This window comes from Taudactylus pleione, unplaced genomic scaffold (assembly GCF_031769625.1).
Source record: "Taudactylus pleione unplaced genomic scaffold, aTauple2 ptg000190l, whole genome shotgun sequence".
In the NCBI taxonomy this organism is placed as follows: Eukaryota; Metazoa; Chordata; class Amphibia; order Anura; family Myobatrachidae; genus Taudactylus; species Taudactylus pleione.
Window position 1 is genome coordinate 5,176,103 of NW_028284592.1, and position 72,089 is coordinate 5,248,191.

The following is a 72,089-nucleotide window of genomic DNA, read 5'->3' on the forward strand; positions in this document are numbered from 1 at the left end:
TAATTAACATTTTTGTGATCACAGCTCTCTCATGCACCCCCGTGTGAACTCACTTATTTGAACGTGTCAGCTGCTTTTTTGGTAGTATTATAGCAGCTAATGTATGTTTTTTGATTGTCTCACCTTTAAAAGCCATAAGTTAGTTGGAAGGGGAGTTTTAAATCAGTTACCATGTATTCCGTTTAAACTCTGTGATAGCAGTTACCAGGTTTTCATATGACTAATAGTGTAGGACAGGGGTTCGCAACCATGGTCCTCAAGGCACAATAACAGTCCAGGTTTTAAGGATAGCCATAGTTGAGCACAGGCGACTTAATTAGTACCTAAGTTATTTTGATTTAACCATCTGTGCTTAACCATGGATATCACTAAAACCAGGACTATTAGTGTTCCTTGAGGACCGAGGTTGGGAATCACTGGTGTAGGACCTGCAGAGAAATGAGGTCCCGTGATTTGGGCTGCAGGCTTAAATGCATTGATCAGTCCATGAACCAAAACCCCATTATTTATGTATTATGGTGAGTGATTTTATGATGGTGAGCGCTGAGTTTTGTGTTATTTATTTAAGTAAGCAATGTGGTCACAAGCCACTTGGCACCCCAGGTCTGGGAATGGTGAGTGCAGGTTTGTACCCCAAATGTAGGAGTGGCGAATGCAGTGGATTTATGACTTTGATTATTTTTGTTTAATTTTTAATTAACATTTTTGTGATCACAGCTCTCTCATGCACCCAGTGGCGTCACAAGGAGGGTGCGGGGGGTGAGGACTGAGGGGTGATACCAAGGTGCAGACTGACACTCCCCCACAGTGACAGGAGCCGGGTGCTGCTCTGTAGTATTAAGTGAAGTACCCAGCTCCTGACACTGTGAGGGAGCCAACACTGCACCCCCCCCCACCCCACCCCCAGTAATATTAAAAAAAAAATGGGATGAGAGGGATCGGGCCACGAGGTCACGCCCCGTCCTGTAAGGCCACGCCCTTTCACATGAGGCCACGCCCCCTCGAGGCCACAACGTCCCTCCCCGCACCGGGTGACACTGCGGGGAGGGACGCCACTTCATGCACCACTGTGTAAACTTTATTTTAACTTGCCAGCTGCTTTTTTGGTACTATTATAGCAGCCATACATGTTGATTGTGGTGAGTTTTGTGTATATATATATATATATATATATATATATATATATTATACACACATCTCCTCATGAAGTATAAGTCTTTCAAATCCTTGAAGTATTGGGCAAGGTGGTAAGTAGTTTGAGGATAATAGTTGGCCTGGCTCATAGATGGTTGGTAATGCAGCCACTCTCGCAATAGCAGTTGGAGGAATATGCAAATGCCTATCTCAGCCTTCCTTTTGTGCTCCACTGTGTGAACGAGCAGTCAGATGCCTACTATCAAGCTCCATATCTGTGCATTTGCAATGGAGTTAGAAAACATTCCAACATCAACGCAACATCGGTTGCACCATCAACAGTTATGGTAGCCTAGGGTTTACTCTAGGTACTGTCTTCAAATCCAACTAATCATGGCCTCTGAAGCAGTGGATTTGCAAATACGCCTGTGACACTCCCATAACACGCCCATCAAAAGGCCCCTTTTTTAAATCAATTTAGGTCACCTCCCAGTCTCCACACTGATATGCCCAGGGATCGCAAACCCCTTCTCAAGTGTTAGCGATTCTGTACACAAGTGAGAATGATATAGGACACTTGGGTTTGCATATGCACAGTCAGGTATTCCTGGACTTTTCACACATGTGCAGTAGCAAAACATCACTCAACTGCAAAAATATCAACATTGTGTCCATCTCTGAATCAGGCCCAGTGTCTGACTGCATGACAGAAAGCTGGCTAATGTTTCCAAATTATATATCGTCACTATATCTAGGCAAGATAGTGTGTAATCACCATGTCAACTTGCACCTTTTTGCACCATCTGTTATTCCTTTATTCATTAAATGAATGAAAACAAAATTTTAACCCAAGCTGTAAGTGATTTGTTTGCATAATTTGTAATTTATTTGGAAAATTGCACCTAGTGTAGGAGGAGTTAGTGTAGGAGGAGTTAGTGTAGGAGGAGTTAGTGTAGGACGAGTTAGTGTAGGAGGAGATAGTGTAGGAGGAGATAGGGTAGGAGGAGATAGTGTAGGAGGAGTTAGTGTAGAAGGAGATAGTGTAGGAGGAGTTAGTGTAGGAGGAGTTAGTGTAGGAGGAGATAGTGTAGGAGGAGTTAGTGTAGGAGGCGATAGTGTTGGAGGAGTTAGTGTAGGAGTTGTTAGTGTAGAAGGAGATAGTGTAGGAGGAGTTAGTGTAGGAGGAGTTAGTGTAGGAGGAGTTAGTGTAGGAGGCGATAGTGTAGGAGGAGTTAGTGTAGGAGGAGTTAGTGTAGGAGGAGTTAGTGTAGAAGGAGATAGTGTAGGAGATAGTGTAGGAGGAGTTAGTGTAGGAGGCGATAGTGTAGGAGGAGTTAGTGTAGGAGTTGTTAGTGTAGAAGGAGATAGTGTAGGAGGAGTTAGTGTAGACGTTAGTGTAGGAGGAGTTAGTGTAGAAGTTAGTGTAGGAGGATTTATTGAAATCTAAAACAATGCAATTAATCTTTGCATTTAGATTAATTCTATTTTATGTGTTTTTACAAATCAATTTATTTGTAAAATCTGAAAATGCTCTGATTAACGTCTCTCTTTTAATTAGTTAACTGGATATTTTATTTTAACAAATTGTAACATTTTTATGAATTACTGTATTTAGATTAAGAACATATATTTAAAACGTATTTAACAATTTCTATAACAAACCTTCAGAATTTTATTCTGTACGCACATCTGTCCTCTTTATGATACAGCGCAAACTCCTACATCACTCTCTGCATAAGTGTCTTGTTTTTTTATGAATTTTATTGCTGGATTATATATCTTCACTGCTGGAAACACAAATTCTGGGAAGTGCCTCTTGGTTAGCAACAAAGAGATCCTAGCCAACCCTGTTTTGACTAAATGACTTTTCAGTCAGCAACTCCGCCAACTTTATTCTGTATTGTGGATGGTTTTTGCCACCTTTAATTTATCTTTTTTGTAAAAAAGCATTCCAAATAACTTCGTCCAATAACAGGGTAAAAATTGTGTAATTTGTAAGTAAAATTTCCTAACCCTTTTAAAACTTAAAGCACAGTTCAATTTGTCTTATATTGATCTACACGGTCCAACCCCACCCAATTTGAATTTACAGTCAACCACAACATGTGTTTTGGCTGTGGTTGCATGGGCTTTCTCAATTTATACAACCTCTGTGTTGTGGACTGTTGACAAAATGCAGATGTCCTTTTAGTCCTTCCTCTTGAACATGCACATCTGTCCTCCTTGAAATAATAGAATCTCGCCCCTTTGTAGCTTTTTATATTCAGAGCATTTGGGACATTTTACTTGTCATCCTCTGTACATGTTGGTTCGATGAGACAATAATATATAAGTCAGTTAAGACGCTGTTCTAGCACCAGAGTGAGGATTATATAGAGGAGGAGATTCTAATTTGGCACAATTTGCCAGGTCAGTGATCACCTGACCTAACAGCATTGTTTAAACCCTGCACAGAGCCACATTTCCACTCCTATACAGTGAGATGTTGGCTGCAGGAGGAGTATCGGAGCTGGATGCCCCCACAGCTGTGAGCAGAATGCCAGCCACACCGTGCGAACTCCAGTGGCTTGTGACAGTTGGTTGTGAAACAGTATTTCTTATTGAGCAAAGGTTTCATGAATGTTATTTACAATTTGCAAAGACCGCCAGGGGCGCCGAGAGGGGGGGGAGCGGGTACTAATTACCCGCCGCCCCCCCATCACTCACAGCAGCCCAGCACACAGCGTGTGCTGAACTGCAGTTGGAGACTGCTCATGGCTGCTGAGCAGCAGCAGCAGCAGTCTCCTATGCCTTTGGGGGCTTTGCGCCGGGCTGAGGGGGCTCAGGGCACCCCCTCCCGGCGCTGGAAATATATAATTTTTTTAAGGGGTGTGGCCACGCCTCCCACGATTAGGCCACGCCCCCTGTTACCCGGGCCCACAGCGGCTCTTGGCGGGCCTGAAGACAGCAGCAATTCTTGGTATTCTATTACCATGTATTTACTTGTCTATACAATACTGGATCATATATAGCCTGATTTGGATTCACAAAACATAATTATGAGTTTAATTATGAAATGAACAGGGAGGAGACAGGCCAGAGACAGGCTCATTGAGAACAGGGGTTGTTCAAGGGGCGGGCTGGCAGGGCTATTACTCAGGGTGCTGCAGCCTGCTTGCACTGCTGCCATCACAATGCCAGCACTTCCACCACCATTTCCCCATTTTTGCTGCTGTCATCTCTGACTGCTGGTGCCCAATAGCCACCCGGCAATAGGACCCAGTAGCTCTCAACAGAGGTGAGTCCTCTGACATGTGCCTCTGTGCATGCAAGGCTTGCTGCTGCATCTTTACTCCACACTCTGCTACTGAGGAAGAGGAGCAGCCAGTCCATCCAATAAAAAGGTGTTTGAGGGGCCAAGAAGGTGGATAGAGTAAATTGGTGGGGGAGAGAGGCTCGAGTGATGGTGGCAGGAGGCTGGAGTGACAGGGGGCAGGAAGCTGGAGTGATGAGGTTGGAAAATGGACAGACAGGAGTGACAGGGCAGGAGGCCAGAAAGACAGGAGGCTAGAGTCACAGGGGACAGCAGGCTGGAGTGATGAGGCAGGAGAATAAAGTGACATGTGACAGGAGGCTGGACAGACAGGAGGCTGGAGTGATGGGGCAGGAAGCGGGAATGATAGGGCAGGAGGATGGAGTGACATGGCAGGAGACAGGAAAGACAGGAGGCTGAAGTGACAGAGGGCAGGAGTCTGAAGTGACAGGAGGCAGGAAAGACAGGAGGCTGTAGTGACAGGAGGCTTAAGTGACAGGGGTCAAGAGGCTGGAGGGGACATGGGGCAGGAGATGACACATGGGCACAAGTCTGGTTGAACCTCTGTCTATCCATATTTATAATATTCCACAGTAGGTTGACACATGCACCAGTCTCAATGCCTGGGGTGCAAATCCAGTGTCACCCCTTGGGGTTCCACAATTATATTCCAAAATCTGGTTTGTTGTTCTGTATTTGATTAGGACTTTGTCTTGAGGAAGGCTAGGTAATGGCCGAAACGGTGACTGCACTATTATGTTTTGAAGAATAAAGTCTATTTATAAAAGTATATATATATATATATATATATATATATATATATATAGGGCCTGATTCAGACCCACTCGCGAGCGGCTGTCCGCTCGCAAGTGGGTCGATGTTATGGACTGAGCATGCGCACGACGGAGGGAGCTCCGTCGTGCGCATGCGCCAGACGCGACGAGCGAAGGAAAGTCCTTCGCTCGTTGTGTCCGATCAAAGGGGGCGTGCTGTCAATGTTGATTGACAGCACGCCCCCTTTGGTGGGCGTGCCGGGGGCGTGCCTCCCTGACGGGGGCGTTCCCACGGGAACGCCTCCCGTCAGAAGCCGGCCCACTGACATCACTAGTGATGTCAGTGGGAGTGATTTTGGCTCTGATAGAGCCAAAATCACTCCGGAGCTTGCGGTTGAAAACCTCAACCGCAGGCTCCGGCTCGCAAATTCGATGGTCGCGATGGTCTCGACCATCGCGACCATCACAATGCACGCTCGTATAGCCTGTGGGTGGTGACCCACAGCTATACGAGCGTCCAGGAGGACGCTCCATGAAAATGGAGCCCGGCCCTCATTCAGAGCGTGCGCTCTGCTCAGAGCGTACGGCTCTGAATGAGGGCCATAGTCCAATGGTAGGCAGCACTCCTCAATGGATAAAATAGACTTGTAACTTGCCGGTGCCCTCCTAAATGGCCGACCAAAGATTAGACATATGTACACAGCATACAGACGGCCGCACTCGGTGTGAAAGAAAGACGCTTGCAGCAGGGTCTATCTGAACCCTGCTGCAAGCGTCTTTCTTTTACACTGAGTGCCGCCGTCCATATGCTGTGTATATATATATATATATAAAATATTATACGGGTACAGTCGTGTTAAGGCTGAATCGAAAAAAAAAAACCAGAATTCTCCCATAGAGAATTCCTGAGGGAGGTCATGGTGTTTAAGGGACTGCACCTCAAAAGTTATTGAAGGTACCCAGCTGAAATTTAGAATTGTCGCTCGGTGCTGCATGCCAAAATGAGGATTTGGGAGTAATCTAAAGTTCCAACTGTCAGTTTTTTTCTGACACTCAATTAGGAACACTTTTCTGCTGTTCTCTATGGGGGATTTTTGGGAAGGAATAAGTCAGGGTACAGGGTGAATTTAGACTTGTTTTTTTTTTTTATTAGGTAGCTATTGTTCCAGGGTAGGTGTTTTTGGGGTTTTTGGGGTTCAGGTAAATAAGATAGTTAAAGTTTTTAAACTATTACCTCACAAATGCGCCATTATACAGCTGGGAGCTTTAACTTATTGCGCAGCCTCAGTAGGTGCCTCCAGCAGGGGAGTGTACTCATTGTGGCTTCACCTGGGTGCACCAATATGGCTGTCCTTTGCGGGCGTTAGCGGCAATGTTAGGGGGCGGTAATGGTGGCGGGGAGCTAGCCAGACGGGGGACCAGGTGGCGGTGCGACCATCAGCGGCAGCGGCTGTTCGGGCATCAGCGGGAGCGGGGGGAACCGGCGGCAGTGTGGGCGTTGGTGACGGGCCTGGAACTGAGAGGATCTAGTCCCTGCCAGCCACTCTGCAGAGTTTGGTAGTGGAGCCCATCTCATTTTTGAATTTCAAAGATAGTCGCCACGAGCCAATCACAGCTTGCAACATCATCGCCCCGCACCCTTGGCTAGCTTATACTCTATAAGCCAGCGCGAGGAGGCGGCAAGGCAGTCCAACAGCCAGGAGGGAGCAGTGAAGAGCTCCTGAAGAAAGAAGATGCCAGAAGTCCTAGTGGGTGGCAACATGCAAAAGAGCTTACAGGCTGCGCCCACTAGGTGAAGAGGACACCAGAAACCCTGGGGAGGTGGTAGCCTTGCAAAAGAGCTAATTGGTTGCCACCCCCCATTTGAGGACACCGGAAGCCATGGCAGGTTGATGCCCACCAGGCGTAGATGCCGGAAGCCCTGGCGGGTTGGCGCCCACCAGGCAAAGACGCCAAAGCCCTGGGGTGGTGGCGGCAATGCAAAAGAACTTAAAGGCCAGTGCCCCCCAGGTGAAAACCCAGTAAAATAAAATATTACAATATTAAAGTGTATTGTGTTTATTTTAATATTTTCTTTAAAGGTGGACTACAGGTGCCAGTTGGCCCTAATGCCCTGCATGCTGGTACTTGTGGTTCTCCAAGTACCAGCATGTAGGGGAGGCTTGCTGGGACCTGTGGTTCACCTGCAAATAAAAATATATAACACCACACTTAAACAATCAACCCGGCACCCACAGCCCAGGGGTGCCGGCGATAGCCCGAGCTATCAGACCAGGCCTGGGGTGCCCTGGAGAGAGGGACCCCTTTATTGGGGTGGTCCCCAGCTCCCCAGGGATCCCCAGCCTGGGCTGACTAGTGGTCAGGGGTAATGCTTTGGCCGGAGTGCCCAGTGAAAAGCTCCCCTGGATGTGGCATTACCCCCCCACCCCTTTGCTAGAAAGATGCAGCATTGGTCAAAGATCATTAGATGCTAGCAGTCCCGAGTAACTCTATGGTCACGCAGAATAGCCGCCTGAACTGAGGCGCCATAGCTATATTTTCTGTACACGGTATCGCAGATGTAGGCAGCGACACACCCCGAAAATGGTCACAACACAACTGCATTTATGGTGGCACACCACATAACCTCCCACAAATGGCCCTTAACTGTCTATCACTCTGTGAGTAAATAGTCGGTGCTTGCGACTATAGTAATGGACTTTGACACACGTACAGTGCGACTCAGATGCATGCGCGGCTACACGATAATTGCCCAATTGCAAAAACAACGGCATAGCGTATAATGGGCCCAATGTCGACATTTAAATTGTGGTGTGAGTGGTTTGGATTCATCAAAAATGCTATTTTTAAAAAATTGCAGCAATTCCATAAATACAGCAATAGTTTGGAGGGTTGTACTTTCACTGTACTGTATATCACTGGTAATTTGAGTTTTAACCCTCCAAGCAGGACCAGTGTTAGGGTGTTCGGTTCCCCCCTGCAAAATATAAATTTGCACCGTCCCATTTTTTATAAAGGGACAGCACGGGCTGAAGGACAGGACCAGGACAGAGGTGACAGAGACTACACAAAGTGGACAGGAACAGAATAGAGATGACAGGTCCAGGACAGCATTGACAGGACCAGGGCAGATATCACAGGGACAGGATAAAGGTGACAGACGCAGGACAGATGTGACAGAGACCTGGATAGAAGGGCCAGGGCAAGGAAAGAGGGGGCATGGGTGACAGGGCCAAGACAGAACAGCAGAGGGGGTGACAGGGCCAGGAAATAGGGGATAGGGCCTGGGCAGAGGTGACAGGGACAGGACAGAGGTGACAGGACCAGGACAGAAGAGACAAGGCAGGAAAGAGGGTATAGGACAGAGGTGACAGAACAAAGAGGGCAGGTTAGGACAGGGTTGAGAGAGCCACGACAGGGGAGACAGGACAGTGCCAGGACTGAACCCTCCCATTATTGGGCTCACTTGGCACCACCCTCCCTTCCCTTACTGGGCACACTTAAAAATCATCCCCATTTTACTGGGCACACATAGCAACCCCTCATTTAGTGGCCACACTTAGCACCCCCTCTCTTCCCTTACTAGGCAGTGTTAGACCCTAGGTACACTTAACCCCCCCAAATTGGGCAAACATAGCAACCCCTCTCTTAGTGGCTACATTTAGCACCCCCCCTTTCCATTACTGGGTACACTTAGCCCCCCCTTCTCCATACTGGGCAATAAGAACCCCCCACCCTCTTCCTGGACAAACTTAGAACCCCATCCACCATTGCCAGACAGATGTGAGGTTCTGAATTTGTTGTGGATAAGGTACAGGTACTCTCTCAGCCGCAGCTGAGAAACACGTTGCACTGTCAAAGGAAGGAAGGCTCTGGACCTGGACCTAGGCTGGAATGAGCACATGACCTACCAGGATTGGACAACCGGATTCACATGGCCGCAGGCAAGATGGCGGCGCCCATGCCAACGGAACGGAAACACCGCCAGACCTCACCAGGCCTAGTGACAATGTGCCCGCACAGAACCACATGCAGCCAATGCCCTCGCCAAACACCAGCACCGCTGCCAGAGACACCCCGCCATAACGACCTCACAGGTAATACCCGGTGACTACCATGCCGAGAAACCCTGGCCGTGACAACAGATTTACCTACATTATCCTTTCTTTCTGGGCGTACTGAGAGCCACCAGATGCTGGCCGCATCTTCTCTGGAGTCCCGCTGCCTGGCTGCCACCCGCTATCCCCACAGCACCTCTGCAGTCACTGGCACTTCGACTCCTGAATCCCACCTATATGCGCCTGATGTCAAGGCCCTCCAGCCAGGCTTCCCCGTTTCCAACGGAGGAGTGGTCACCAGTCAGGTGCAGCGCAGCTGAGGAGCGGGAAGGAGAGGAGAGGGGAAGAAGGGAGGAGGATGTTAAAACAGCAGGGGGTGGGACTTTGTGAAGAGCCTCTCAGGCAGGCTCAGCCGCACTTCTCTGCAGCAGGCTGCCGCTGCATGTAATGCAGCTTGGCATGCGCAGCGTCAGCTTGCAGCAACATCAATGGACTCGACATCAGCTGCAGGGAGAGCGCCTCTCCAGCCTGGCGCCTCCCTGCAGTGCAGTACCCACTGAGTGGGTTGCGCCGACCCTGCCTACAAGCCACCTTATAATAAATCCAGCAGTTTGACGGGCAAACTTGCAGATGTTATACACATACTTGCCTACTCTCCCGGGACTGCCGGGAGACTCCCGAAAATCGGGTGACACACCAGGCACCCCACAAGAGTAAGCAAGACCTCCGAAATAGCTGTCGGCCCCCACGCACGAGCGTGAAAGTCGGCGGTTCGTGCTGAATCATGTCATCGTAGCCCCGACCCCTGCTTTACAATGCCTGTAATATCCTCATTATAAAGTGGGGGGCGGGGTCACAACGACACGATCGCGCTGACACGCCACCGCTCCGCCCACTTAAGCCGCCCCCTAGAAGTGGATTGGGGTGGAAAACCAGCCTGGAAAATGTATGGTAGCAGCCCTAATGGGGCGGGGTCTGTTAAGGGGGTAGCGTCTATGGAGGGGGGCAGGATACTCCCTCCTCATAGAGCCTGAATCTGAGTCGTAAGCATTCGCAGCCTTCCTTGCATTTTTTTGATGCAGTTGCATCTGTGACTTTATGCGATTGCCGCTACAACAGCCTTCCCTGGTGTACATGTGTACATGTGTCCCAATGTGTAAGGACAGAGACACCTGTTGTCAGTGTCAACAGACGCTGCAATCGTGCTGTGTCCGTCTTTAGATGCCACCAACAATCGTACCATTAAGGCCTCTAATCGTCTCTGTATGGTATCACTTTTAGCAACACACCCGTGTCACTCAAATGACACTCCCATATTACCTGGCATCTGCTGTCTCAAACTCAGCCACCCCCATCTCACCAGCCATTTCCTAGCCCACTCTCCGCCCCCTCCCTCCAACACTCCGCACCAGCTCACAGAGTTACACTGCACTTCACCAGCACACACAGGGTCACACCACTGCTCCAGCACACACAGTGTTACACCATACAGTGGCAGCACACAAAACGGATTATACTGCACATTAACAGCACACACAGGGTTACATCCAGTGGCGTAAGTTCACATGCTTGGAAGTTGCTCCACCAAAGATCTGCCCCTAGACTAAGTCGCTGGTCACCCCAGACCCCTGCCTCCCATGCCCTCTTACCTGCAGCTCCATCTGGTGCATCCTTGTTGACATCCATCTCCTGGAAGATCTGCAGCCACGTTTATGCTGACCAGGGGGTCTATTCATCAACACTAAAATAACATTTTTAAGGACATTTTCCTTAATTAACGTTATTTTAGTATTCATGAAGTATCTTAACACAGGAGATATCACTTATATCTCCTGGTTAAGTCCCCCTGCATTAATTTCCACACTCCCCATACATTAGTATTGGGATATGGAAAGTATGGTATTCATCAAATTCTGAAAATTCTGTATTTTCGGAATTTGATGATGCTACCATACGCCACTGTGAGGTGGCGTATAGGAGGTAACACTTACCTGCTTCCAGCGTGTGCAGGTCCCCTGGCGTCTTCCTCCGGTGCTCTGGTCCGTCCTCTGGCTCTGGTGGCTGCTCTGACATGTGTTCTCCCAACAGAACACAATAAAGTTTAGAGGAAAAAAAAAGTTTTTGTTTTTTTCCAAACTACTGTGTTCTGCCGGGAGAACATGTGTCAGCATAGCAGATGGATCCAGAGGCTGCTGCGCGGGCAGGCAAGTGCGGGGACGGGGGGGAGGTGAGCGGAGGGAGGAGAGGGGAGGTGGGGTTGTAAGGGGCACACAAACTTATGCGCTGGTTTTACAGATGTAACAGCACATGCGCAGCACTGATTACAGCTGCGGTAAGTTAGAGTAGAGAGGGATAACTATCTACTAGGACCCCAGGTCTGCACAGGTCTGTGACTAGAGCTGCCACCAGGGAGGAGTGGGATGGAGAGTTGTGGGTGAGGGGGGCACCAGAGTCACACTGGCATGAGAAGCTGCTGAGGAGCAGCAACATCATTGAGCAGGGACAGGCTATAGATAGACGGAAGCTGCTTCTGATGGTCTGACACTAGTATATGGTTATGGTAGCTTCTTAGGTGCCAATTAGAGGTGCCATGTATATTGGGCGGCAGAGCCATAACTAGACTTTTTGGTGCCCTGTGCCAGAAAGAGCATTGGCGACCCCCTCATTTTTCAAAGGGACATAATGCACCCAAAATAGGGCCATGGCTTCATGGGGAAGGGCCAGGGAAGAGATAGGAGAGGCCAGAAGATGCTGGGGATGAAATAAGAGGAAGCTACAAGCAAGAATGATAATAAACAGAAATTTGACAGGCCCAAACAGTGCCCCCTGCCCTGTGGTGCCCTGTGCGATGGCACCGGCCGCATTATCCTAGCTACGGCCCTGTTGGGCGGACATGACGGTACACTCCGGGCAGAGGCGTCACTAGGGTTGGTGTCACCCGATGCTATAACTCATGTTGACACCCCCCCTCCTCCACCATGCTCTCTCCCCCCTTACCAGTGACGCAGTCCAGTACTCACACTGCAATGCTTTACCCAGAATGCCGGCGGGCATGAGCAGAGAGAGAGAGAGACCCACAAGATGGTGACATCATCTCACGGGACCTGTAGCTCCACATCTGCGAGATACAGTGGGCACTAACTATGATAGCCACATAACACAACAGTACCAGTTCAGACCGGACATTAGGCTGGCCCGGAGAGCCTACGCCTGCTTGCAGGCAAAGTGGCAGGCCCATTTCAATGGGCTGGAGCTCTCAGTGCGAACCTCCAAAATATGCCCCCCCCACACAAAAAAAGCTTAATATAGTAAAAGTGGTCTCATGATAAGGGGCGTGTTATCAAATTAAAAGACTACCTTATGAATAAATAATGTTAACATAACCATAGGATTAGGTACAGCAAGACTTGTTATAATTTCCAAGGTACACCATTAGTCATTCCCCCCACAGGGAAAAAAACACTTTGCTCTCCCAATAGAAAAAATAACAATGCTCCCCATAGAGATAAACAACATTGCTCCCCACAGAGATAAATAACAATGCTCCCCACAGAGATAAATAACATTCCTCCCCACAGAGATAAACAACATTGCTCCCCACAGAGATAAATAACATTGCTCCCCACAGAGATAAATAACATTGCTCCCCACAGAGATAAATAACAATGCTCCCAACAGAGATAAACAACATTGCTCCCCACAGAGATAAATAACAATGCTCCCAACAGAGATAAACAACATTGCTCCCCACAGAGATAAATAACATTGCTCCCCACAGAGATAAACAACATTGCTCCCCACAGAGATAAATAACATTGCTCCCCACAGAGATAAATAACATTGCTCCCCACAGAGATAAATAACATTGCTCCCCACAGAGATAAACAACATTGCTCCCCCACAGAGATTAATAACATTGCTCCCCCACAGAAAATAGCATGCGTCCCCAGCCAGCCAGCTCCCTTCTGTGCCCACAGACAGCAAGCCCCCCTTCTGTGCCCCCAGACAGTCAGCCCCCCTTCTGCGCCCACAGACAGCAAGCTCCCCCTTCTGCGCCCACAGACAGCAAGCTCCCCCTTCTGTGCCCACAGACAGCAAGCCCCCCCTTCTGTGCCCCCAGACAGCAAGCCCCCCCTTCTGTGCCCCCAGACAGTAAGCCCCCCCTTCTGTGCCCCCAGACAGCCTGCCCCCCTTCTGTGTCCCCAGACAGCCTGCCCCCTTTTGTGTTTCCAGGCAGCCTGCCCCCCCTTCTGTGTCCTCAGACAGCCTACCTACTTTTGTGATCCCAGACAGCCTGTCACTCCTTCTCTGTCCTCAGTCTGCCCCCCTTTTGTGTTTCCAGATAGCCAGCCAGTCCACCCTTCTGTGTCCCCAGCCATCCACCCCCACTTCTGTCCCCAGCCATCCACCCCCACTTCTGTCCCCAGCCAGCCACCCCCACTTCTCTCCCCAGCCAGCCACCCCCACTTCTCTCCCCAGCCAGTCAGCCCCACTTCTGTCCACAGCCACCTACCCCCTCTTCTGTCCACAGCCAGCCAGCTACCCCCTCTTCTGTCCACAGTCAGCCACCCCCACTTCTGTCCTCAGTCAGCCACCCCCACTTCTGTCCACAGCCAGCCACCCCCACTTCTGTCCACAACCAGCTACCCCCTCTTCTGTCCCCAGCCAGCCAGCCCCCCCCACTTATGTCCCCAGCCAGCCACCACTTCTGTCCCCAGCCAGCCACCCCCATTTTTGTCCCCAGCCAGCTACCCCCACTCCTGTCCACAGCCAGCCAGCCCCCCCCACCTCTGTCCCCAGCCAGCCAATTCTTCTGTCCCTAGTCAGTGACCCCCACTGTTGTCCCCAGCCAATCAGCCCCACTTCTGTCCCCAGCCAGCCACCCCCATTTTTGTCCCCAGCCAGCTACCCCCACTTCTGTCCACAGCCAGACAGCCCCCCCCACTTCTGTCCCCAGCCAGCTCTTGTCCCCAGCCAACAGCCCCCACTGTTGTCCACAGCCAATCAGCCCCACTTCTGTCCCCAGCAGCACTCTCGCTTCCCTTACCTTGATGGGTCCTCTTTTTCAGCAGCGGCGGGTGGGCTCCTCTCTTCCAGCAGCAGTGGCGGCGGGCGGGCAGCATGCTCCTCTCCTCCAACAGCAGCAGGCGGGCTCCTCTCCAGCAGTGGCGGGTGGGGATTCCCTCTTATAGCAGCGGCGGACAGGCTCCTCTCCTCCAGCAGCGGCGGGGCACTTTGACGCCATGACGTCACGCGCCGCACGCCTTCTTTAAAAGAAAAAAGAAAAACTATTAAGCACGGCGACTGGGATGGGCGGCCATGGAAGAGGGTGGGAAATTCCCGGGACCTTGCAGTGGCTACTGGTGTGCTCTACCCCCTCTCGGCGGTTCTGCGGTCAGCTCAGCTGTGTGACAGTGGGGGAGTGTGTGGTCTTTGGTGTCACCCCCTTGGACACCATATTTACAGCCCTAAGTGGGATGAATATATTGTGGGCCACGGAGGAGGTGCCCGTTCATTGCTGGAGCCTGGCGGCAGGCACCTTCATTGTCTCCCATAGTTCTACCCCTGGCTACACCACACTGCTACAACACACACAGGATTACACCGCACTGCACTAGCAGACACAGGGCCTGATTCAGACCCGCTCGCGAGCTCTGAGTGCTCGCAAGCGGGTCGATGTTGCCCAAGTGCGCATGCGCACGAGGGAGCCGGCTCCGTCGTGTGCATGCGCGAGACCCGAATAATGACGGCCAAGCCGTAGTTATGGGTCTCGCTCCAAAGGGGGCGTGCTGTCGATGGTGATTGACAGCACGCCCCCTTTGGTGGGCGTGCCGGGGGCGTGGCTGCCCAGACGGAGGCGTTCCCATGGGTCACCCACAGCTTTGCGAGCGGCCAGGAGGCCACTCCAAAAAGGAGAAGGGACGGCCCTGATTCAGAGCGAGCGCTCTGTCAGAGCGTCTGTCTCTGAATCAGGACCACAGTCTTCAGAAAGAGGATGTTAGAGGGCAGAGAGATAGAGTGAGAGAGGACAGAGATAGGGGAGAAAGATGCAGACAGAGAGAAGAGACATAGCCATGCTCTGCCATATCACTCAGTCAGCTAGTACCTGGGGCGTGCACAGGTCCCCTTGCAGGGAACCCACCCCATACATACTGTACAAAAATATGGCTATTGCAGAGATCTGTAGAGGTGCACTTACCCCAGCCAGGTCAGTGGTCATGGCCTGTGTCCCTCTCGGTCCTCTGTGTGAGTCCCCGGTCCCAATCCTGGACTCTTACTGCCCGGTTCCTCCTGCGTTTCTGGTTGGATGCGGAGCCGTGAGAGTGACTCCGCAAAGGCCCATGGAAGGAGCTGCTGTGGCTGGACATGCACAGCAGCTCCCCCTTGCCATTTTACCTCTGTTTCATTGAGCTTCTGCGCATGCGCAGAAGATGTCACCTAATGCTGCCTGATCGGAGCTGTGAAGAGAGTGAAGGCAACTGAGGGGACAACGGGACCAGCCCAGTGGGAACCGGCTGATGTCCCGGTGGCCCAATCTGCTCTTGCCGCCCCCACGGTCCCTGCTGCACCGACCTGGCAGCCCCCTCCCTGGGCTGCCAGAACGTCGATAAGTATGGTTATATATGATATGCACCCAACCCCCCATCCCCCAAAATAAAGCTGCTTCATTAATCTATCATAGTGTTTGTTGTGCGTGTTCTATGGAAATTAGACTGTAAACTCCGGTAGGCAGGGACTAGACATAAAAAAAATTCTATATGGCGCTATATAAATCTTTACCTTGCGAAACTGATTACATGAATTTTCTGTAGATTCTTAAACTGCAACACTAAGAATATAAATTAAACTAATCTTAATGCGCTTAGTGAAACAAGCAAGCCTTTATTATTTGCCAATGCAACGTGTATGGTATTTCAATATCTCTCAGAAAGATCTTTTTTAATCTACTTCAAATATATAAGTGTAAATTTACTAAAGGTCGATTTTAATCAATTAAAAATCGATCTAAATTAATCAATATGTGTTTCATGGGCTAAATTATATATTTACTAACAGACAATTTTTATATTGATTTTTAAGTGTTAGTACATGTGTGATTTAGGGGTCTGTTCAGCAATGATTTTTTACATTCAAAATGCGGAAATCATCATTTCAGCATTTTTTTTATGTAAATCCACTATTCAGCAATGGGTTAATGGATAGGATAATGCAATTATCTTCTCCATTAATTCCCATCTCATAGACTACAGCACTGTAGGGATCAGCCATTGATCTCTATAGTGCTTTCATGCTTTTTGCTATTCAGCAAAGTAAAAAGCATTAAATTACTCAAAAAATCCTTACTTTATATAACGCCATCTCAGAATGGCGTTATATGAAGAAATTACATTACGTTTCCCGAAAACTGCAGGGACAGAGGGAATTTTCCCATAAGTCCCTGCAGCATCGGTTAACACCGCCCAGTCTCCACCCCTGGTTTGCAGTGACCGCAGACAGGTACTGTAAGTCATTCTAGAGCCTGTCAAAGCTGCCTAAATTGACTGACATGTGTACACAGGGTTTAGTTTATATTAGCCTGTATACATGTATATTTATGTGCTATTATATTTAACATTTACTGTATATATAAATGTTAACTATAAAAGCACATAAATATACATGTATACAGGCTAATATAAAGCCTGTATACACATGTTAATCACTTTGGACAGGCTGGAGATACGCTTACCTATCGGTGGTCACCTCAAACCAGGGAAGGAGACTGTTCCCAAGTGCATGACTGAGCATGTGCAGTATCAATAACAGAAGATATTATTTTAGGAAACCGATAACAATGCCTTTGGTAGACGAAAGCTGAATAGGCTTAAGAATAGATAAGAATACTGTTTTTTTGCTGATTGCCAAGGATTGCCGATGTTGGTCGGGGGGTGCTGCCCAAGATCGTGGTGAGGGCTCCAAGGGTGCTAGTTAAGGCTAGTTCTCCGGTATGTTTGGCTGCGCTTATTAGATGGTTGGAGTTGTATCCTCGTAAGGAGCATGCTTTATCCTTGTTGGAGGGTTTTTTTTTGGGTTTTCATTTGCCGATAGTTAGGCCTTTGCTAGTTGGGATCCCCGGAACTTGCTCTCTGCTAGGGAATATCCTGAGGTGTTGTAGGCTAAAGTGGGGGCTGAGGTGCTGGGGCGGATGTCGTCCTCCATTGCAGGACCTCTGTATCTCTCCTGTAGGTGTTGTTCCCAAGAAGATGCCGGGTAAGTTTCATTTAATACAGCATCTGTCATATCCGCCATGGAGTTCCGTTAATGATGCCATACCATACGGTTTCTTCAGAGTGGTATACCAATCTTTCGATGAGGCTTTGGGGTTGGTTCGCAGTTTTGGTCATGGCGCCTTGATGGCTAAGCTGGATATTGAGTCGGCCTTTTGTTTGTTGCCGTTACATCCGGAGGCTATGCAGTTCATGGGTTTTCAGTTAGATTCAAATTATTTTGTAGATAAATGTTTGCCTATGGGTTGTGCGGTTTCCTATGCCTATTTTGAGAAATTCAGTTCCTTTTTGCACTGGTGTGTTCATGCCGGCACTGGACAGGCAGGTGTGGCACATTATTTGGATGACTTTCTCTTTATAGGTCTTTGAAGGAGCGACGTCTGTTCACACCTCCTTTTCTCTGCACAGGCTCTTTTCAGTGTTTTAGGGGTTCCTGTTGCGCATGATAAGATGGAGGGTCCCGTTTCCTGTTTATCTTATTTGGGAATTGAGATAGACACGGTTGCAGGTTGTTGTAGGTTGCCGCGTAACAAGCTTGTAAGTTGCTGGAGTAAATTGCGGGTTGCTTGGCGGTAGACACGGTGAGATTGCACATGGTTCAGTCACTTTTGGGTTCCTTTACCCATGGGTAGAGTTTTTTGCAGGAAGTTGGAGAGGGCCACAGCCAGGTCGAGCCGGCCGCATCATCATGTTCGTTTGTCGGCGGAGATTTGAGATGATCTTCGTATTTGGGCCAGGTTTGTGGTTCAGTTCAATGGTGAATGTATTTGTCCTTCACCTCCAGTGGCAAATGTGTCATTACAGCTTTTTACTGATGCGGCTGGATCGTCCGGTTTTGGGTTCCTTTGTCGATGGGGAATGGTGTTCCATGGCCCACAGTTTTGCGGGAGGCAGTCCTGACGGGTAATTTGTTGCTGTTGGAACTGTTCCTGATTGTTGTAGTGATAGAACTCTGGTCAGTGCGAGTAATCTTAATGTAATATTTTGGTGCGACAATCTGGGTGTAGTTCACGCCATCAACAACCAGCGATCGTCTTCAACGGCCGCATTGCGCTTACTTCTTCGTTTAGCTTTGCGCTGTTTCGAAGCGAATATTAGATTTCAAGCTCGTCATGTTCCGGGGGTTGTTAACGAGATTGCAGCCGCTTTCTCTCCTTTTCAATTTACGCGTTTTTGAACGCTTGCCCCGTCAGTTTCTATTGTTGGTTTGATGTGCCCCCGTTTATGTGGCAGATCATCAGGCCAGCTTAGAGAGTTTGGTGCTGCAATCACTTGCTCCATCGACCCTGCGAACTTACTCGGCTGCCTGGCGGGATTGGAGCGCTCACTGTGTGCTTCCAGATATGGAGGGTAAGTCTCCGAAGGAGTTGCTTTCCTCCTTTGTTTGCAATGACTATCAGCATGGGCGGTCCAGGGCCTCTATGGGGTCCATACTAGCAGGGTTCTCATTCTTTTGCAGAATGAAAGGCCTGCATGATCCAACCAAGTCTTTTATTCTGGTTAAAGCTCTTAAAGGTTGGGCGAAGGGGGCCCCTGCTTGTGCTGACTCCTGATGGCCTATTGACGTCCAGCTTTTGTTGGCATTGCTAGCTGTGATGGAGAAGGTGGCTTCTGACATGTCTGAGGCCTCTCTTTTTCGTTTGCCTCTTTCTGCTGCATATTTTGGGGCATTCAGGGTTTGCGATTTGGTGGCGGTCAATAAGGTATCTGCATCCTCCGGGTTTTTGCGTAAGGAAATTGGGCCTGATTCAGAGCCGCTTGCTAGATGCGATCGTTCGCACAATGTGAATGCAGATTGCGTAAGCAGTGCTATCACACAGCAATGCATCATCACGCCCAGTATTTCTTAGAACGCGAGCACATAGTGTATGCAGACACCCACCAGCCTGTTTAAAGATGGCCACATGTGCACGTCATGTCCAGGAAGTGTATGCAACCATCGGTACATCGGATGCTATTGCAGCGCTTGAAGTTGACCATACCCTGCCTCAAGCACTGCGAGCACTTCAGTGTAAAAACAAGCCAGGTGACGTGTACTATGATGCTGTCTTATAATTATGCACACCTCTAAACCACCATTGAGATGCTCAGGCACGCCTGCGTTTGCACCTCCACTCCCCCGTTTTTAATGGCCAGCCCCTGTTACCAACTACAAATGGCTTGCCCTGTCACTCACTCTGCTGGGCTGTCTATGTGCAGCAAGCGAATGCATTGTGAACTTTTGCAAAGGTATGCGCATGCACGCTGCGATGCATATGCATGCGCACAATGCATACACACTGCATACCATCGGCAGCAGCGAGAGTATGCATCTTAGCGAGCGGGTCTGAATCAGGCCCATTGTTTTTAGAGATTTAGCAGTGCTCTGCAAACTCCGGTTCTCTAAAACGGACCAAACAGGTAGGGGTAGCTGGGTTCAGCATCAAGATGTGGCTGTTTGTCCGGTACATTTGGCATCTAATTAATGGTTGATGCATTCAGATATTACACCACTTACTAAATTTCAGTTCGCTGCTGTGTTTAAACGGGGTTTGGTGGAGTTGGGTATTGATCCTTCAGCTTATGGCACACATTCGTTTCGGATTGGAGAGGCTACTTGTGCAGCTCTAGCAGGGGCATATCCCGCGTCCATTCAGAGGGTAGGACGTTGGAAGTGAGCTGCTTATAAGACATATGTTCATTGCGATAAGTTGTAGGTGCGCACCTGGCGACAACCTGAAAACGTTGTTTACCCGCCAATCGTTTTTACATTTTTCCTCCCGGGAGCCATGATGTGGCTCAATTTGGTTCACGGGTAGGTTTTTTAGTTTTTCTTCTTCACTCGGGTTCCTTGTTTCCCCCATTTTTCATGTATCCCTGCTAGTTAGTTGCTATGTTTTGTTCATAAGCTGTGTTGGTGATTCGGGTTTGGTGTGGTTCTCGTGGCCAGGGTTTCATCTTTTTTAACAGTGCTTGCAGCGGAAGACGGTCAGGTGTGGCTTGTGGGTCACTCTTATATTTTTTGGGCTGTCTTGGCTCAGTGTCCTGGTTTGCGTGTGGCGTATTGGATTGGTGTCCTGGGCTTGCGTGTGGAGTCTGTCCTGTCGTTGATTGTTTCCTCTGTTGCCAAATGGGGAGCGCTTGAATGGTTGGTTTCACATGTTGGTGGGAATGACGTCGGACATTTGAAGGGTGTGGAGTTCATTGTTCGTTTGCGTGAAATGCTGGATGAGGTGAGGTTGCGATGGCCGACTGTTCGGATTGTGTGGTCTGAGATGGTGCTTCGTTTGACGTGTAGAGGGGCGCTGAAGTATGGTGCATTGGACAGGGCACAGAAGAAGGTGAATGTGGCGGTGGCTAGGCATGTCGCATCTATAGGTGGCTTGGTAGTTAGTCATGGCTTTTTGGTTGGTGATCTGGTTTGTTTTTTCCGGCATGACGGGGTGCATTTAAATGGCCTGGGTATCGGTCTGTTCATTAAGGATTTGTTGTCTTTTTTGGGCTAGTTTGTTTTGGTGGTGGACCAGTCTCCTTTAGGGCCTGGCTTTGGTGGGAGTACGCTGCAGCTCAGTGGCTTTATGTGGTGCAAAATAATTTTGTGGGGGCACTTGCCCTCGAGGTCCATGGCGAATTTGTCCTTCTCCATGCGGGGGCGACCTGGGCGCTTTTGTACGGAAGCACCTCGTATTGGCCCAGGAGGGAAGTGAGACTCTCGCAGCATTAGTGCTTCTAGAGGGGGGACGTGTCAGTCGTTCCCTGAGTATTTGAGCGAGGTGAAAGCTAGAACTTAGCTTGCAGCGTCTCTTTGCCACCCTGGTTAGGTTAATTAATTTAATTATAAATAAAAAGCTGTGACCTTTTAGCCAAGCTCTGGTGTCCGTCTCTTTATTTGTATTGTAAGTTAAGTAAGCTAATCAAGGTTGTTAAGGTTTGGAGGCAATAAACCAATGTAGATCTTATGATAGACAAAAGCTGAATAGGCTTAAGGATAGATAATAATACAGTTTTTTTGCTGATTGGATGTTTGATGATAGCTTTGTTGCTGGGTAGTTACTGTAGTGTGAGGCCTGGACAGCTGGTTTGATGAGCCAATTATATTGATGGAGGGAGTGGCTAGATGAATGTTATATATTGGCTTGTTTTGCATACTATCAGCCTCTTTTGCTGGATCTTCACAACCCACCATCCCACCCATTATTGTTCTGTTGTGTTGTACTAACCTTTTCTTTTCCAAATTTAGGGGAGGTGCAGTATGGTGGGAGTACGCTGCAGCTCAGTGGCTTTATGTGGTGCAAGATAACTTTGTGGGGGCACTTGCCCTCGATGTCCATGGCGAATTTGTCCTTCTCCATGCGGGGGGACCTGTGTGCTTTTGTATGGAAGTGCCTCGGATTGGCCTAGGAGGGAAGTGAGACCCTCGCAGCTATAGTGTGTCTAGAGGGGGGACGTGTTAGTCGTTTCCCGAGTATTTGAGCAAGGTGAAAGCTAGAACTGAGCTTGCAGCGTCTCTTTGCCACCCTGGTTAGGTTAATTAATTTAATTACAAATAAAAAGCTGTGACCTTTTAGACAAGCTCTGGTGTCCGTGTCTTTATTTGTGTTTTAAGTTAAATAAGCTAATCAAGGTTGTTAAGGTTTGGCGGCAATAAACCAATGTAGATCTTACTGTAACATCGCAGGGACAGCGTGTTACCGCAGCCGCTGGCCCTGCTCAAAATAATGCTGAATAGCAGCCTTAAATATTTATAATTGATAAAAAATTGTGACTATGTTACCTGGTAATATTCTGGGCAACATTGTCACTATTGCTGAATAGACCCCTTAGCCCCTGAAACACAATATAGATATTGATCGATTTTAAGTAAAATCAACATTTATTAAATTTAACCCCTGCGGTATATTTACTAAGAATCGTGTCTGGCCTTGTTTAAACATACTGAGTATCGCAGGGACTTGCATGAGTTTTCAAAGCCCCAAATCACGGATTTACTAACAATCGTGTTTGTCTGTCAATATTGATTCAACAATGTAACTGACCGTGTTATATCGTTTGCAAATTCAGTCATATCGGCACCTTCTCAGTAGACTCAGTAGTCCCACTTTAAAGAACAATATTATTTCTTTCACATTACCCCCTCACCCACTGCCACCAGGGCTGGTTGATCCTCTGGAAGGGGGACCATGTTTTATTTCTGGGGACCCGACTTTCCGAGGACCGCCAGCCCTGTGACCAGTTTGAGGTTGGTGAATGCTCTAACAGTGGGTTTCCCCCCGATTTTCTTGTACCAGAGGTCCAGCGCTGGTCATGGTTTGTTATTTTTTGGGGGAGGGCACGCTGTGTTTTTTTTATTTTTAAGCCATTATTTCACCTGTAACACACAGAAGTGCTGCACAGATCACACTAATCTGCAGTGCTTTGGCAAGACACACAACTCACAGGCAGGTCCAGAGCCATAACTAGACTTTTTGGTGCCCTGTGCCAGAAAGAACATTGGCGTCCCCCCCCAAGTTTTTTAAATAGGGACATGAGATGAAACACACCAAAAAAAGGGCAATGGCCTCCTGGGGAAGGGCCAGTGGAGACATAGGAGAGGCCAGAACATGCTTGGGATAAAAGAAGAACAAGCTACAAGTGAGAATGATAATAAACAGAAAATTGACAGACCAAAGAGCACCCCCTTCCCTGCGGAGCCATGTGCCATGGCACAGGTCGCACTACCCTAGTTACAGCCCTGGGACTATTAATTTCTTCTATTCTCATCCCTGTTCTATTGTGTTTTTAAACATGATTCTTAGTAAATCCGTGATTTGTTCTTCTGTCTATGGAAAGTTCTTGCGTGTTGGTTCAATGGTCTATTCACTTCTATTTGCGTGTTTTGCCATCTATTTCAGTGCAGAATCGAGTTTTTGCACTGGTGTTTGCCCTAGTAAATCTCAGAGTTTAAAAACCAGGGAATGCAATCTCAGCCAGACATGGTTCTCAGTAAATATACCCCCTGGAGTCTAATAAAAATGGCAGACTGCTGATTTTGGAACATGTAAGAGAGTGTTGAAAATGGAACTGAATCAAGAGGTCCTGATTACAGTAAGGAATGGTATCTGGTTGAGATATCAATCACGGGTGTAGTTGGCCATTCTTTAGAACTCTCAAACTCAGGTGAGAAATCTTTAAACTCTGCAAAACACAGGTAAAAACACAAATAGAAATAAATATACTATCGGCCAAACTTGCATGTACTTTCCATAGACAAGAATACAACACAGGAATTTACCAAGAATCGTGATCATAGTCACGGGTGTAATCCTTTATTGGGGAGGTCCTCAACTCTCTTGGGATCCCTGGCCTGGGCTGAGTAGTTTGGGGTGTTAATGCTTTGGCCAGGGGACCTGGGTGAAAAGGTCCCCTGGCTGCGGCATTACACTCGTCTAGTTTGAGCCCGGTACTGGTTTTAAAAATACGGGGAATCCCACACCATTTTTTCCCCATATTTTTAAAACCAAGACCGGCTCACAAAAACATGCAAATATAAAGCTATACTATGTTTTTAAGATGGCTTATTATGACCTATTAGCCATCAATGCCATATAAGCCTATGGGCTTCTATTCGCATCTCTCCCTGAGAGGGATCCAATCGGATTCCTCCTAGCACTCCCCGCGGCACAGCTGTCCTTTGTGATTTTATTCATGCATACCGGCGTTATTTGAGGTACAATACAGTCTATTTTTCCCTGTGATACCTGGTATTTATTATACAGCATATTACTTAATGTTACAGGCAGGGTGTAAAAGGGCACAAATGGGTCGGCAGAACCTGCAAGTGTACCACTGGCTGGGCGTCCTGAGGACGCCTGGTCGGATGCACAGACCTCAGTGTGCCCATTTGGAATATCGACAGGACGCTACGGACGGCACGGCACAAGCGACCCTGGCAGCAGGGTGTTGTTCCAGCACCCTGCTAGCCAGTAGCAAGGGGCATGGGCAAGGGGCGGCAATGGTGCCGCCTACAGATCCCTTGCGCTTTGTGCGGTGGCATCGATTATACACCCCTAGTTACGACCCTGGTTACAGGCATTCACATGCAGTGTGAGTAATACATACTGTACACTCAGTGCTTTTATAGTGCTATGACAAAGGTGCTGGCTCTCACCTAAAGCTAACACTGCACCCTGCAGCTCGCTCACCTATTACATTTCTAGCAATGCATTGTGAGTGCTGATGTCATGTATAAGCACAACAAGATCTGAGACACCCAGCACTCAGTTTAATTCACTGTTTCATGTGCAATGTTGGGTGTGCCCCTTAGGAGGTGAGTCAGCTAGCGTCCATAGGCCTGCTTCAGATGTGGACTCTAATGTCATAGCAGCAGCGTTTTCTCACGGATCACAATTGATAAAAATATGCTAATGACCCATTCGCCATCCAGTGCATAGAGATACCCACTGACAGCATCTCACGTACAGTGCACCGCTCATGCACAAAACCAGAAACAAACGCAGATCAGGCGGCCATTAGCCTCTGAGTAAGTCTAAGCTATTGCAGACATAGGGGCATATCCAATTAGCCGATGGGTATACCCCGAGGCTAATTGTCCCGCAGGTCAGGATTCAATTGGCGGGGACTCCACGCGAGTCCCCGCTGTCAGGCTTTACCTTGCACCTCATGTAGGTGTGAGGTAAAATCTGCGTGAGGCCGTCCTATTCGGCCTCGCGCGAGCGTGAATAACAGAATGATTCCGCAGTTCTCGCGGAATCAGTGTGTTCTCGCGTGGAAGTCCTGTTTTTTTGACACGTGGAAAAAGCTATTTTTTTGAATAGCTAATCCCTGCGTCGCGGGACTTTAGCCCAAAAATTAGCCGCGTGTGAAACCACGCAGCTAATTGGATATGCCCCATAGTGGCAAGGACTCTCTTGCTGTGAGCAAAAACACAGGGGCTAATTCATGGACAGCCAGAAAATAGAGTTTAAACTGTCCGACACGTCTGCATTTTTCTAGCCACCCCCCATTAGCTCCTCCAAACACTGACTACCTGTCACTCACTTTGCCATTGAATCCTCTGAGTGAGCGTAATCACAATTCTATCTGGCATGTGCGCAGTGCGGCTTACACACATGCGCAATGGCTAACAATCACTCAATCTACATAAATATCGGCATTGCATCACAACTGAATCAGGCCCCATGTGCGGTCATACATCCTACAATGATCACATGTGCACATTTCCACCTCTTATGGTAACTCAACATCAAATGTTCCTGCACACCTCTATAGGGATTGAGGAAAAACTATCAATATCTCCTGCCCACGATGCGCCATTCCAGAATCTTTAATGTCTAATATAAACAAGAGTTAGATGCTTCAACAATCTGAATCCAGTTCTCTGCAGGGTTTGGATATGCTGGCGGCAGTGGCGTAACTAGGGTATTTGGAGCCCAGGGCAAATGTAAAAATGGAGCTCCCAGCAGTAGCCCCCCCATGCAGTTCCCCCAGTAGTGGTCCCCTTTATACAGGCCCTCAGTAGTGACCCCCCCATCCAGTGCCCTTATATAGTGCCCCCTGTAGTTTCCTCCCTATTTAGTGCCCCCAGTAGTGGTCCCCTAGTAGAAAGCCCCTTATATAGTGCCCCCAGGAGTAGTCCCCCCCCCAGTAGTAGTCCCCAGTAGAGGTTCCCCCTCCCGATGCAGTGCCCCCAATAGTAGTCCCCCCCAGTTGTAGTCCCCAGTAGTGTGCCACCCCCAGTAGTGGTCCCCCCCAGTAATGGTGCCCCCAGTAGTGGTCCCCCCAGTAGTGGTTCCCCCCAGTAGTGGTCCCCCCCAGTAGTGCTCCCCTTCTGTAATGGTGCCCCCAGTAGTGCTCCCCTTTGTAATGGTGCCCCCAGTAGTGGTCTCCCCCTGTAACGGTGCCCCCAATAGTGGTACCCCCTGTAATGGTGCCCCCAGTAGTGGTCCCCACCTGTAATGGTGCCCCCCTGATGTGCAGACACACAACACAAGTAACACACAAAAAAAAACCACTTACCTGAATCCACGCTTCGGCTCCAGCCACTGCTCCCGGCGCCGCACCTCAGTCCTCCAGAGCTGGTGTGCTCTGCATTATGGGAGAGACGTCATGACGTCTCTGCCATTACCCACTGCAGGAGCCGGAAAGGGAGCCGGCTCTTGCAGTGGGAGCTCAGCAGTCAATGAGAGTCTGTCTGACTCTCATTGGCTGCTGGTTAGCACACACATTGCAGCCGTGTGGCGGTGATGTATGTGAGCAGCAGCCAATGAGAGTCTGTCTGACTCTCATTGGCTGCTGGTTAACAGACACATCGCTGCCGCACTGGCGGCGATGTGTGTGTTACTGCACAGCCTGAGACTGCCCGCCTCCCACCCTCCTCCTGGTACTATTGGGCAAGCGCTCAGGGGGAGGGAAGGTCTCGGCTATGCAGCAAAGGACCGGCGCTGGGTGCAGGAAAGCCGAGCGCCGGTCCTTTGTAAATGTGTCACGCTAACCGCACACACTGCAGTCGGTGCTACACTGCCTAACTAGGGTGGGTCGGTACCGTGGCCAGCAGCGCCCCCCCCCGGCGCTGCCGGTACTACAGCGCCCAGGACACCCGCCCTGCTCGACCCCCCTTAGTTACGCCACTGCCTGCCGGTGACCATCTCGGCGTTCACAATACCAGAAGCAGAATCCTGAGGGTCAAAATCCAGACAGATTTTGGTGAGTATTCTAACCCTAACCCTTACGCTAAGCCTAACACACCCCTTCCGCAGTTTAACCGTAACCATCTTTGGCAGCCTAACCGTCCCCTTTGGAAGCTCAAACCTAACCTTCCTATAACTACTAAACCTTACCCTAATACTCACCATCGAGATTTGTCAGTATTTTGACCTGTTGGGATTCTGCTGCCGGTATTGTGACCATCAGATGGTCATTGCCGGGATCCTGTCCGCATCCCCTCTGCTGCATAGTTGCCTAAACTATGGAATATTTGGAAGACTTCTGAATTCCTGGTATTGATTCCTAATAGTCACTAGTCGCTATTTAACTCTGCAAGTCGCTTAAGAAAGAATTGCTTTCCAGTCCAATCGTGTGGTTCCAAAGCACAAAAAGTTATTTATGTAAAGAAAAAGTAACATGATGAAAGATTTAACAATTAGAGTAAAAAGTAATCAATAATAGCACAAGCCGATACATACGCATGCACACTGGTCCCAGCATACAGTCATCAATCCAGAAGTCTGTGATCATCAAAGAGGATGTCTGTACACTGGGGTCGGGTCACTGCCTATATACCTTACAGAGTTCTACGTTAACAAAAGAACTAGTTGACAGGTTTCCATTGGTTCTTGCTTCAGGATAATCTGGTCATTGGTTGATTCATACGTTGTCATCAGGGGCATGTCTCAGTTCTCCAACGGTCTCTTTGTGTAGTTTCCCGCCGAACAACTGGTTAATACTAGCTACAACACTGCATATAGATACTAACATTCAATGCAATAACTCCCTATCATTCATAACTAGTGGACGCAAGATGCGACTCCTTTGCCAATAGAAACGGAAGTCTGCAAATAAACAGGGATTAGTATGATACCAAACATGACATGTCCACTATGCTCTAAACCTTAGATCTCATTTAAGTGCATATTACATCATAATTATTAGTTAAAAATATCTTTAATAACTCTGGTTAGTAACTATTGTGAATGGGAACCATCTTATACATATGCGTTCGCATATGTGCGTCTGTGCATTGAATAGGAAATGTTCGTATGTATGTATGTGAATACGCACATAAGTGTCTATCTGTACGCATGTGGATACACATACGAGCGTCTATGTGTACGCATATAAGTCTATGTGTGTGCATTATGTACATCAGTGTATGTGTGTGGTGGATTCGCATTTGTGCGCATCGGATTGCGCGGACGCAAAGTAGCGTCCGGTTTACTCGACATCAGACTATAGACGACCAGATCGTCAGATAATAACTGTTTGCATTTGCAGGCGAGTTTCACCTAAAATTGCTACTCAGAGATTTAGTAAAGGCACATATGCATGAAACTTGCATGCAAAACGTGACTTAAAAGGGCAAAAGACTGCTATAAACTATCGGAACAAACATTAGATACTTTACATGGACAGGAATACAACTCATGGATTTACTAAGAGTCGTGTTGGTAAACACAATAGAACACAGACAAAACCCACAGCAGAATAGAAGAAATCAATGGAAATACCTGTGAGCACTGCACAGATAAACTGCCATAGAAACCGTGCACAGTTTGACAGTATGACTCTTAGCCAATCAGGCTTATAGTGCAGGAACCCATGTGGGAACTAACATTATGGGACGCTGTATACAGTGTGTCTGTGGGCTCGGGAGATCGCAATTCTTTGTTTTAAGAAGACCTTGGACTTCTACCTGGAAAAAGAGATCGACCATTTTCAGGGAGAAGGTAAGCATGCAGTGTCAGTGTGAGTATGTGTGTGTGTGTGTGTGCGTGTGTAATAAAGGGATAAATTATTTGGTGTGCATGCCTTGTCTTTTTTTTTATATATATGTTTTTTACAGTGGTGGTAAAGGTGCCAGCGGGCCCTTAATGTCCGGCCATGGTGGCACTTGTGGTTCACCAAGTAGGCAGGCTTTGTGGGATCTGTAGTTCCACTGTAACAAACAAAGGACCTGATTCATTAAGGATCGCTATTGCTAAAGTGCATGCAGACAGCTAATCGCACTATGGGCCTGATTCAGAGCCGGACGCTATTTGCGATCGCTCGTTCAGAAAAAGGGTCCGGATATTTAAATTAAGTGCTCGCTCTTTGCGGTCTGTTAACGCCTCTATGTCTGAACGAGCGAACGAAACATGCGCTCGCTATTTTGAAAAAAACGACCCCTGGCCGCTCGCATCATACATCATCTCCGCTATTTATTAGATTAATCGAGTACATCGAAAGGCGTATGAACTGCTCGCAGTGCTTGTGGTTGGATTTTCCTACCGCAATCATGCGAACAGTTCAGGCTAAGAAACAACCAAGTTACGTGGCCGATGTCGCTGCTTTGTTAATTATGCACACCCTTAAAACGCCCGTTTTGACCGTTTGGCACACCTGCGTTCGGATCACCACTCCCGGTTTCAAGCACCTTCCCCTGTTACCACCCACAAACGCCTCATCCTGTCACTCAAATTAGCAGGCACTCGCTATTTTGCGAGCGCTCGATTTCCGACCGCACTGACTGGTTGGCGCATGTGCATTGCGACCCATATGCATGCGCAGATGTGCGAACATCGCTGGGAGCGAATGAGCGGCCGCTTACGAGCAGCTCTGAATCAGGCCCTGTGATCACACAGAACACGGAGAGCAATAGCAGAGTGAGTGACAGGCAGTGAGCATTTGGGGGTAGTTCTGGGGGAGTGGTCAGAGAAACCCAGGTGTGTCTGTCCATTTGAATGCCATTGCATGGGTGTGCATAAATTAGCCAGTGCGATTGCATATGCAGCTTGAGTACTTACTGCGTGCTACGAGGTTAGCAATTTCTAAGTAAGGTCAGGGCTGCTGTAATTCTGCGTGAGGGGCGGATGGTACTTGGTGTTACCAAAGTTTATGGAGGTTTGCAAGGTATTACAAATGTGAGATAGCGGTAGTGGGAGGCAGTGGGGGCATCTCTATGCTGGCAGTGTGACGGCATTGTGATAGCATATTTTCGCACCAGACATACGTGCGATTATGGAGCTGCGATCGCAATAGCTATCCTTAATGAATCAGACCCAATTATTTTGTAACTATTTTTCACACATTAACCCTGCTCCCACCAACATGGGGTGTAGAGAATAGCCCTGGGCTTTGTCCAAGGCATAGGGGAACACAATTTTTGGGGAGGTCCCCACTTCCCGATGAATTACAGGCCTGGGGTGAACAATTTGGGGCTGGATAATGTGATGACAGGGGGACCCCACACTGTGTGTCCCCCTGCTATGTCATTACCCCTCGGCTGGTTGAGTCGGGTGTTGGTTACTGAAAAAATGAGGGAACTCCACACTGGTTTTAATAGGCTCAGAGGTCTGGGACTGGTGATGTTTTTGTGGAGAGAACCCACACCGTTTTTTTCTCTCTAATTTTAACACTTTTATTACTGTAACATACAGAAGCCTGCACAGATCTGACTGATCTGTTCAGTGCTCAGCGGAGTCTATTGACTGTTGAGTAGGGGCCAATAAGATTGAACTCGCACATGATTGAACATGATCAGTATCACCTTTGGATCAGAATAGACAGTCAAATATGATTGTTAGTCAATCCATGATTTTGGAAACTTGGTGAAGAGAACTGAATCATCATGGCCCGCCCCGCCCCCAGGGCTGGCTCCAGATATGTTCGGGGATGTGCGGTCACACAGGGGTGCCGGTGTCCGACAGTAGGATAACCCCGCCCTCCTTCCTGACGGTAGTGGTGCAAAAATGTAAGCACAGGGGGAGGGCGCAGTGTGGGAAGGGGCGGGGGGAACACGGGACGGCACTTAGCACCGGACCTGAATGCCCCCATTGCACAATGACTACACACCCCACATCACCCACCTGGACATCCTCCCAGGCTCTCTAGGATGGAGAGTCCAGAATGTGGAGTGTACAGCATTTTTCACTACTCCCTTAATGTTTGCAGCCTGCACATAGTAACAACAAACTCAGAGAAGCGCTGTTTTTTTGCAGGGAAATATCTAGTTTATTAATCCATATAGTAGCATAATTTGTTTTAAAAAAACAATGTAGACTATGCACAAATAACAATATAATACAATAGTTTTAAATTTAATTTGTATCACTAAATCTTAATCATGCATAATAGATATTATTTTAACATCTTGGTGTTTTTAAAACCACTATTGCCTGTATAGTATACTCAAGCAAATCAAATTAGTAATAGCAGTCACTGGCCCTCATTCAGAGGCACTCGCAAGAAGCGAGCGCTCGTTCTGAATGAGGGCGGTCGCTTCAATTTTTTAGTGCGGCCTCCTGGTCGCTAGCTAAGCTGTGGGTTACCACCCACAGCTTAGCGACCGACCAGGGTGATGGTCGTGATGGTCAAGATCATCGCGACCATTGGGGCTTGCGACGAGACCCTAAGGTTGGGTCTCGGCAACTGCAAGCCCCGGGGAGCTTCCTGCTCTGATCGAACAGGAAGCTCCCCACTGAATCACTGCTGATGTCAGTGCGGCTGCCCACAAAACGCAAGCGTTCCTTAAGGAACGCCTCCGTTTGTGAAACCACCCCCCCGCCACGCCTACAAAACGGGGCGAGCTGTCGATCAACATCAACAGCCGACCCTTTTGTAGTGAGCTCCGGAGCGAGAGAGTTTCTCTCTTGCTCCGGGGCTTGCGCACACGCGCAGTGCGGCCGCTGCGCGTACGCAGGACCAAAACATTGACCCGGTTGCGAGCGTGCAGCGCTCACGACCGGGTCTGAATGAGGTCCACTGTTCCTTGTTAGTGGGGCAATTAGTCAGCAGACATATTCCATAGTAGCAGCCATATGAAGTCAATCCAAACGAATATGTCTTTTTGTTAAGCACATACTAAGTATATGTGAATTCTAAGAGGATTGAAGTAAAAGAATAGTCTATGATACACTGTAATTGTCTTTATACAGTGCTTGGTCTATGTCTTTGAGCATTGAAAGCCTTGTTAAACTATAATAAATTATATCTATTCCCTCTTGAATGTTACTACAGGCCCTTTAGCTATTAGTTTAAAATGTATGTTTTATAACGATGAGATGGTAGCGCTAAATACAGCCTGTATTGATTTATAGAACAAAACCAAGCCCCAAACAAGAAAATAGAGCTATGTTGAAATGTGGTCATGTGTGCAGTAAGGCGGCTTGCATCCTCCTCTATAGCAGTAGGAAGCCAAACTCTTATTACATAGCCTTCCAAAATGAGGCTGAAAGCAGCATTTTATCTTTTCTCATGTAATCACCATAAGCTAGAAAATGAAATTTCCCAAACCTAAAAGTATGCAGCAGAGAGCTCTAGGGCACCGTGTGTCACTTTTTGCTTTGATGTATTCTGAGCAAAGAAGCTTCAAATCTCCTGCTCAAGTTATTTGAACATGTTACTTAACTCTTTCATCAGCTTCTCCTTTGGCTGCAAAAAGCCTAGATTGGGTGTAATAACGGAAATGAGAAAGATCATCTGCATGTAGGTGACCCTGGTTCTGTCATCATCTCTAGTGGGTTAGTAGATAGTGGCATACCTCTAATAATATTCCATCTTTATAACTCAATTTATTATAGCAGAAGCATATTCCTACTGTATGTTCATAGGAATATTGGCAGAGGTCAGTTTTTTCAAGTAACAAATACTGCTCTATCTACTATTACATATGCTCACACAAAGAACAAAAACATTTTACTGTATTTTATAAACTGATTTATAAGAACTCTATCTGCATTTGGAGCATTGTCATGATGGAAATGCATCGTTTATATATACAGTACAGTATGGGAGCGGTGCTGATTCAGAGCAGGGAGCAAAGCAAAAAAGCAGGAGCATATTTGCACCTAGGTAAAACCATGTTGTACTGCAGGTGGGGAAGATGTAAAATGTGCAGAGAGATTGAGATGGTATCCAGAAGGAAGACCAACAATACTTAGAATGACAGTCAATAGGTCGACACCAGATGATCGACATGAAAGATGTTGACATGATGAGAAGGTCAACAGGAACTAAAAGTCAACTGGCAAATGGACGACAGTGCAGAAAGTCGACAGGGTTAAAAGGTCGATAGGTTCAAATGGTTGACACAAAAATGGTACTGTACTCTTGTATGATCCCTGTTACTCTACGGATCATCAATGTCCTCTTGTTACTGTACCCCCTCATGTTACCACAGTACTTTCCTAAATCTTTTTAAAACCCTTAATATATATCCACCCCTATATAAAATCTCTACTGTCCATTTTTCTCTACCATGTAGACTTATTAATACAAAGGGACAGTAGAGATATGACTGACAAATTCAAATAATTTATAGTTTCTTTTTTAAACAGTCTCAAGAGAGAGAGAAAAAATCTTTTATACCAACAAACTTAAACAATACGTCTGGTACAAAAAAAATTAAAACTTTTAAAGAAGGTGAGAAATATTCACCAGATGGAAGTTATTAGCAAGTGGAAGTAAACATGCCGGCTGGTGGGCGGCTGATGGACGTAGGCGCTTTTTATAAAGCTGCACCCCTGCTGTTTAACAGCGGCAAACAGGGTGTTAGACACCGGACACCTCCTGCCAGTGTACAGGATCACTTGGGGATATGGATTTTTGGTGGCAATGACAAAAACTCCTAATGCAAAGGAAAAATATAATATTGTTGTTAGACGTAAACAAGGCTTTTGACGGGATATCTTGGTCCCACCTAATTCACATTTTTAATTATCAAAGATTTGGTCCAGACTTTATTCACATGTGACCCAGAAGCCTTTCTTGATTATCAACTCCTTAAATATCTGCTCGATTAGTTTACATAGTGGAAAAAGGCAAGGCTGCCCATGGTCACCACTTCTGTTTAATTTAGTCTTGGACCCCTTACTGCATCACTTTGAATAAGAATCTGGTTGTTGTGGCATTTCTTTGGCATGGTTAGAGCTTAAGTTTTAAGCTTTTGCTGATGATTTACTGCTGTACTTTGTCAACCCAAACGTTGCCATACCCCTCCTAATAATGAAGCTTTGAAGGGATAGCAAGTTGTAAGATCAAGTATTCTAAATCTGAAGGAGGCTAGAGAGGGGTGGGTAGACTCTTTCCCTTTTTGGTGGGCATTCGAACACTCTACGTATCTAGGCATTAAAATATTTTCTCATCCTTCTAGGATTTATGCATTGAATTATACTCCACTCAGATTTTACAAAATTGGATCATATTGGAAGATGTATTCTCTATATAAAATTATATGCTGCCCCAGACTGCTTTATGTACTTCAGATGCTACCAATTATATCTACCAGGAGAGATCTTAACCAAGCTTTACAAGTGTTTATAAGGGTGGGTAAACATATTTTTTTTAAATGACAGCAACAGTCCCAGTGGGGGTGTCAATTTACCATGTCTTAGACAAAATATTTTGTCGGACAATTATAGAATTGCAATGGATTGGATAGGAGGCTTTAATATATACTTCACATATTCTATTGAGCAGGCCATTAGTCCAGACCATATCCTTATTGCCCTCTTGCATACACACCCAATATCCCTCCCTTCAACCGTAACAGATACATTTTAATATATACTACCTGCCAAGCGTGGTGTACAATAAGGTCCCAGCTTAAATTATCCCCATATTCATCACCTTTTCTACCATTATGTGGTAATTCCTCCTTTAAACCTGGTAGATCTTCTCCCTCATTTTCATTTCTGGCATACAGTGGCATCACAAGGGGGGTGCAGGAGGTGTGGGCCACACCTGGGTGTCACCCACTGAGGGGTGACAACAAAGTGCACTGTTGATTCCTCCCCAGTGACAGGAGCCGGGTGCTGCACTGTAGCAGCACTCGGCTCTTGACACAGTGAGGGAGCCGACACTGCACACAGACTGGTCCCCATGAGTGACTAAAATGGGGGTTCAGGCTGTGAGGCCACGCCCCTACCCGCAAGGACACGCACGAGGTGTCACCACGGGAAGGGACGCCACTGCTGGCATACAAAGGGTCTTTGTTACATTCATACATTTTTGCAGGACAGCACGCTGCAATCACTTACATGTTCCCAGTTACAGAATAAATTCCCTACTCTACAAGTGCCTTTGTTTCCTTTCTTGCAAGCAATGAGCTATATTCACTCAATCCTGCATGACCTTACAGATCAGGATCTTAGTTGTGGCATGAATGGTGCGCTGCATTGACAACTGCAGGATCCTTGTCCAACCTTTTATATATACTCCCATTCCTGTCCTTTTCTTAACCTGGAGACTTGTACCACTGGAATAAAGTGGCTGGTTTCCGAGACCTTAATATGATGGATATTGTAGCTTTCTATCTTAAGATGAATAAACAATTAGTATCTGTATCCTATGTTGAAATGCATCTTAAAATATTGAATAAAGCATAAGACATCCCCAAACTAAATTATCTCATAGGTGATGCACCCACATCGAACTGTTATAAATGTGCTACTCCAGAAGCAGACATTCTGCACTGTATATGGGATTGCTCACAAGTACAGGTCGTATGACAGGGTCTTAAAAGTCTTCCAATATTTGTAGGATGAATATTTTGTATAATCTTTTGTATACATATATTTTTCATTAAGATAAGTTGTCTTATTTAGAACAGTGTTTGTACTATAATTATAATCATAGGTAACTGAAGTTGACTGTGACTGCAAAGTGTTTCACCTCCTGTGCCTCCTTTATTAATTATAATCATAGGTAACTGAAGTTGACTGTGACTGCAAAGTGTTTCACCTCCTGTGCCTCCTTTATTAATTATAATCATAGGTAACTGAAGTTGACTGTGACTGCAAAGTGTTTCACCTCCTGTGCCTCCTTTATTAATTATAATCATAGGTAACTGAAGTTGACTGTGACTGCAAAGTGTTTCACCTCCTGTGCCTCCTTTATTAATTATAATCATAGGTAACTGAAGTTGACTGTGACTGCAAAGTGTTTCACCTCCTGTGCCTCCTTTATTAATTATAATCATAGGTAACTAGCTTATTCTTTACTGAATCCTTATGCTTTTGTTTCTAATGCCTTATGATTTGTAATAGTTACATTGTTTTAAGGATTCTCTCAGTTTATTGACTAAAGTGAATGCTTGATTTATTTGTAGCCTTATAGATGTATGGTATGTGGTCATTGTTGACTTAAGCCATTTTTATTGCTAGCTTTCTCTGGCTGGCCAATTGGGGGTTTTCATTAATTAGTGTCCACACTTGCCTGCTTCCCTGTATAAGTGTCAGTAGTTTGGCTGGGTGCAGCTTTTTTTCTAAGTGCAGTTTTTTAAGTGCATAACTAGCGTTAGACCTGCGTTAAACCGAGGAAAAACAGAAGGAGAAAAAGGTCCATCACGCAACAAACCCCAACAATCTAAAGACTCAGACTACAACTGGACTCCCTGTACAATCACGGCAAGAACACTTCTAATGCTATTAATAATGCTGGCCTTCTGATTCTAGCATACAATTCAATGCTTATCGTACTTTTCCCCATGTCAGTTTACATCTATCAACTTTGAAACACTGTCCTTTATCTCAGCTCTCTTGCCTAGCCTCACATCCTCTGTCTGCTTACAATCTGCGTTATTTTTCACATTCTGCACACATTAGAACCCCACTTTTATTTCTCCCTATAACAATCTTGTTAATCTGCATACATATTGATACACTGTTCTTTGATACGTCACTGTTTTCTTACTTGCATTCCTACAAATCTCTTGCACTCATATCTCATTTAAATTTCCAAATTTCTTTCCTCTTGTTTACTTATAAACACCATGACAAGGTTTTCGTCAACTCCCTCCTTCCCTCTGTCTCTACCTAATCCTCTGTTCTGCCCCCTGCTTCCACCTTTATCCTTTCCCCCTTATCTCTTCCACCTCCTCCTCCCCTTCTCCCCCCTCCTCTGTCTGCCTACTCTTCACTCCTCACCCATTACTCCACTTTCTTCCTGTTCTACCCCCCCTCTGATCTACTACCCCACCACCAAACCCTCCTCCTACACTCCTCTCCCTGTCACTTCACCCCACTGCCATCCACATCTCCCTCCCTGCCCACCTCCTATTGGTTCCCTTTCCAGCTCAGGTGCCCGCACCATCACTAAACTCTATTCATATCGGTCCCCCAAATTAATCTCACCTCCACGTTACAGCAACCCAGACAATCTCATTCACATCTCCCCCACAAATGCTATCTCTCTATCCTGTGCCCTCTGGAATGCCAGGTCAGTCTGTAATAAACTGGTCCCCACCCATGACCTTTTTATCTCCAACTCTCTGAATCTCCTAGCCATCACTGAAACTTGGATCTCACCCTCTGACACCACTTCTCCTGCTGCTCTATCCTCTGGGGGCTTTGCCTTCTCCCACACCCCCCGGCCTGGGGGTCGCCATGGTGGTGGAGTTGGGGTCCTTCTATCCACCAGTTACTCATACCAGCTAATACCCTCTGAACCATCCCTTACATTCCCCACATTTGAGGTTCATGCTATACGACTCTTCCAACCAGTAAACCTCAGAGTAGCTGTCATTTACCGTCCCCCTGGCTCTCCCTCCAAATTCCTTGACAACTTCGCTTCCTGGCTCCCTCACTTTCTCTCCTCAGATCTTCCCTCCATTATCCTAGGTGATTTTAATATTCCTATTGACATTCCCACAGAATCCTCTGCAGCTAAACTCCTTACCCTCACCTCTTCATTTGGTCTCGCCCAATGGACCTCCTCACCCTCCCATGTGAGTGGGCACTCACTTGACCTGGTCTTTACGCACCGTTGTGATATTTCTGATTACTCCAATTGCCCATTCCCCCTCTCTGACCATCACCTTCTCTCTTTTAACCTATCCCTCTCTCCTTGCCCTCCTCTAACTCCTAAGGCTACCATTACTAAGCGTAATATTGAGGCTATTGACACTGTTGCTTTTTCCTCCCTGCTGGACTCTCTTCTCTCCCCTATCATTTCTCTCTCCTGTCCTGATCAAGCTACTTCCCTGTACAATTCCTCCCTTGCTTCTGCTCTTGATTCTGTTGCTCCAGCAATAACCACTCACCCTCGCAGATCCACACCACAACCCTGGCATTCCAAATGCACCAGATACCTACAAAAGTGTTCAAGAATTGCGGAGCGTCAGTGGAGAAAGTCACGCTCTAAGGCTGACTTCCTCCATTTCAAATTTATTCTCTCCTCCTACAGTGCTTCCCTGTCTCTCTCCAAACAAACATATTTCAAGAACCTCATCTCCTCCCAGTCCTCAAACCCCCGGCGTCTCTTTGCCACTTTCAACTCCCTACTCTGCCCTTCCCCTCCTCGCCTTCCCTCCTCGCTCTCTGCCCTCGACTTTGCCACCTACTTTACATCTAAAATTGACTCCATACGTGAGGACATCATATCCCATCAGACCCTTAGCACTCCTCTCCCTCCTTGCCCTTACCACCCCTCCCCTTCTGTCTCACCAACTCTGACATCCTTCTCCCCTGCTTCTGGAGAGGAAGTCTTGGCCCTCATCCGGTCCTCCCCTCCTTCCACCTCCCCTCTTGACCCTATCCCTTCCCGTCTCCTCTCCCACTTGTCTCCTTCTGCCTGTTCCCATCTGGCTCACCTCCTTAATCTTTCCCTATCATCTGGCACTGTCCCTTCTGCATTCAAACATGCTCTTGTCTCCCCCATTCTTAAAAAACCTACCCTTGATCCTAACATACTTTCAAACTATCGACCCATCTCTCTTCTCCCTTTTGCTTCCAAACTCCTTGAGCGTATTGTCTACAACCGCCTTACCACCTTTCTTTCCTCCCACTCCCTCCTTGACTCATTTCAATCTGGCTTACGATCTCTCCACTCCACGGAAACTGCCCTCACGAAAGTCAGCAACGACCTCCTTGCTGCCAAATCCAAGGGCCACTACTCTCTGCTCATTCTCCTTGACCTCTCTGCTGCATTTGACACTGTAGACCACCCTCTAATCCTGCAAATCCTTTACTCTCTCGGTTTACGTGAAACTGCCCTCTCCTGGCTTTCCTCCTACCTCTCTGATCGTTCCTTCGCTGTGTCCTCTCATGACTCCTCTTCCCCTCCACTTCCACTAAAGGTAGGAGTTCCCCAAGGTTCTGTTCTTGGACCTCTCCTTTTCTCCCTATATACATCCTCTTTAGGTGAACTCATTAACTCCTTTGACCTCCAATATCATCTCTATGCAGATGATACTCAAATTTACCTTTCCACCCCTGAGCTCACCCCTGAGCTCCTTACCCATATCTCCAACTGTCTCTCTGCTGTCTCTTCGTGGATGTCCCAGCGCTTTCTTAAACTTAACATGTCTAAGACTGAGCTGATCATCTTCCCACCCTCTTCCACTACATCACTTTCCACAATTTCGTTATCTATTGATGGCACAACTATCTCCTCTAGCCCCAAAGTGCGCTGTCTTGGAGTTATCCTAGACTCCTCCCTCTCCTTTAAACCGCACATTCAGCACATCTCGCAGTCCTGCCGTTTTCACCTAAAAAATATCTCCAGGATTAGACCCTTCCTCACCCAGGATGCCACTAAAACCCTCATCCACTCACTGGTCATATCCAGATTGGACTACTGTAACCTTCTCCTAGCTGGCCTCCCAGTCTCTCACCTCTCTCCACTACAATCTGTTCTCAATGCTGCTGCTCGGCTCATCTTCCTCTCCAGACGTTCTATATCTGCTTCCCCTCTCCTTCAAGCCCTACACTGGCTCCCCTTCCCCTTCAGATGCCAATTCAAGGTTCTTACATTCACCTACAAAGCCCTCACCAAATCCTCTCCCGCATACATTTCTGACCTTCTCTCCCTTAACACTCCCACCCGCCCACTTCGCTCAACTAATGCATGCCGCCTCTCTTGCCAACTGATTACTTCCTCCCACTCCCGCATCCGAGATTTTGCCCTTGCTGCTCCCTACCTTTGGAATGCTCTCCCTCTCCCTATCAGACTCTCCACCTCTCTACAAATCTTCAAACGGGCTCTCAAGACCCACTACTTCATCAAGGCCTTCCAGCACTCCTCCTAACCCACCTCATGCTCTTTCCTTCCTATCTTCCCCTTCTGTGTCACGCCTGTCTGTCTGCCCCTCCCCTTAGAATGTAAGCTCTCATGAGCAGGGACCTCTTCCCTCATGTGCTTCTCTTTACATTTTCTTCTACTCTCTACTCCCCATTAGGGCACCTAACACGGGACCGCCAACTCCCGGCAGCTTATTGTGAGTGCTTTAATCACTATTTCAGCAATGTATATAAGTTGTGTCCTTGTCCTGCACTGTAATGTACTGTAAGTTACTTGTTTCTTGTTCACTTATTAGTTCTATGTACTATGTAAGGCGCTGCGGAACACTTGTGGCGCCATATAAATAAAGGATAATAATAATAATAATACTACTATTTTTATGTATTGATGCCTTGAATGTAATCAACCTATACGTGTGTTATCAAGATTGATATGTGGGAGCTTGCTGTTTGGTACTAATCACCTCTGCGATGTTCCATCAATTGCACTACAGATGTACCCTATTATTTGTTGCACTGTACTGATACCCAGGGCTGGATTAAGGGCCACATGGGCCTGTTGCAGAAAATGTTCAAAGGCCTATTATGAAAAGCAGAGGAGCTGTGACCAGTGCTAGAAATATGTAAAATAATAAAAATTGCTACATTTTATGAAGAAAATAGAAATAGAATTTTAATACTTACAATTTATTACCAACCGTGTGGTCAGCTGGTGGCTGGTCATCATCATGCTGTCATGACCATGGACGTATTTTTATGTGGAGGTCTGGAGCTGGAGTTCCATCTGGCCCTGCTGATACCCAATTGCAATGTACTGTTTGGCAGCCTTATAATAAAATATTATTTAAAAAAAATGGATACATTACTGTAGTTTCATCTCACCAGATAGAGGAAAACAAACACGCGTGTTGAATGTGTTCATACATATATATTACAAAAAATTTCACAATATCCAGAGTAAAATCTGTGCATCTCAGCCCAGAGAAGTCAATCACACTGGATATATAGTTCAATATGCATCATGAAGGTGATACAGGGAGAGAGAGGACTGATTGCTGCTGCTCAGTGGAAGCAGCCTCCCTGGACCTCCCACAGCTCAACACACAGCAGCATGTGCTGGGCTGGGGAGAGAGGCAAGCAGTGCTCAGTGGAAGCAGCCTCCCTGGACCTCCCACAGCTCAGCACAAAGTAGTGTGTGCTGGGCTGGGGAGAGAGGCAACAGCAGCAGTCTCCTTTCTTTTCCTGCCTGATGTGCTCCTGCCCCTGCCACGTCCCTCCAGCTGGGCTCAGGTAAGTAGTACCCACTCCCCATCTCTCTGCCCCTGAGCTATCCTGCTAGCCCATACCTGTTCTCAATACTTGTTCTACTAATCACTCTGCAGCGTCAGTTCTCTGCTACTCCTAGTTGCCTGTGTGAGGAATAGAATAATTTTGCCATCCAGCTTCATTTACACTCCAGCACATGCAGCTAGCCCAAGGGCCCACGACCTAAATCAACAAACCCCAAATAAATTTGTCAGAGAGAATGACCCCAAGGATGGACCCAGTTTAATATTTGGCTAGCACACTGGAAAAGCCAGAGAAATTGCAATTCCTGCAGGACCTATCCACTTGCATGGATTCTATTCAAGTGATTCTAAGTAACCAACCACACCACTGTTATTTGATTAAGTAAGGCTCCACCTACCTACTTATTCTAAATATGATGGAGATCCTAAAACTCTACCAGGGATTTCTGAATCAATGCAGTATCCACTTTGAACTGTAACCTGGGAACTTCCCTACAGCAAGAACTAAGATTGCCTACATTATGTCTCTACTCTCTGGGCAAGCCCTGGCATGGGCATCTCTGCTGTGGAAAAGATCTGACCCAATCCTGTGAGATTATGACAGCTTCTTAGCTACATTTCATAGGATCTTTGACAAGTCTAGAAGAACAACATCTTCAGCATCTGACATTTCGTCAAGGTTCACATACTGTGGGACAATGCGTTAGGCAATTCTGAACTCTTTCATCAGACCTTCAGTGGAATAATGAGGCACTTGTTGCTGTCTTCTGGCAAGACCTCTCAAACAGAATTACCCACGGCCTAGACATCCTGATATCCCTTAGAAACAGGGTGGATCTCCGCTTTCGCAAAAGAGCCCAGGAAAGGGGTAGGGTGGAGCGTCCCAAGGTTTGCCTTATTCCATGCTTTCGGCCTCCATCTCCCAAATCAGAGGAACCCATGCATGTAGTTCATTCTTGTCTTGCTCATTTCCAAGAAAACCTATGTCTCTACTGTGCCAGTCCCTGCCATATGCTTGGGGCCTCTCCAAAAATGTCAGGAAGCACCCTCTCCTAGTTCATGGTGAAGAAGTCAGTTTACCTCCACCTCCATTCTATTCTATCTTACTGGGGTAGACAGCCACATTCCTGGTGGTATCATCACTCAGCAGGGTGTGGTATAAAAGATAGACAGTAATTAGATACACAGTCAATAGTTAGACGGGGACAAAAGGTCGACAGGGACAAAAGTCAGACACACTAAAGTTAGACATGCAAAAAGGTCGACAGGTACAAAAGGTCGACAGAGTCAAAAGTTTGACATTAAAATGGTCAACACAAAATGGTCGACAATTTTTTGGTTTGTTTTTTTAGCCCTAATCTTCACCCTAACCCTCCCCTTGGTACCTAACCCTAACCCTCCCTCCTGGTGCCTAACCCTAACCATCTGGGTAAGTGCCTAACCCTAACCGTGGGGTAAAGTGCCTAACCCTAATCCTACAGTAAGTGCCTAAACAATGCCCTAACCCTAAAAAAAAAAGTCGACCATTTTTGTGTCAACCATTTTCATGTTGAACTTTTGACCATGTCGACCTTTTTTACTTGTCGATCGTTTTACATGTCTAACTTTAGTGTGTCTGACTTTTGTTCCTGTTAACCTCTTGTCCCTGTCTAACTATTGACTGTCTAACATCTGGTGTCTATCTAGACATTGTCTATCTAATTACTGTCTATCTGTAGTCCGGAACCCCACTCAGCAAACTCTTCCATTAATCTCACTGTGGACATACTCCACTTTGATTCCATCTCTTTCCTTAAAACTTAACTTTTCCTATGCATACCATCCGCAATTGAATGGTCAACCAAGACCTGGAGACCTTTCTTTGCCTGTATATACAGTATCATCATCACAGGATGACTATCTGACCTGCTTCCATGGGAAGAATGAACCCACAATAACCTCTATGATGAGTCCTCCACATCCACTCCGCTTCATACAGTATATGGATTACACGCTTGAGTACCATCATTCATTCTAATGCCATCAGCCTCTGTTCTGATCTCTGTGTCTTTCCTCCAAACTTTTGCCAAAAACGGGCAGCAGGTAATGACTTTAAAATGTCTCAATGCTACAAATTCTAAGCAGACAAGTACTTGCTCCAGTATTGCTTCATAGCATTCTGCAGCAGTGCTATCCAGAAAAACTGCTCTGTATTTGCTTTAAGCATTCTTCCTTAGTGTGTTCCAGCACACCTGCTCTAGTAACTGCTTCTCAGCATTTATCTCCAGTATAACCCAACAAACCTGCTCCAGCATTGTTTCAAGGCATTTCACTGCAGCCTGCTCCAATTGTGCTTAAGCACCCAGTTCCTGTATAATTGCAGCCTGATCCAAAATATAATTCTTACTGCTACAGCCATGGGCTATCCTGCTAACTTGCAACTATTCTCAATACCTATTCTGCTAAGGACTCTGCAGCATCAGTACTCTGCTACTCGTAGTGGCCTGTGTGAGGAATAGCATAATTAAGGCATCCAGCTTCATATACTCCAGCACATACAGCTAGCCCAAGGAGCCCCGACCCAAATCAACAAACCCCTAGTGCCATTACAGGGCATTCAAATAAAACATGCCTGTTTTTGCATTCAATAAAAGTGCCCCTTTAAATCCAGTAACCGAAACCACCAAAGTCATGGCTGCTCTGGAAAGTGCTACTTAGTAAATTTAGCCTAAAGGGTCATTTCAAAGCCAGGAATACTATAAATTCATGACCAAGCCATTGATTCATTTAAATGTCTGTTTTTCTCATAATGTATTCCACAGCTAGCTTAAAATACGTCCTAATTTAATCATTTGAATGAGGTAAGACTGGTCAATGTGTGTCTAGAAATGTGTTCCCCCATATAATGTTCCCTGGATGGTATATCACACTTCCGAGAATACATTAAATTCAACTCTCTTGTGGGCATAAACATTCCAGGTCCCTTCCCCCAACGGTGTATTTTCACTCTTAGGGGCATGTCACTCCTGAGGATTGGTTTGGGTTGAAACAGGCATGGGAGGCTGAAGAGGAGATTTGAGAGGTGTAAAGGAACTTAGGTGGCTTGAGCAAGGACTTCCTCGTGTATTAATGTGAGGAGGTAGAGATGCGGCAGTGGATGATGGGCCCGAAGGCAAGGACAAGAATAGAATGTCTTTACTGAACAGCAGGTTGGAATGGGACTGGATACATAATACTGAAGGAATTGAAAGAATTGGGTTGGGGCCGATGATGCTAGATTGAGAACTTGATGGATTTGAGACAGATGTTGATGAATTAAAGAACTTGATGTCTTTGAATCTAATGTTGATGAATGAACTTGATCGGTTGGGACCGATTTTGATGAATTGAAGAACTTAATGATACGAATCCGATATTGATGAATTAATAAACGTGATCGTATAGGATCGATGTTGAGGAATTGAAGAACTTAATTTATATGAGTCCAATGATTGGAGGTATCGGATGGGACCGATGGTTGGCGGTATTGGCTGGATCCGATGGAGGATGTAAGAGCAAATCTAAAGCTGGCTATCCACTATACAATTTTCTGTCAGATAGCTTTCCAATCTGGCTGGCTGGAATGAAAACCTGGTAATGTATGGGAGCAAATAACAGTCGATCATATGGTTTTAAACACTGAAAAAGGGACAAAAAAATTGTTCAAATTGGTTACATTTGTGTGTTTTAACCAATTTGTCTGAACTACCATTGCTGGCTATTTTCCAATGTTTGTGAGCAAATGGATGATTGTCATTTGCTCCCATACATTACCAGGTTTTCTTTCCAACCAGCCAGATTGGACGGATATTTGACAGAAAATTGTATAGTGGATGGCGAGCTTTAGTGGTTAAACCAGACTGGTGTGCAAGATGGTATAGGAGACTTGTTTACCAGATTTAGGAAATTAATAAAATGGACTGGGACCATACAGATACAGAGTATCTGGGAGCTCAGCACAGAGCTGTAACTTCAGGAAGAAGTTTTATAGGGGAACTGGATGATGCAATCAGCACCCTGAGTGGAGGAAGAGGGTCAGGTGAAAGAGTCCAACATGGCTGCACCCATACTGTGGTTTAGGTGGAAACTCTGGTGTGCAGCTTATGTGCCATCATGCTGGGAAGACACACTGTGAGCAAGGGGCTGCGGAGAACCATCTCCATACTCAGTGACAGGATACTGAGCAGACGGGGCAGGAGCAGTACAGACAGACCTCAGCACCAGCAGGGAGCAATGCTTTGCATGAGTGGACCTCGGTGCTATCTGGGACAGGCAATGGTGAGGTAAGAAAGTAGTTTTCAAGGGCCAGAGTGTGACAGCACCCCCCACCCCTTCACGGCTGGCCACAGGACATCTCTTAGAATTATGTGGAAACTTCGCTTGGAATGCTTTTATCAACTGAGGAGTGTGGACATCAGAGGCAAAAGTCCAAGAATGTTCTTCTGGGCTCTAGCCCTTCCAATCAATCAGGTATTAAAGACATCCAAAACGGATTCTAGAGTCCAGAATCTTTGCTACTTCGTATTCATCTCCACGATGAGTATAGACTTTGGGTGCCTTTGGAAGTGCTGAATAAAACCAGCTGAGTATGAGTGGTTTCAATAAAGAAATATGGAAGGAATTTGGTATCCTCAGGAATGGAGGTAGCTTGAGTTTGAATGAAACTGGGTTGATATCACACTCAATGATAAATGGCCCAATGTAGCGGGGCAAAAATTTAATGGATGGAACTCTTAACCACAGATTTTGTGAAGAGAGCCAGACTCTATCTCCTTGCTTGAGACTGGGGACTGCTCTCCTCTTCCAGTCAGCGAACTTCTTGTACCACTCAGAAGCCATCAAAAGGGAGGAGCAGATCTCTTTCCAAATCTTCGAAAAGTGCTGCAAGGTGTAGTCAGCAGCTGGAACCTGTGAGGCAGGAAAAGGCTGAAATTCAGGAACTCGAGGGTGGAGCCCAAAAGTGGCATAAAAGGGTGTGGAAACAGATGAAGAATGGTACTGATTGTTGTGACAAAATTCCACCGAAGGAAGCAGTTCAGCCCAATTATCCTGAGAGGAGGATACATACTGTAGAAATGATTTAAAGACTCCAGATCTTGGTTGACTCTTTCCATCTAGCTATTGGACTGGGGGTGGTAGGCAGTGAAGAAATTGAGCTTGACTTGAAGAACATAAGGAACGACAAAAATTGGCGATGAATTCCCCGGACAGAGATGATTTCCAGAGGTAGTCCACAGAGTCTGAAGATTTCTTGTATGAATAAATAATTGAGCCAACTTATGAGCTGATGGAAGACCGGTGATGGGTATGAAGTGAGCCATCTTGGTGAACCAGACAACTATCACCCAGGTGAACTTTTTTGAAACCGGGAGGTCAGTAATGAAGTCAATTGATAGATGTGACCATGGTTGATGTGGAACAGAGAGAGGAAGTAACTGCCTAGCTGGAGACTGTTGAGGTACTTTATGCTTGGCGCCCTTGTTACAAGAGGCAATAAAGTCTTGGACATCTTTTCTGAGAGAGGTTACCAGTAAGACCTGGAATTGAACTCGAAGGTCTTTTGTATGCCTGCACCACCTGCGAAGCGGAAAGCATGAGCCCAATGTAGCAGGTTCCTATGTAATGCGGGCTTGACAAGAGTTTTCCCAACAGGTGGTGAGGATTCTACTCCGACTGCAGAGAAAGCTAGTGGATCAATGATGAAATGCTTCTCAGTGGATGTAGTTTCATTTTCCTGTTCCATGGAGCGAGAGGAGGCATCAACCTTTTGGTTCTGGACCCCTGGACAAAAAGACAATTTGAAGTGAAGCCATGAGAAAAAGAGAGCCCACCTGGCTTGCATTGGATTAAGACAATGGGCTGTCTTAAGTTATATGAGGTTTTTGTGGTCTGTGAGAATGGAAATATGATTCACAGCTCCTTCCATAAGATAGCACCACTCCTCCAATGCTAACTTAATAGCGAGAAGTTCTTGAACCCCAATAGAGTAGTTGCTGGAGTGAAATTGCTGGAGAAAAATCTGGAGGTGGAGAAGACTATCTGGAGCGCATTGAGAGAGCACAGTTCCGACTCCTACGGTAGAAGCATCAACTTCCAAGATGAATGACTGTGTGACATCTGGTTGATGAAGAACAGGAGCTGAAATTAACTTCTGTTTGATCTTTTGGAATGTTTCCTTTGCTTCCTCTGACCATCGGGATGGATTGGCACCTCTAGGTGCAATGGTGATGGAAAAGTTCTTTATGAATTTGCGATAGTAGTTTGCAAACCCAAGGCAGCTCTGAACAGTCCTGAGAGTATTAGGAAGCGGCCATTCCTTAATTGCTTGGAGCTTTTCTGGGTCCATTTTGAGGACAGAATCTGAAATGATATATCCCAGGAAGGGAATAGACTTGACCTCGGTGACACACTTCTCCAATTTGCAGTAGAGATTTTTGGAATGGAGATGTGTCAGAACCTCCTTTACTTGCCAGCGATGTTCTTCCAGATCATTGGCGAATATGAGAATATCGTCAAGATAGACAACAACAGGTTTGTACAACAGATTGCGGAAGATCTCATTGACATAGTGCTGGAATACTGCGGGAGCATATGCGAAGTACTCATAGTGACCATCGCGGGTGTTAAATATGGTCTTCCACTTCTCTCCTTCCCAAATTCGTATGAGATTATATGCTCCTTGCAAGTCCAAATTGGTGAAGATGGTGGCTCCACTGACTCAGTCAAAAAGCTCTGTGACCAGAGGGAAAGAATAGCGATTTTTAATGGTGATGTCATTCAGTCCCCTGTAGTCAATGCAGACCTCCATCCTTATTTGATGAAAAAGAAGCCCGCACCAGCGTGAAAGGTGGAAGGGAGGATGAACCCTTTTTCCAAATTCTCTTGGATATAGTCAGTCACGCCTTTGTTTCTGGGAGTTATAGCTGAGGTATGGGTATGAAATACCAGCGGCTTAGCAATCCTGACGCCGGGAAACCTGAAGAGTAAACATCCCAACTGGGGCTGGTAAGTATGCTAACCCTCTCCTGTTTACCCCACTAACCCTAACCCTTCCTTAGTGGTGCCTAACCCTAACCTCCCCCTGGTGGTGCCTAACCCTAACCTCCCCCAGTGGTGCCTAACCCCTTCTTCTTGCAGCCTCAACCTAACCGTCCTGGGGGGTGCCTAACTCTAACCTCCCCCCAGTGGTGCCTAACCCTCCCTCCCCATAGCTTAACCCTAACCCTCCCATGGGGGGTGCCTAACCCTAATCTCTCCCCTGGGGGTACCTAAACCTAACCACCCCATCCCTGGGGAAACTAGTATACTTACCCAAGTGTAGATGTTTGGAATTTCATCAATTCGGGATGCCGGCACCAGTATCCTGATATCCTTCAGGATATCGTCGTCGGCATTATGCCGGGTGACGGGATGCCAGCATTGGTATATTGACGGCCGGCATCCCGTCTGCTAGCAATATAACAACATTGCATAGAGGATAAGTTCAACCTCTGCAAGGAGATTTCCCACGGATTAATTTAATTGGATACATTCTTTGTAAGATGTTAGGGTGGGATCCGATCTTTCCCATAAGGGTGAAGTCCAGGCTAAGGTGGATCCAGATAACAGGGAGATGTTATATGCTACATGGGAATGGTCTGTAAGAAAATTTGTGTGTTGGAGCTCAAACTGTATTTCACATTGATTTAGAAAACCTCTGCAATTTTTGAGGTTTCCATCAAATTTTGCAGGAGTAGGAATGTGCAGACGAGGTGCCACTGAGGAAACTGGAACTTCAGAAATTGGAATGGATGAATCAGTAGCTCCTGAAGCTCTACGGGTGGATAGAATGTTATCCAGCCAGTTAGTCAGTTCTTAGAGGAACTGTATCACCTGACCTTGTGCCACCTCTTGGTGTTCTATACGAGCAACAAGATCAGGTGTAAACTCAGCAGCTTGTGCCTGATTCTCAGCTGGATCCATAAGGCCAGTACAAACTGTCACGACTGAGGGCTGGTTTGGGATGGAACAGGAGTTGGAGGCTGAAGAGGAGATTTGAGAAGCTTAAAGGAACTTAGGTAGCTTGAGTAATGACTTCCTCATGTATTGATGTGAGGAGGTAGAGATATGGTGGTGGATGATGGGCCTGAAGCCGAGGACAGGAATAGAATGTCTTTATTGAATAGCAGGTTGGAATGGGACTGGATATATAATTCTGATGGAATTGGCAGAATAGGATTTGGACCAAAGATGCTGGATTGAGAGCTGGATCATTTTGAGGGCTTGATTCAGACCCACTCACTAGATGCATTCACATGCACCCAGCCTATGCAAATTCGGCCAACCCACAGCAAGGCAGACGATCGCACGTCAAGGCATTAGCATGCCCACTATGTCTTGGTGTGCGATCGCGTTGTGTATGCAGATGCCCACCAGCCTGTCTTAAGACACCCACTTAGAAACATCATCTCCACGAAGTGTATGCAACCATCGGTACTGTCGAGTACCATCGGAAGCGAACGCAGCGCTTGTGGTTGACCGTACCCTACAGCAAGCACTGCGAGTGCTTCAGTATAAAATTCAACCAAGTGACGTGAACTATGACGCTCCATCTTAATTATGCATGCCTCTGAAATGGCGTTAAGACTCTCAGACATGCCTGCGTTTGCACCTCCACTCACCCGCTTTCATAGACTAACCGCTGTCACCACCAAATGGCTTGACCTGTCACTCATTCAGCCGGCCTGTCTATGTGCAGCGAGTTAACGTTTCCCGATCGCTTGGATTCATTCGCGCACACGGACTGCGATGCATACGCATGTGCACAATGCAAATATCGGCAGTCTGGGTGCGAACGCTTCCTAGCGAGCGGGTCTGAATCGGGCCATGAGATCGATGTTGATGAATTAAAGAAATTGATGGATTTGAATCTGATGTTGATGAATTGATGAACTTGATTGATTGGAACCGATGTTGAAGAACTTAATTGCTAAGAGTCCAATGTTGATGGAGGCTGTACGAACAAGTCTCAGTAGGAAAACCAGATTGGTATGCAAGATGGTGTAGGAGACTTGTTTATCAGATTTAGGAACTGGATATAACGGCCTGGGACAGAGGGCCTGATTCAGACCCGCTCGCGAGCGCACAGCCTTCCCAAGCGGGTCGATGGTATTCACTGCGAATGCAGACGCCGGAGCCGGCTATGGCGTGCGCATGCGCGAGACCCAGCCAGCGACGGGTGCTCCGTCGCTACGGGTCTTGCACCAAAACAGGGTGGCTGTCGATTATGATTGACAGCTCGCCCCATTTTGGAGGCGGGCAGGGGGGGTGGCTACACAAACAGAGGGGTTCCCGAAGGAACGCCTGCCATTGTGGGAGGCACCACTGACATCACCAGTGATGTCAGTGGTGAGCTTACGGCTCTATTTAGAGCCGGAAGCTCACTGGGGCTTGCGGGAACGAGACCCTACCACAAAGGTCTCGTCGCAAGCCACGATGGTCGCAATGGTCGCGACCATCACCTGGTCACTCGCAAAAGCTGTGGGTGGTCACCCACAGCTATGCAAGCGGCCAGGAGGATGAAACAACACAAAAAAAACGCCCTGATTCAGAGCGAGCGCTCTGAAAGAGCCCAGAGTACCTTGGAGCTCAGCACAGAGCTGTAACTTCAGCAAGAGGCCAGTCAGGAAATGGAATTTATAGGGGAGGAACCCCACGGATTGGATGCTGTGATCAGCTGGTCTGGGAGCAGCACTGAGTGGAGGAAGAGCATCAGGAGTCTAACATGGCTGTGCCCATTGTAGTGTCTGTGTATGTGCTCGTTCATACAGACATACTGTACAAGGAGATCAGGAGCTGTAGTCAGCATGCTTTCAACACCATTACTTGACTGGGGACAAAACATAAGACAACAACATTTTGCAGCAGTGCTGTCAAACAATGCAATGAATATAACACAGTGGTAAGACACTGCAGGCATTAAACAACAATGACTCTGGCAGAGCCAGATTCCAATATATAACAATTCCCTCCCCATGTAGATAATGTTCTCTCCCCCCCGTTTACAAGTTCAGTCTTTGTGGTGCTGTGTCTTACCCTAGGAGGGTAATGGCGGTCCTCATGTAGGACCTGTGGACTTGGAGCATGAGAACTTATGGTGTCTGCGGACTCCTCCTCTGTATCTACTGGTGCAGGCACTGACACCAAAGTTTCTGTAGTAGATTTTACTCCATCAAGTGCAGGTAATCCATTATGCTCCCGTAGCTGATCCAAGTGCCTGTGCCATAGTACACCAGGCTCAATTTCCACTATGTATGACAATGGCCCCCTACATTGCGTAACCTTTACGATTACCCACTTCTGCTCTCCACGGTAGTCACGTGCCCACCCAGTCTGTCCTACCGACAAAGCTCGAATTGTGGTGCCACCGGTAACTTGAGACTGCTTCAGTTGTCGGTCACGATTCAGTCCGCGAATATCTGGTTTGATCAATCTAGTCTAGACCTGAGGTTCCTACCCAGTAATAACATAGCTGGGGTTTGGTTGGTTGTGGCATCAACAGCATTCCTGTATGCAAACAAGAAATACACTGGCAGAAGTCTTGATGGCAACAGGAAGTTTAGCAGTTTGTGAGGTAGGGTCAGCTAAACCACAACTGTGTGAATGGTTCCAATATTACTCGATGTTACCAATGTTTTTGCTGACTTGCGGATGCATGTCATGGGAAGTGGGCGGCTTTATACAGTGATGGGCGTCTTGGTATAGTGCAGCAGTTGCCGTGTGATTGCATTTATTAGCTAATTTTCGCAGCTAGCTGGTGCGTGCGTCAGGTCCTTAAGCCATAGTCTACTGTAATATTCTTATCTACTGGAAGCAAAATCAAATTCAGCAATAATACAGAAAAGGTATTTCTCTAAATAAAGGAGTCTTCCCATTTGCAGTGCCAGACACCACCAATGTGAGGAAACATAAGAGTAGTTATAAATAACATTAATTGAACTGTAAATGTAATCCTATTTCAAAATAAGGTTGATTTTTAATTAATTTTCAACAGTTCTCAGTTTTGGGACCTGTTGTTCTACTGAATAGTCTTTTTATATTTTTATATAAACATATCCCCCTGGCTGGTGTTTTCGTTTAAATAATAACCTAATGAATAAGGTTGGATTTTCCAAAATAAAATACAATAGCAATTTATGAGCATAATTTTGTTAAATGTCACTTAAATTGCCTGAGAAAGGTTATCTAGGTTATATTCATTAAATGTGCTTATGGTTTACAGGCTTACGTTGTTCAATGTGTATTACATTGTTATCATAAATACCATCCTATATGTCATTTAACCTTACACAGATTAGACATGTAGCAGAACTGTCTAAAAAATACTGGTAGGTTAACTGGTTTCTGTCAAATGGACCTTAGTGGTAGATTTACTGAAGTATCTAAAAAAAAATTTGGTGATGTTGCCCATAGCAAAAAATCAGATTGTAGCGAACATTAGGGGTAAATTTACTAAGATTCAAGTTTGGTTGAGATGACAATCTCGGGTGAGTTTAGGCATATTTTTCATCTTGCAAATTTACTAAAGACAAACTCATGTGAGTTTGGGAGAGATTTCTTTAATCTCACTCCTAAAACTGAGGTGAGAACGCAAACTCGAAACAACTCACCATTGGGCAAACTCAGAAGGACTTTTCATGTAAGAAATACAACTCGCAAATTTACAAAGAATCTAGATTATAATCTCGGGTGAGATTGTATCAAACTCGCAGAGAAATTGAAGTTTAAAACCCTTCACCTCCTGAGTTTGCCAGAAACAAACACAGATCAGTGTGATTTGTGTATTTTTCTGTATGTGTACTTAATTTAAAATGTTTATATTTAAAAAAAAATATGTAGGGTCCCCCCGAAAAGACATTCCCCCCCCCCTAATTTTAAAACCAGCACTGGCCCTGCAGCTGGTTTATAAATTACGGTGGAACCCTACTCGTTTTGTTCCCCGTATTTTTTGGAACCAGGACTGGCTGAGCAGTCTGGGGCTGGTTATGCTTTTGGGGGAGACCCTACAATTTTTTTTTAAAAGATTTAACCCTTCTTTAACAGGTGTAACACACAAGCAGCCTTCACATATCTGTGCAGGGTGCTTGCTCGGGAGAGTTTTGCAGAGAGAAGACACTGCAATCTAGGGTGAATAATCTCATCTAAACTTGCTACTCGGGGGAGAAATCTCGATCTGCTTCACCATTGGCCATATCACTTTCAGCTAAACTCACTTCTTAGTAAGTTTGCGAGTTTAAAAATGGGAAAAATCACCCAAGTTTCGGCGATGCAAATCGAGTTTAAAAAGCAAAACAAACTCGATCAGACTCGAATCTTAGTAAATTTACCCCTTAACCTGGCCACACACTAGACCAACTTACATCCAACCAGCCAACTTGTTGATTGGTTGGAAAGAAAATCTGGTAATGTATGGGAGTAACTGATGATCAGCAATTTGCTCCTAAATGCCAGAAAACAGATGAAAATGGTGTCAGACAAGTTTGTTAAATGTTTGATCCAAACTATTTGTTCAAACAACAGTTTTGGTCCATTTTCCAGCATTTGGGAGCAAATTGCTGATTGTATTCCTTACCAGATTTTCATTCCAACCAATGAACTAGTTGGCTGGTTGGACAGATAATCTTTAGATGTGTGGCCAGCTTTAGTCTACTGCATAGGTAGCCAACCTCGGTCATCGAGAGCCACTAACAGTTCACATTTTCCAGACCACCTAGCTGGTGCACAAGTGTATTCATTACTCACTAACACTTTTGAAATGATCCACAGGTGGACCTAATTATTTCACTTGTGATTCTGTGAAGAGATCTGGACAACATACACTGTTGGTAGTTCTTAATTACCAGGGTTGGCTACCCCTGGTCTATTGCATCCTACAAAATGATAGACATAATCTGGTAGGTTGCTATGAGCAACACCCCCACCTTCATTTTTAGAAGCTTTAGTAAATCTAATGTGTGTTTGTGAAGCAGGGAATTTGGAATGTAAACTCCAAAGGGGCAGGGACTGATGTAAATAATTTAATATTCACTGGAAAGTGCTGAATCGGGTCATCATGGTCCCGCCATCGGCTACACAATGCCGGTAATCTTCGCATTGTGCAGCAGGGATGGGGCCATGAGGAAGTGATTGTGCGGCCACGCCCCCATTCCGCCATCGAAATTACGCCACACCCCCTCTGTGCCGAGCTGGCTGCCTCCCCCTGGAAGAGGCAGCCAGATTATCGGCAAGCCTCATTCATAGCATTGTAGTTTTGCTTACCCCCCACCCCATTATAGCAAGCAGGTCCAGGCTCAGGCAGTGACAGTGTATTTCCACCCCACCCCCAATTTGTAGCAAGCAGGGACACTCTCAGTCAGTGTATTCCCACCCCCAATTTGTAGCAAGCAGAGACAGGCTCAGTCAATGTACAGTATGTCCCTATCCTTTCAACCCATTTGTAGCAAGAAGGGCCAGGCTCAGTCAGTGTATGTCCCCGTCCTTTACACCCATTTATAGCAAGAGGGGCCAGGCTCAGTCAGTGTATGTCCATCCCCACCTCCATTTCTAGCATTCAGGGTCAGGCTCAGTTAGTGTATGACCCCCATCCTGTTTGCAGCAATCAGGGCCAGACTGGCTCACTCAGGGCCTGATTCAGACCCGCTCGCGAGCGCTATGCGCTCACAAGCAGGTCGATGGTGGCCCAGTGCGCATGCGCACAACGGAGCCGGCTCCGTCGTGCGCATGCGCGAGACCCGGATAGCGACGGGCAAACCGTTGCTCCGGGTCTCGTACCAAAGGGGGCGTGCTGTCGATGTTGAGCGACAGCATGCCCCCTTTGGAGGGTGGGCCAGGGGGAGTGGCTGCCCAAACAGAGGCGTTCCCATGAGAACGCCTCCATTTGGGGGCGGCCCCACTGACATCACGAGTGATGTCAGTGGGAGAAATTTCGGCTCTGTGAGAGCCGAAATCTCTCTGGGGCTTGCGGCAACGAGACCCTACCACAAGGGTTTTGTCTCAAGCCCGATGGTCGCGATGGTCTTGACCATCGCGACCATCTTCCTGGTCGCTCGCTATAGCTGTGGGTGGTCACAGGAGGCCGCTCTACAAAACCAGAATGCCGGCCCTGATTCAGAGCGAGCGCTCTGTCAGAGCGTCCGGCTCTGAATCAGGGCCTCAGTTTATGCTCCCCCTCCACTCCCACCTGTTCCCACCATTTATAGCAGGCGGCTGGTACACTAAGGCACTCCAACCTTGTAGGCAGGCACAGCCTGGCAATCGCTACACCACAAGCACATACCTCAGGCATCAGGCGCACCCTCTCCACTCTCCTCTGGGCACGTCCCAAGCCGGATCCTCTCACTGTGTGTGTGACGACATACGCAAGTGCGTCATGACGGGTCACACGCACAACACACTGAATTGGATGCAGGCGTGCGCTGGAGCCAACACCGGGCAGCTGTCTGTCTAATCACTGACCGTTTGCCAGGGGCCCGTGACTCAGCCAGCTCAGGCTTGGACATTTCCGGTGGAGCTCGTGGTCCGCTGGAAATTAGAAATGCCCCCCATGATTCGGCACCTGGTTGGTCTAGTGGTAAATCCGCTACTGGGTGGCACTATACAGCAAAAGATAATAAAATTATGGGACTATAGTTTAGGATTTGTCATTGTTGTGCCCAGTTCTATACATTATTTCACTCATGCAAAATATGACTGTTATCCCTTTTATTTATGATACTTGGTTTTATTTTCTTTCAATATAATAGTAAGTATGATTCAATAAAGCAAAATTTGCCTGTAGATGGCAGCAGACCCTTGTAAAGTAATTTCTTAAACCACTTATTTCATTCACAGTAGCTCATATTGCCCTATTCAGCATCAGTTTATAAACATTCACTGTGCTGAAGAAGGTACGCATACTTACAACAATACAACTTACTTATTTTGTTATAGTTCCAATGTTCACAATTTGATAGTTTATTTCATATATTGTATGTACATAACATTTGTTGAGTGAAATTTACAATAGTTTGAAAGCACTTTTCAATAGTGAAAAAAGTAATAATAATATTTCTAATTTTTAATATTAAAATAGTCTAAAAAGAAGTGGGATTAGATTATCAAAGATGAGGATGGATCACCTGTACCAAATATAGATAAAGATATTTAGAGGGGATACTCCAATCATACCTCTCAAACATCCGATTTAAGGAACCTGTCCAGGTGTCCTGTGGTTGATGACTTTTGTCCAATTCCAAAAGATTTGGGTGGTATATGCCATGTTTACTAGCAGCATATTTGGGTCACATTACAGAAGCATTTTTAGGGGTGACTTCAAAAACTCAGAACACTGGCCCTGATTCAGAGCCAGACGCTCTGACAGAGCGCTCGCTCTGAATCTGGGCCGTCCTTCTGAATTTTTAAAGCGGCCTCCTGGCCGCTCGTATAGCTGTGGGTGACCACCCACAGCTATAGCGAGCGGCCTGGAAGATGGTCGCGATGGTCAAGACCATCGCGACCATCAGGCTTGCGACGAGACCCTTGTGGTAGGGTCTCGTTTCCGCAAGCCCGGGAGTGCTTTTGGCTCTATCAGAGCCAAAAGCACTCCCACTGACATCACCTGTGATGTCAGTGGGGCCGGCCCCAGACGTTAGGGAACGCCTCAGTCTGGGCAGCCACGCCCCCGGCACGCCCACCAAAGGGGGCATGCTGTCATTCACCATCGACAGCACGCCCCCTTTGTAGTGAGACCCATAGCGACGGCTTGCCCGTCGCTATCCGGGTCTCGCGCATGCGCACGGCGGAGCCGGGTCTGTCGTGGGCATGCGCACTGGGCCAACATCGACCCGCTTGCGAGCACTGGGTCTGAATCAGGCCCACTATCCCTAGGGGAACATTACACACCACAACCTGACATGGCTACCCCCCCTCATGATATTATAACTAATTATGAGGTATAAACTAAAATAGTAAATTAAACATACATAATACAAAATGTCAGTAAAATATTGCTGTCTCTGAATTTCACCCACTTTGAATATTATTGATGTGACCAAGCATGCATATTGTACTCTTTGCAAATGGACAAACGCCCACCTCCACATGAGCCTCTTAATTCTTTAGGCATGATTCACTGTACCTATCACCATTCTAGGCATGTAGGGGGCTGACTCAGAGTCACATGCAGTAACAGGCGTAAGTAGGGTCAATGGTGCCTGGAGCAAATAAAAAAAATGGCACATATAGTATATTGGCAAACATTGTCAGACAGTGCCCTCCCTGTGTCTGTACTCTCCTCATAGTGCCCCTCTTTGTCTGTACTCTCCATATAGTGCCCTCCCTTGTCTGTACTCTCCTCATAGTGCCACTTGTCTGTACTCTCCATATAGTGCCCTCCCTTGTCTGTACTCTCCTTACAGTGTCCCTCCTTGTCTGTACTCTCCATATAGTGCCCTCCCTTGTCTACACTCTCCTCATAGTGCCTCTCCTTGTTTTTACTCTCCTCATAGTGCCCTCACAAGGCTTTACTCTCCTCATAGTGCCCCCTCTTGTCTGTACTCTCCTCATAGTGCTCCTACTTGTCTGTACTCTCCTCATAGTGCTCCCACTTGTCTGTACTCTCCACATAGTGCCCCCACTTGTCTGTACTCTCCTCATAGTGCCCCCTCTTGTTTGTACTCTCCTCATAGTGCCACTTCTTGTCTGTACTCTCCATATAGTGCCCTCCTTTGTCTGTACTCTCCTTACAGTGTCCCTCCTTGTCTGTACTCTCCATATAGTGCCCTCCCTTGTCTCTACTCTCCTCATAGTGCCTCTCCTTGTTTTTACTCTCCTCATAGTGCCCTCACAAGGCTGTACTCTCCTCATAGTGCCCCCTCTTGTCTGTACTCTCCTCAAAGTGCTCCTACTTGTCTGTACTCTCCTCATAGTGCTCCCACTTGTCTGTACTCTCCACATAGTGCCCCCACTTGTCTGTACTCTCCTCATAGTGCTCCCACTTGTCTGTACTCTCCATATAGTGCCCCCACTTGTCTGTACTCTCCTCATAGTGCCCCCTCTTGTTTGTACTCTCCACATAGTGCCCCCACTTGTCTGTACTCTCCTCATAGTGCCCCCTCTTGTTGTACTCTCCTCATAGTGCCACTTCTTGTCTGTACTCTCCATATAGTGCCCTCCCTTGTCTGTACTCTCCTTACAGTGTCCCTCCTTGTCTGTACTCTCCATATAGTGCCTCCCTTGTCTCTACTCTCCTCATAGTGCCTCTCCTTGTTTTTACTCTCCTCATAGTGCCCTCACAAGGCTGTACTCTCCTCATAGTGCCCCCTCTTGTCTGTACTCTCCTCATAGTGCTCCTACTTGTCTGTACTCTCCTCATAGTGCTCCCACTTGTCTGTACTCTCCACATAGTGCCCCCACTTGTCTGTACTCTCCTCATAGTGCCCCCTCTTGTTTGTACTCTCCTCATAGTGCTCCCACTTGTCTGTACTCTCCTCATAGTGCTCCCACTTGTCTGTACTCTCCTCATAGTGCCCCCCTTATCTGTACTTTCCTCATTGTGCCCCTCCTTGTCTGCACATTCCTCATAGTGCTCTCCCTTGTCTGTGCTCTTCTCATAATGCCCCCCTCTGTATTTTCTTTTCTTTTGAACCCCCAATGTGTACCTTATAATGCTATTCTTTCATATTCTCTTTATTGTGCCATCTCTACCTGATGTTCAGTTATTCCATCAATGTACTCTATGCTCCTGACCCCCCTCTCTCTCGCTGGTCATTTACTGAATGCTTGGGCATAGCTATAATTGGTGCAGGGTGTGCGGTGCACTTGGGGCCCTGGGTCCAAGAGGGCCCACTCCTCACACTCTGCACTCATTTATTCAGTACTTATCTCTCTGGAGTCCCGCGTCAGTGGTAGAAGCACTGAACAAATTACCGTTAAAATAGTGCGGCGGACATTTCCCAGAATTTTGCTCCTGTGCAGTAGGGAAATCACCGGTAAAATGGCTGCCATTTCCCCAGTGACCAGCGCATGCGCAGTAGGCTCTGGGAATGGAGCCAGAGTCTTCTGCTAGGCTCAGTGTTCTGCCGGCTGCTGGGTGGAGAGGAGGGGGCCCCAGACTGAAACTGCACAAAGGCTTCCTCCTCTCTTAATATGCTTCTGAATGAATGGCTCACTTACAAAAGAAAGTTCTTCTTCCTGCTCCATCCTCTTGACCCCTGTTAGGCAAAGTTTGTAATATGCGCATCATGTGCGTGAAGCTGCCGGGAGCTTGGATGGAGCATGGATCGTGTATGCTACAGCAGACTGAAGAAGTCATATTTAGGAAGAGGGGCTGCCAGGGCATTGGTGGGTGGTGATCCGCCCCTGTGTGGGAGAACAGTGTGAGGCTCTCGGCAGCTCTGCTCACTGGGGATTATGTAGGCCACCCTTGTTACGCCGCTGCATGCAGGACACAGGGGAGAAGCAGGGAAATGTCTCCTCCCCATGGGGGGGAAACAAGATATCGTGTGGTCATACACTGTGAAATATTTTACTGTATGGCCAGTGGCCACGATATCTGCTCGTTTTCAGGCTGTCAGATAAAATGTCTGTCGGTCTGTTAGACATTTTATCTGACAATGTATGCCCGACATTAGGTGGGACAGTCCTGATTTTTGTAGACTTTCTATTTCATATCTTTTGTCTAATAGGAATAGACTTTTTCCATGATTTTCAGAAGGAGAAAAGTACTCCTCCCACACATGCTGCTTAACATCGAACACCCCACTCTAATATGTGCTTTCTCCACACCTTTGTACCTTGTTAAAATAATAATCTTGCACGTGGGTACATACATACAGTAAGGTCCTGTGCTTCCTGTCATTTATTTATTTTGTTTGCTCTGTATCTTTCATTTTTGTACCCAACACTCTGAAAATCACATTTTTGAATTAATTTTGTTAGCGTTTGTTATTTCACTTCTTTTGTTTCATAAATATACAGTATTTCCATTTCTTGGCTGATGGATCTGCTGGAAGTCCTCATCAGCTGACAGCTGGACCCGGACTGCATTGCTGGAGCCGCCGGACCAGTCACCGCATTTCATCAGTGTTGACAAGATGAATGTCGAGGTGGTCAACGTCGACTTTGCGAGGGTGGCGACCTGCTGTATGTCGACATTATGACCATGTTGACATTCTCATAAACCGCACCCATTTTCAGCACATAGATTTGAGACAAACTAAAATAAAAATAACTTCTGCATAGTTTTACTTGTGCTAGTTTTTTTTTTAAGCAATGATAAAAATTATTTTTTAATGAGCTACAGTATGTGAATGTTTGGTGTTCCAGAATATTTTGTGCTATGTCCATTTATAGCCATGGCTTAATATTATATACTGTGTGTGTTTGTGAAATAATTATTCTTATCAAGTGAAGTAAATACTGTAGCTTAGAAATTCTTTGTCCCTGAAAAAAAAGAAACAGAGGGAGAAATGAACAGATTGCCTAAGCTGAGAAATAGTTAAGTTGTTAGTTTCTGATGTGCACAGTTGGGTGGGTTGCTATGGTGATATAGGTCCTAGGCTAGAAGGCTGAGTGAGTTGATGGGTGCCCCGTTGAGTGCAGTAATGTTTACTTATGGTGTTACTTCTTACTGTGCATGCTGGTAGAGCCTGTGTCATACTCTGCAGAGAGCTTGGAAAGAAAAGGAGAAGCAACAAGATAGAGAGGAAATCTATTTATCTATTCATTCTTACCATACATAAACTAAAAAACATTCATAGATACGTGTTAATGCTCCAGTCTAATGCCAGTAGTCCACATCTGGTACAGAATTACAGTATATGCATAAATATGCACAAGATTACTGTAAAAAAGAGAAAAAATATTTAAACTCATTGTTATAAGTTGTTGAATAAAATAGATAAGTTAATGTGTATTGCTACTAAAAGAAAATGGCAGATTTATAGTGTGTACCTCCAAGTTGGACTTTGCATAATCTTCAAACGACTTATTCCCTAATCGCTCAGCGTAATCACTCACTGTCATACTCATATTCACAGAAGACTAATTTACATAAGATTTACATGGTTTTCAAATGAGTAAAAATCAGTTCAAAAGCACTGACTACAGTTACATATGGTCCTTTTCATTAAAAAGGAACTGTGACCTCAGTGATGGGTCCGTTTTTGTTAAATACAACCTATGAACAGTCTGTAAAATAAGAAAAAATCCTATCCCCCCATTTGCAATAGAGAGAAGCTGGTTATTGCACCAACACTATGCTACACGTCAGCGTTCTACACCGGTTAGAAGTTTTAGCATGGTATAGGGTACTGACTTGTTTATTTTGGATTTGTGCACCAAAAATGTATTTGCACCATTCTTCAGTATTAAGAACCACTTACAAAAGTACTTAAACAAGTCGTTGCCCACCAGGTGAAGTGTATTTTTTCAATAAATGGCTAAAACACCTGGTGTCCACGGCCCCCCTCTGCACTCCCCCCAGCACCCTCCTCACTCCCTTCTCCTCAACTTACCTGCTGGCTGCTCTGTGGTCGCAGCCCCCCTCCGTGGTCGCATCCTCCTGGTCGGCTCTCCACATTGATTGAAGAGCCGACTGCTCCCAGCATCAGTCAGTGAGGAGAGTCTGATGGAGCCGAACGGTAGGGGAGGTGTGCCTGCCCTGCGCAGCGTGTCCATGGAGCAGGTAAGTCAAGGAGAGGGGAGTGAGAAGGGTGCGGAGAGGGGCGGGACCAAGGGGGGCTGGGGACCTAAGGGGTCCCGTGAAAATTTTGCCATGGGGTCCCCCTAGGTCTAGTTACGCCCCTGATTCCCACCACGGCCATAACTGTGTGGAGTTTGTATATTCTCCCCGTGTTGCTCCGATTTCCTCTCACACTCCAAAAATATACCTGTAGCTTAATTGTTTCCTGACAAATATTTGTCCCTAGTGTGTGATGTACAGTATCCTGCTTGTTGCATATTACATAATGTTTGTAAAATACTAAAAGAGCAGGTTCTGCCTGAGTGGAATGTAGAGGAGGCTGAACTTTATGATAGTCAAGTAGATGCAGTCACCCATGAGCGAGAGAGAGAAATAACAGGGAATACAATCGGGAAACCGGCTGCCTTAATACCGACAGCCGGCTTCCCGACAGTCATATCCCGGCGAGGGTGAAATGCCGGGTGTCTATATCTAGATGTATGTCATTTCCCCGCCGCCGGGAGACAGGCGCCCGGCATCCCGATTGAAGGGATTCCTGGCGCCGTGAGTGGACAGCCGCGGGGGGGGGGAGGGTTAGGTTTAGGGCACTCGGGGGGGACTTAGGGTTAGGCACCCCCACTGGGGGCTTAGGTTTAGGCAGCGGGGAAGGGGGGGTTAGGGTTAGGCACTTAGAGGGGGGACTAGGGTTAGGCACTTGGGGGGGAGGTTAGGGTTAGGCACCCCTAAGGAGGGTTAGGGGGTTAGGTTAGTTTATACTTACCTTAGCGACGATCAGGATTTCCAGCGCTGTCAGGCTTCCGCTGCCGGGAACTCTGCTTTTGTCGGCCAGGCGCTGCCGGGAATCGAACCGCTGTCCATGCGGCCGGCGGTATTTCATACCGATTCCTACAACAGTGCTGAACTCATCCGTAGCATCATTACAGCCAACCTAACAGCAATGCTTGAGTAGATATTGTTAACTTCTATGACATACTGTACAGCCAAATCTCTATGTCCTCCACTCTTCACAGGACTCTCACAGCCCATTTGTACCCCTACCTAATTATTATCAGCTTGAATATCCTTCAGTGAGCAGGTCTAGATGCAGATCAGCTGTCTAAAACTACCTAGTTTGTTGGACAAAATATCAAGATACAGTTGTAGAGACAGGTAGTTAGTATTATTGAGAACCACGTGCCTAATGAAGTTCAAATACCTTGAAACTTGCAGGTGATGTAAATTGTTCTCAAGCATGCCTATTACAGCTGTCTAAAGCCTTATTTTCAATATCTAAACCAGTGTTTCCCAAACTGGTCCTTAAAGCCCCCTTAACAGTCCATGGAAGCATATCTATGCTGTAGCACAGTATATGTAATTACTGTAGTGTTTCAGTTGTTTTTATTCAACCGCCTGTGCTAAAGCATGTCTATCATTTAGCCCTGGACTGTTAGGGGGCTTTGAGACCTGATTTAGAAAATACTAATCTAATACAACAAGCCAAGTACTTGAGAAATCGATGTGAATTTAGTTCTCCCTGAAGGATATCCAAGCTATATCCAGTTGGAACAAGGAAAGGAGATTGGACATTGTATCTTTGAAACATAAAAATGAATTAAAAATAACATTTAAAATAAAACACACACTATTAAAGCACTCTTGACAGAAATGGTTTCTCTAGAAGACAAACAGTTAATTTTCTTTGCATGTATTTTTTTTTATTGCTATGACACAATAGCGAACATGTAAGGCAGACAAGTATGTGATTATGGTCACACTTGTGCAAAATATTAAATAACATTGGTGTAAACCTCATATTCAAATAAGCTTAAAGTAAAAAAAAACCCACTTGAAAATGCACATTTTACGTTAATTTGTTACAGTAACCTTTATAATCAAAATGACACTTGTTAGTGCCTGTAAATCATTGATTCATTATAAAGACCAAAGCCTGAACATTAGTGCTATATTTGTGTACATTGTTTAACAGTTATAATGAAAAGCATTCCTGTCTAGTGTCTACTGCAGCTTCCTGTATAGCTTCAATTTAGGTTTGTGTGGAGTGTTCATTATGCCGGGATCAAAATAGCTTGGCCCATATGAAAAAGCTCTCCCCAATTAGGAAAATATATTTTAGAACAGTCCCATAAGTTTTAGATATGATATATTCACTTTATAAGTGTAGCAGCAATCGCAGAACCAAACCCTTCTTAGGATCCTGATATTTTCCACAGCAATACTTAAAGCACTTTGGTATATTAGTATAGATGCACCTCAAAGGAATCCCAAATATACACTGTGCATTTTATTCTAAAATATGTTACGGAAAATCACAATTAGTCATGAAATTGTTTTGTTGCTTCCTCTCATACTCCATGAACCTCTGCAGACAGGGGTCTTTTTGCACCTGAATATCAGAATCCCTCTCCCTCAGCTGCTCATCCAATATGGTGGACAATGAAGCAGTGGCTTGCTCCATCTTTGTTGTCTTCTTTTTCATTGATGCAACAGTGTAGACTAAATAAAAATAATGCAAAACACATTAGGAACTACTTCTATACTAGACCCTGATTCTTCATTAACAGATTCGTATTTGCTATCATCTGCCGGCTTTTCACTCACCGTCACAGGCGAGGACGAGGCAGAAAGAAGAAGAAAGTCAAATGGAGTTGGCTAGTGCTGAGTTACAGTGTTGCACGTCATAATATGGACACTACTGTACATACGGCCCATGCCACTTTTATTTTTGCTGTGGTCGTGAGCTTTGTAGTATCGCTTCTTCAGAGACCTAATTTGTTCACAACTTGCTTCTGTGATTGCTTGATTCCCCATCCAGTAAGTATCCTAGCAATGTTGACATACATAATAGCATCTTTAACCTGTAATATGTTTTTTATTCTCTTCTTCCCCCTCGAATGGACAGAAGCTTGTTTACTTCCATATCTTGCCTATTTGCTATCGCTAATCTTGTGCTGCTTGTATTTATCATACTAGAGTGCTTCTGATCCACCAATGAGGTTCTTTGAACATAACCCGTGTAGAGTAACCCAGGACACCCCTTTCCTACAGGAACCTATGCAGCTCAGACGTGGTAAAATCCCTGGTGATTAATACCCCTTTTCCACCAAAATTCCGGGTATGACCCGGAGTTGGAACAGGGTTCCTATCCGGATCAAACCGGAATTTAGCCAAAGCCGACTCGGGATATTCCCGACTTGGCGCCGCTCACACCGCAGTCGGGTCTGCATAGACCTGGCTTTTCCGGCGTGAAAGTGGATGCTTGGAGATGACGTCATCTCCAAGCGCCACTGAAGCCAGACCAATCGGCTGGCTTGTGGCGCACTGCAGGTCATCAAGACCCGGAGTGCGCCGTACACATAGCAGGGTTTCACGGGCTATGCCTGTGTTAAACCCTGCTATTTACCTGGGTTGGATTGCCGGGTCACTCAACCCGGCGAGCCAACCTTCACCCCTTTTACACCAAGGAGCTGCTCGGGTTAACCCTGCAATAACCCGGGTTTTAGCTCCGGTGTAAAAGGGGTATTACAGGGGTGCAGACCTGGGTCTGATAACCCGGGTTGAACCATTTACACCAACACAAGACATGGGTTTTTCCCAGGTTCTTGCCTTGGTGAGAAAGGGATTTTAGTCACATCTGACACTTGCAACTTGTTATGACTGGAGCAGCAGAAGGAGGAAGGAAAGGGATATGCAGACATAGGTACACAAAGTGCTTGTTCTTATAATTACAATTGAGGTAGATCTGGACACATACATATACCTGTATGTGCCTGTGTATCCCTTGATAGATAGCCTTGTGAAAAGGGATACACTGATGATGTTGGCAATCAGCAGCACTATGGAGCAGCACTATTGTGGATTGACTTCTCCAGCTGACAGTATTCCTTTATTAACTTAATCTTTTAACATTTTAAAAAAAATAAAGATTAATAGCGAATGTGTGTTTTACATTCACTACTAATAATGTAAACAAGCCTTTTTTCCAGCTTATGACATGTATATTACTACTAGTATTTTGGACCCGTCATTTACTGGGTCACTAGTTATCGGACCCATCATTGTGGAGCTTTTTTTCTCTCTCAATTCCTCTCTTCGCCCCCCGTCCCATCTCTCTCTCTCCTTTGTCCCTCCTGTCTTTCTCTCTCTCATCTATATCCCTATTCCCTACTATCTGTCTCTGTATTCCTTTTTCATCCCTGTCTACATGGTGTGCAGGGCTGCCATCAGAAATTGTGGGGCCTGGGACTGACATAATAGGCAGCCCCCCACAACCCCCCTTCCTCCGCTACCTTATTCATACACAATGAAAATAAAAAGCAGAAAGAGCATTGTATTACAGGGAGGGTATCATATTAAAAATAGCTGTAGCCTGCCAGCATGGGAGGGGAGAATTCCATGGAGTACAAGAAGCAGGGACAGTCTGGTTCTCCCCCATCATGCTCTGTCTCCACTGTCTGACAGACAGAATACACACACTTTAGAACACAAAGGACACACACACTTAACTTACCTATTTTGCTCCTTCTTCTATACTGTCTCTGCCTGTATGCTCTGAACGCCAGCTCCTCACACTACTCACCCGCCTGCCATAGCTCCTCTCCCTCATTCAGCAGCATGATGTTATGACGTCACACCACGACTGCTTCAGCATTAACAGAAAACTTTATTGAGGGCAGGGCAGTGGGCCAATGCGGGAGGCGAGCGGGAGGGTGGCACGGCTGGGTGAGTCACTGACTTACTCACTGTTTTGCATAGCGCTAGGGAAGGAGGCCTGGTCAGAGGGATAGTAGTGAGCAACCACAGTTTACTAGTAGGAGCAGCCAGGCCCCCACCATCGGGCCTGGCTGTCACTGTCTGAAACCATCTCTTTCTCGTTTCTGTTATTACTGTCTGTCCTTCTCTCTCTCATCTCTGTCCTTCCTGTCTGTCTCTCTTTAGGCAGGATGCAGCAAAGCCAGAAATGCGGTCAAACCTCCAAAAATTTAGTTTTCGGGGGTTTAACCACATTTCTCATATGCACCAAGCCCCAGTATGTGATGCATTCCGGGGCTTTGATGCGGTGGGTAATGCCATCTTTAGATAGCCTTGCAAAAATAGAAGCCTATGGGCTTTTATTGTCATATTGATGTGAGAGGGATCCAATCAGATCCATCCCAGCACCCCCCGCGGCACACGCGTCCTTCTGCACATGTGCAGAAGGACACCAGAGGGACTTCTGGGTCATAGACCCGGAAGTCTTTCACTTGCAAAGGACAGCTCTTACCAAGAGAGCTGCTTTTTGTGTTTTTCTTCATGCATACCGCATAATTAACGCCGGCATGCATGAGGAGATTTGCGGGATGCTCACATCCAAATTGCGATATGTCATGCGTCCCATCCTTTGTCTCTCTCTTTCATCTCTGTCTCTACTGTCTGTCTCTGTCCCACTCCTCCATCTATATCTCTATCATCTCTGCCGCCCTCCCCCATATGTCTCTCTCATCTCTGTACTCCACCCTCTGTTTTTTTGTCCTCTCTGTTCCCCTCCTCCACTTCTCTCTTTCATCTCTAATACCTCTTTACCCTTCCCTGATCTATCTCCCATCTGTCTCCCCTACAGCCCACCCTCATCTCTCTCATCTCTGTGCTCCTACCCACCATGGCAACAGAGAGGCCCTTTTCACCCGCTCACATTTAGCCACCCCCTTCCTTCCCTCTTAGCTCTTGGGCCCCGTGGATGTCTTGATGGACCCGGTTGAGGATGATGACAGGAGGGTTCCTGCTTTTACTGTTGCTGGTGCTCTGTAATCAGTGCATGTGAGCAGGCTGGGAGATGTGTGCCGCACTCTTTCTGTCCATAGCAGCCACTGACAGTAGCGGATTCAGGGGGGGGGGGGGGAACCAAGGCATGTGCCCTACCTGTTATTTAGAATAATTTTTTTCATTTTATTGGTAGTGCACTAGAGTTCAACACATAGCAGCATGGCAGTACTGTCCGGTATGGCATACTATTAAGAACTTGGCAGCCGGTATGCAATACCACCCGCCGCCATTATGCACGAACTGTGCCACCAAGCAAGACCATCGTGCTCGACGGTGTGACAGTTCCTCCTACCTGCAGGACTGCTGGGCCCATGACACTGACCTCGTGACATCGCATCCCGCTCACTCCCACCACAAAGAGGAGCCATCAGCCGTGAGGATGAGGACCATGAAAATGGTAAGAGAGGGGGACAGAGGGCCTAATTCAGACCCGCTCGCGAGTGCTGAGCACTCGCAAGCGGGTTGATGTTAGCCCAGTGCGCATGTGCACGACGGACCCGGCTCCGTCATGTGCATGCGCGAGACCTGGATAGCGACGGGCAAGCCGTCGCTATGGGTCTCGGTACAAAGGGGGCGTGCTGTCGATGGTGAGTGACAGCATGCCCCCTTTGGTGGGCATGCCGGGGGCGTGGCTGCCCAGACGGAGGCGTTCCCACGGGAATGCCTACCGTCTGGGGCCGGCCCCACTAACATCACAAGTGATGTCAGTGGGAGTGCTTTTGGCTCTGATAGAGCCGAAAGCACTCCAGGGCTTGCGGCAACGAGACCCTACCACAAGGGTCTCATCGCAAGCCCAATAGTCGCGATGGTCTTGACCATCGCCACCATCTTCCTGGCCGCTCACGGCCAGGAGACCGCTCTAAAATTAAGAAGGACGGCCCTGATTCAGAGCGAGCTCCAGAGTCTATAAAGACAGGAGGGCAGGAGGCTGGAAAGAGAGGGGGAAGGAGGCTGGAAATCTGGGGACAGAAGGCTGGAGAGACATGAGGCAGAAGGCTGGAAAGACAAAGGGGCAGGAGGCTGGAAAGACAAGGGCGCAGAAGGAGCCTGGAAAGACAAGGGGGCAGGAAGCTGGAAAGACAAGGGGGCAGGAGGCTGGAAAGACAAGGGGGCGGAAGGCTGCAAAGACAAGGAGGCAGGAGGTAGGAAAGGCTGGAGACTGGAAGCTCAAGTAACATGGAGTAGGAGGTGACACATGGATCAGGAGGCTAGAATGACACAGTGAGCTGGAGTTGAAACAGAGCTGAAGCAACACAGGTCAGGGGGCAGGAGAGACACAGGAGGCTAGAGGGGACATGGGGCATTAGCTGGAGATGACACAGGGAATTAGAGGCGATATGGGACAGGAGGCTGGAGAGACTCAGGTGGCTGGAGGGGGGCATGGGGTAGGAGGTGACACAGGGAGCAGGAGGCTGGAAGAGACACAGGGCAGAAAGCTTGAATGTTGCAGGGATCTGGAGGTGACACAGGAAGTAGGAGGCTGGAGGAGACATTGGGCAGGAAGCTGGCGGAGACACAGCGAACTGGAGGAGACACAGGACAGGAAGCTGGAATGATGTAGGGATCTGGAAGAGACACAGAGCAGGAAGCTGGAATGTTGCAGGGATCTGGAGGTGACACAGGGATCAGGAAATTGAAGATGACACGGCATGTAGCTGGAAAAACATAGGGATAGATGGAACATGGAGCAGGAGCTTAGAGTGACACAGGGGCAGGAGGCCAGAGGGGACACAGGTGGTGAGTCTGGTTGAACCTCTGTTGTATGATAATGACATTAGTTATATTCCTACACAAACAGGCATCTTCCGAACACTAAATGAATAGTGAATTCCGTCCACCCAGGGAGGATCAATTTCTTCAGAGGTTCCCCATTGCAGAGAAACCACCTTATAAGTAAGGTCAGGTGTACTTTTAGAATTGCACATAGTACATGTGCCGCGGTTTTGGAATTGCATAGAGAGTCCAATGAGCTGCAAGCAAAAGATGTGGAAAAGCAATTCCACAGATGACATCTTTTGTGTTGCAGATCATTTCTCTGTTCTCTCTCTACAATTCCAAAACCCCAGCACAAGTACAGTACCATGTGCAATTTTATTTGGCACAGGTACTATACAAACAGTCCAGTGATTCCCCCTTCCATTCTTTTCTCACTGCCCCTTTCTCATCCTGCTCAGTGCCACCCCATCCAGCCCAGTGTCCCCCACCATCTCACTGACTCCCCCATCCCAGTGTCCACCCCCTTCCCTCCCCAACCAGCCCACTGCCTCCATTTAACTGCCCCTCAACAAGAACCCCCCAGCCAGTCCAGTCAAGGTGTCCCTCCATCATTCAGCCCATCATCCAGCCCACTCAGACCATCTCACTGCCCTCTTTCAATCCAGCCCAGTGCCTCCCAAAATATCCCCCATTATCTACCTGTCACTCACTACCTTTCACCCTCTACCTGGCATCACCCACTGCCTCTCCCCATCGCCCACTGCCTGTCACCTGTCACTCTATCCCTGGTGTCACCCACTACCTCTCCCTGACACTCTCTGCCTCTCCCCTGCATCACTATGTCACCCACTGCCTCTGCATCTCCCACTATCTCTACCCATCACCCATCTCTCCTGTCACCGGCTGCCTCTCTCCATCATCCTTTACATCACCCACTGCCACCCCCTGGTGTCACCTTCTGACTCCCCCATTACCCATTCCCTGGCATCACCCACTGCCCCTCCCTGACATCACCCACTGCCTCTTCCTGTCACCCTATCCCTGGTGTCACCCACTACCTCTCCCTGTCACACTCTCCCCGTCACCCTGCATCACTATCTCCCCATCATTCTCTCTCTCCTGTCACCCTCTGCCCGCTAAAAGTCATCACCCTCTCCCCGTCACCCACTGCTTCTCCCTATCACTCACTGCCTCTCCCTGTCACTCTCTGTCTCTCCCCTGCGTCACTATCTCCCCATCACCCTTCCTCTCCTGTCACCCTCTGCCTTCTACAAGCCATCACCCTCTCCCCTTCACCCTCTGCTTCGCCCTATCACCAACTGCTTCTTTCTGTCACTCACTGCCTCTCCTATCACCCTTTCCTGTCTCCCACTATCTCTACCCATCACCCATCTCTTCTGTCACCCACTGCTTCTCCCCGTCATCCTCTACGTTACTCACTGCCACCACCCTGGCATCACCCTCTGACTCCCCCTGTCACCCATTCCCTAGCATCATCCACTGCCTCTTCCTGGCATCACCCATTGCCTTTCCAACAAGGGCGTGGCTTGTGGATACAGCATTCCCTTTGAGGCCATGCTCCTTGTTGTGAGGCCACTCCCACTTTCCCAGGGGCACAAGCAAAAAAATCCCCCCCTTCCATCATGGTTCCCTCCTTGTCATTTTGTTTGGATCTGCCCCTGGCCACTGAGAACTGTGAGGCAGGGGCTCCACTGTTCTAGTGCACAACTGCTCGACAGACACTTGAGTAGATAATATTATTATTATTATTATTATTATTATTATTTTCATCGTTTATTTATATGGTGCCACAAGTGTTCCGCAGCGCCTTACATAGTACATAACCAAAAAAGTGACTTACAGTAAAATACAATGAAGGACAAGGACATGGATAATATACATTGATACATTGGTGGCCATAACACCCAAGTAAGCAACAGAGCATAAACACCAAGTGTTAGGTGTCCTAGTGGTGAGTAAGAAGTAGATGAAAATAAAGTAAGGAGAAGCACAAAAGGGTAGAGGGCCCTGCTCGCATAGATATTTGCCTAGGCTGCTGATTGTGTATGTTTACTGTACTGCAATTTATGTTACAAATAAACACACTAATCTGTCTTGGAGCTTTAAGAAGTCTAGTTTTCACATTTTATCTCATCCAGTCTTTTTTTGTGTGCCAGTATTTATTTATTTATCTATATAATAAGTGAGAAAGCATGCCTGTCTGTCTGTTTGTCCTTTATGCACAGCCAGAGTTCCCAACTTAGCTCCACCAAATTTGACATGGTGGTGTAGTTTGACCGGGATTAGGTTTTTTCCTAGGTTTGAACTTTGTCAGG